The following is a 63,495-nucleotide window of genomic DNA, read 5'->3' on the forward strand; positions in this document are numbered from 1 at the left end:
ATGCCACTAACTCTGCTGTTTGTTCCCTATGCCTCCTCAGTGACGCTGGGTAGTTAAGAAAAAGTCACATCAGTGTTTCAAAGTCAGTGCCAAGGGAACATAGACAGTGATTCAGTGCCCAGTATCTGCTGCTGCTGTTGCCCAGAACCTTATCTTGTCCTATTTATACATTCACAAACCAAATTCCTTTTTAGAGCTGTACTTGCAACTTTAACATTTTCTTTCCTTAAATTTCATGCTGTTGAGTTCTGCATTTTTCCTCAAGTGGGCAACAGGGGATACAAATGCAAATTAACTTCCACATTCATCACTCAGAGAATCAATAATCTGATCATAAAGACAAGGAAATCTGAAAAGGAAACACCATTGCAATATTAAATATGTTCTAATCTTATTTACAAAGATGGATGCAATTCTTAGTCTTAAAGCTCAGAAGATTTCCAAAGCAGAATCAAACCATCTGTCTTGAACTCTCAAATAACTAATCTTCCGCGGAGAGAATGGCTATAACAAAATTGTAACAGTTACACATTGATGGTCTTGAAGTCAGGAAGACTTGGGTTCAGCTCTTACATCTGACATATATTGGCTTCATGACCATTGACGAGTCAGTTAACCTCCTAGTGCCCATCAACTCTGTAAGAATACATATTACAGAATAGTTTATAATCTGCTTTGGTATAAGAAGTGTCCTCATGAAATCAATAGTTCTGGGATTCCCCTCAATAAAAAAAAGATAGTGATGCAACATATTACACAGTATTTCTAAAGCCTTTTCAACCCTTAGCAACATATTTTAAAATTAATAAGCATTAATTTAATTATAGAAAACAAAATTATTGAATACTTCAATACTCTGCCTCTGGGGACTTCTCACACCACACCTGTGGTTCCTTCCTCTGTTTGGTCAGTTATTCCTAGAACCTCCATTTTAAGGAAAAAGCCCAGGCCAGCCATGTTTATTTCTTCATTCCTCTCCAGATTTCATTACTCACTCTCTTTTCTTCTTTCTCAATCATGCCCCGTCATGGTTACCTTCATTTCCTTCCACCTTTTTTTAATCTTCCTTTTAGATATTCTCTTCTTCTATTAGAATGTAACTTCTTAAGGACTGTCCTTACTACTTGTATTTTTACTTCTAGCACAGGCATGGGGAACCTGCAACCTCAATGCCACATGTGGCCCTATAGGTCCTCAAGTGTGGCCCTTTGACTGAATCCAAACTTCACAGAACACATCCCCTTAATAAAAAGATTTTCCCTATAAAACTTGGACTCAGTCAAAAGGCTACAGCCAAGGATGTAGAAGGCCACATGTGGTCTCAAGACCATAGTTTTACAGAACAAATCCTTTTATTAAGGGGATTTGTTCTGTGAAGTTTGGATTCAGTCAAAGGGCCGCACTTGAGGACCTAGAGTGCCAAATGTGGTCTCAAAGCTGCAGGTTCCCCATTCCCTATCTTAGCACTCAGCATAATGTATGGCATGCAAAAGTGTTTAATAAATGCTTAGTGACTTGTTGACTATAATGAACAAATGAACTATCTCCTCCATACTGTACTTCTTTTAAATTTTCTTTTATGATGATTAAGACTTTGCCACACACCAGAAACTTCCTCACTTGCATGCATTCAATTTAGTTCAAAGCAAATTTATTACAAACTTTCTAAAGGCCCTCCACTAAACCACTATTTGTAGTATCCATGCATTTCTTAACCATTTAACATGCATAAAACTGTACTGCTACTTTAAAAATTAGGTTCTTGTCTTTTTTTTAGGTGTCAATGATAAAGTTTTTGAGCTTTTGTGCCCTTACCCCCATTTCTCCCATAAGCCCTGTGATTTTTATTGTGCAATTTTCCATATTGCTGTGTTTTGGGGAATGTTTATGCCCCATTAGAGCAGAACTGATTGTCCTAAGAAGGCATTGGCATCATGGCCACAGATAGCTTGGGGGACTACTTCAGCTTATTAATGAAAGACCTAGCTGAGCTGTGTTGCGGTGCCATTATGGGGTGTGGGGTGACTCTATTGAAAGAAGAAAAAGAAAGGTGTTTGATGCCAATTGTGATGAGGCCAGTCACAACTGTGGAGGCTTTAGGCACATTGGATTGTGTATGAAGAAGGATTCAAACCAGGGTTTGGGAAGGGTGTGGCTCTACTATTTGGGATATCCTGCAAATTTCCTTGATATGGCCATATCCTGTCCATGTGTGTTTGCTTACTCTTTCCCCCCTTAGATTATGAGTTCCTTGAAGGCAGGAGCTATCTTTGGCCTTTTAAAAAAAATTTCCAGAATTTAGTATAGTGTTTGGCACATAGTAGGCCCTTAATAAATGTCTATTGGCTGACTGACTGTGTGCTCTCCCATTATGCTGTCTGGGCAAGGCAACCAGGTCGCTGTGTGTTCTGTTTTCCTTCTCAGGCAACTTTGTTTGGTGTGGCTATGTTTGATACCATTCTGTTGACGGAGGCATCATCCTCCCAGTACAAGAGAGTCTATGATGAGAAGTCTAGACTACATCTCTCATAAAACAAATTTTTGATTTCTACAGCATCAATCTTTGGATGTGTCTTAAAGCTTTTATAATGGAGGGATTGTAATCTACAGGGCATCTAGGTAGCATAGTGTATAGAATGCTTGGCCTGGAGTCAGGAAGATTCATTTCTGAGCTCAAATCTGGCCTCAGACACTTGATAGCTATGTGACTCTAGGCAAGTTACTTAACCCTGTTTGCCTCAGTTTCCTCATCTGTAAAATGAACTAGAGAAGGAAATGGCAAACCACTCCAGTATCTTTGCCAAGAGTTGGATATGACTGAAAAAATGACTGAACAACAACAAACTATAGTAATGGAGGGAGGACTCATGCTGTTAGGAGTTGGGGATACAATGGTAAAAATAGTATCATCCTTTTCCTCAAGTTGATCTAATAGAGGGCATTCTTCATAGAATGTGATAAGGGCAAAGGAGGGATTTAGACAAAGTGCTATTATAATCAGGAGGAAGAGATTATTTTCAATTTGAGGGTACCAGGGAATGAATAAATGAAGACTCACTTATTAAGGTCAGAGACTGTGCTAAGCACTAGCTGTATAAATATAAAAAGAGAAATGATCCTTCCTCACATTCTAATCCTCACGGGGAGAGACAATACATAGAGGGAAGTAGTGGCTAGGGAGAAAAGCTTTGGTTTGCAGAGTCACAAGAACAGTTCTAAAATATGATTTTATTTTATTTTGGTGCCTAGAGCAAGAAGGGGAAAGTGGGAGTGAGACAGGATGATATACCAAGTAGGCAGGGCAAATGTAAAAATGGTCTGGGTGGATGATTGGATAGGATATGAAACATGGTCTTATGGTCTATGGCCAACTAGAGATAAGGGGCTAGGGAAATTTTTGCCCATTTGGTTATCAGACAAGATGGTTCAGCCTTGGTGTGAATTTCAAAGCTGAACAAATGGCTTAACTTCTGCAGAGAATGAGGGAACAGATTCTGGAAGTTGAGTCTGGAAAATGCTGGGCCTAGTGAGAAGTAATAGGACAGTAATGTCAGGTTAGATGGCAACGTGGCATGGGATGGCTTCATGGAAGAATTAGCAACTAACCTTGGTCATGAAAGAAGAAAAGAATTCCAGTAGGCAGAAATATAGGGGGTAGCTTACATGGAATGCATGGGGGTGGGGAGAGAGGGAAGAAGAACGGGGAGAATTTTGTTACCCAGTTTGGTTGGAATATAGATTTTTTTGAAGATTTATTGAATGAAATTGGCACAGGAAGGTAGAGACTGTGGAAGGTATTAAATGTCAAGATATGAAGTTTGTATGTAAAATACATGCAACCTAAGTTTTAATGAATGCAATGACCCTTCTCTCAGTTTTAATATTGGGGACTTTTTTTTTTTTTGCCTTTTGGAGGGCATTTGGGGTTAAGTAATTTGCCCAAGGTTACACGGCTAGTTTTTTTGTGTTAAGTGTCTGAGGCCAAAACCGAACTCAGGTTCTTCTGACTCCAGGGCCGGGGCTTTTACTCACTGTGCCACCTAGCGGCCCCATTGGGGACTTCTTTTTAATAATAATTTCTATGGCTCATTACTCACACCCAGAAATCTCTTAGGAGCATCAGAATCTGGCTTACATATTTTTATGGTCCTCATTTCCCTCAAGCATCAGGCTTCTAAAACAAGAACCATAGACGAGGTTTATTAATGGAATGTAAAAGAACAAAAAAAGGGAATCATGTCTAAATCTCTTTAGCAAGACACTAGTTATAGCTGCCCATCTGTTGAACTCAATTTCTCTACCCCACCCTCTAGAGTTCAGTAACACTCCTCACCAAATCAAGAAGTAAAATTGCTTCTGTGTCAATGTAGTCATAAACATTGGTAAAAGGAAGACTTTGGCTTAGTACTTGCTGATTTCTTTCAGATAGCAGTGTGCTTGCTCGGTCTCATTATTGCAGCAATCTTCCTTAGTTACTGTTTCATCATGTCCCATAGCTCTTGGGGGGAATTTAATTCAATGCATGTCAACTTCTGGTTTAGCTCTGGATATCTTAGGCACTGGATTGATAACTGCTGGTTTTGCTGCTGTCCACTCTGAACTACTCAGGGCCACGTGTTTTTCTACCTGAAAACCTTCATCTTCTGGGTGGTTGCTCTCTCAGATCTCCCTCTGTTTCTGACTTCCAGACTCCAAAACAAAGACTCTAGTGCTAACTAACTCATCCTGAACCTTTCCTCAGCACTGAGACTTCCTTGCCCTGGAAACATTCATATGTCCTTCTCAACCTGGAAAATCCCACAATGAAGACAACCCCCTTTCTTTCAATTGTGAGCTTCCCCTGCGACCTCTGTTTTGTGGAGGGCACCATTCAGTCAGGCCTTTCATTTCTCTTCTGGCCTTGTTCCTGGTTTTTGTACTTCAAAATCATGCTGGTTTTAACATGACCATACCACTTATAACCTATATCAGATTTCTTGCCTTCTCAATGATGGGGGAGGAGAGGAAGAGAGGGAGAGAATTTGGAACTCAAATTTTGAAAAACAAATGTTAAATTTTTTTTCATGTAATTTGGGAAAAAAACAAAATATTAAATAAAAAATTGTGCTAGGTATCAAAGATCTCTGTCACCCTTCTATTTTTAAGCTATCTTTTGTGTATTGTCTTCCCCAATCAGAATGTAAATTCTTTGAGGACAAAGGTGGTCTTTCTTTTTGCTTTTAGCAAAGTGCCAAGCACATAGTAAATACTTAATAAATGTATGTGTCATTTATTTCCTTCCTTCTCATGTGTATATGCCCTTGGGTCCTCTTCTGGTCTGTACAGTTGGAAGAGGAGGGTTTGACTTAACACCTTTAAGAAATATTCATATACTTTTTCTATGAATCTTCTTGGTGCATTCTCAATACATATAAAATAAGTAATAAGGATCCACTGAAAGCTGTTGAGCAGAAGGACAGCATACACACACCCACACACACCTCTCTCTCTCTCTTAACCATATTAAATAGTCCAGTCAATAGGTGATCAGATGGTAGTAGTAAAAATAAAAAGGAGGGGAAGCTGTGGGAGAAATTGCCAATGTAAAATCAATAGATATTGAATTGATTGGATGTTGGGAGTGGGAAGAATCAAAATGTCTCTGAAGTTTTCAACCTAGACAACTGGCAAAATTGGGGCATCATCAACATAAATAGAGAAGTTCAAAGGATTAAAAACATTTAGGCAGAAGATAAGTTCAATTTTGGACATACTGAGTTTGAAGTGTACGTAAAACAATCAGATATAGATGTTAAATGAATAGTCAGAAATGTAAGTCGAAGAAGTAATCAGGGTTGTATGTGTAGACTTTGGAGTTATCTGAATAGAGATAGTAATTGAAGGAATGGGGGGGGGTGTAAATGTGGGGAGAATGGGCTGAAGACACAGAATTGGAGGATGGCCATGCTTTTGACATACACAGGAGAAAAATAAATAGGTGAAGTTGACTGAGGAGTCTTCAGTCAAGCAAGAAGAGAATCAAGCAGTATCACTGAAGCCAAATATCAAGAAGGAGGGGGTGGATAACAGTTGTCAAATGCATCTTTAAAAAGCACTCTTTTTAGTTGGAATGAAACATTAATGGATTATATTAGTTATTACATTCATTATTTCTTTAAGATGTCTTTATGGTCTTTGGAAAAGTAGTTCACTTTTTTGTCCTCTTATCTCAGTATCTTACATGCTATTGAATGACATCAGCAACATCTTTAAGTATCTTTTTTAAAGTAAGCATATTACAAAATCAATAAATGTGTGAGGTATTGAAGTGATTATTTTATATGTTTAAAATTCTTATGAAATGTTTTTATTATGCATGTAGGAATTATCTTTTGGGTAGCTAGGTAGCATAGAATATAGAGTGCTGGACCTGGTGTCAGGAGGACTCATCTTTGTGAGGTCAAATCTGACTTCAGACACTTACTAGCTGCATGACCCTGGGCAAGTCACTTAATCCTGTTTGCCTCAGTTTCCTCATCTGTAAAATAAGTTGGAGAAGGAAATGGCAAACTATTCCAGTATCTTTATCAAGAAAAACCCCAAATGTGGTCATGAAGCATAGGACATGACTGAAAAATGACTGAGTAACAACAAAAGGAAATATCTGTGATTTCCTTGATGTGGGGAAATTTTCTTTACCAATAGCAGACCTATTTTCATAGCATCAGAGATTTAGAACTGAAAAGCACTCTAGGGATGATTTAGTCTGACCTTATTTTTTTTAAGTGTCTTTTTTATTATGAACTTAGACATAGTCACACATGAATATTTCTATATACAAAGAATAGACAAAGACAATATAAAACTGTGAACTTCTCTTAACAATATTTAAAAAGTGCACAGTAAATATGACATGATAATAAAACAATTTGGCTTGTTTGTAACCTTTTGAACTTGCTTCTCTTTTCTGTATATTTTTAAATGTTTCATTGATGCTTCCTCCTCCATCACCTCCTCTTCCTTCTCCTCCCTTTACATTATTGTCATTATTATGAATTGTTATCCTGGTTTTCCTCACTTTACTGTGTGGAACCCATATCCATATTGCCACCACTTTGGCCCTCCTCCTCTTCCCATTGGAAGTTGGTTTTTAGGGTCCTGGACATTGTTAGGTGAACTTTTGTGCTATCTTTCCTGGAACCAGGCTACCATAATACTTCCCAGATAGTTCCAAACTTATTAGTGTTGTATATCCAGTGCTTAGCACAGCACCTAGGACACAGGATTTAATAAATGCTTTTACATTCATCCATTTCTTATGGTACAATAATATTATATTCATATGCTACATTTTGTTCATTCATTCCCTAATTGATTAACACCAACTTTGTTTCCAGTTCTTTGCTACAACAAAAACTGATATTAAAATATTTGCGTATTTCTATATCTATCTGTCTGTCTGTCTGTCTGTCTATCTATCTATCTGTCTGTCTGTCTATCTATCTATCTATCTATGCTATTTATTGACATTGACCTCTTTGCAAATTCATTGTTTTGTAAATGTCACTGAAACCCAAAGAGATTAAATGACTTACTAAGTCCACAAAGGTAAAATTTGAACCTAGCACTTCTGACTGCTCCATTGCTCATTTCCCTGTACAATATTGACTTAGTAGATAAGTCCTGTAGTATAGTTCATATTAAATAGCAAGTTCACCAACAATGAACTTATATAATGTAGTGAGTCTATGTAATGTTAATGGAATATAAGATCTTCCCTATCCATTAATGGGTCTTATGTGGAGCCCATTAAGGGAACCTTGCTTGTAGGAAGGTTTTCACACCTTTTGCTAATTTCTAATTGGGCACTGAGTCAAAAGGGTTATGATGCCTTCTGGCTCTAAGAAGTGTGTGTGTGTGTGTGTGTGTGTATGCTCTGAATTGGCATTTTGCTTTGGAGGCTCACTTTTGAGAAGGATCTTATGATCCCCTGGTTGAGATTCTGAGTGATGGGTATGTTCAGAGCTTCCCTGACTGCACAAATCCAAGGGCACTCTCGATCCAGGGATGTATATAAAGTATGTAGTTGATTTAGGCAGTCAGAGCCCTGTCTTGGTCTTTATTTCTCTGCTTGTATTTTCTCTGTTCATATTTTCTCTGCAGTTCAGCATGCTGACTTTTCCCCTGAACTAGTGAATGTAATTAAAAAAGATTGTTGACCTCTTAAACCACTATCTTTTCTAGTAAAGCAGATTTAAGAACCTGTGCTAGCAGCCCTCCTGGGTATGCCACTGTGGTTGCCACTATAGTCTAGCATTCTTTTGGGCAAGCAGGTAACATCAGAATACCAGTGTAGCTCCTACGTGACAGGCTAAAGGTGGATGATCAAATTCTGGGAAGACTGAATGACTTTAAGGGTACATAGTAGGATCACACCTATTAGGCTAGAAAATGCAGGATCAAAAAGCTAGAAGAGCCTTAGTGTTCATCTAGTTTGACTGTCACGTTTCCATAGTAGGAAACTGAATACCAAATTATTACATAATTCTGAAGACAGATTTGGTTGTGGCCATCAACAAGGAGAAGACTTTGGTGCTTGCATTATACATAGGTTGAGTATAGCCATGGGGCATAAGATAAGGTGTGCCTAGAGTTTGAAAATCTCTGTCAAAATACCATCTTTAGCCTGTCTGGACTTTCCACCATTTTTATTGCTCTGTTGGGTAAGGGATTGTTTTCAGAAAGCCCCTGTTGAAATGCAAATGTTTTGACTAGGAAGGATAGAGTACTGTTTCTCTTTAATAGTTTAGCATGAATTAACATATGCCCATTAGTTGGGTAGCTACTTAGTGGAGAGCCCTGTTTTGTAATAAAACACTGAGGAAAAGGGGAAACATCTTTGAGCAATAGTCAATGTTTTTCTAAAGGTGAAATCTGATTAACATGAAGAAAGGCATCCTTGAAAAGGAAAAGGAGAAATGAATAAAAAAGAGGTTTGTATAGCCCCATATAGCTTGCATAGCCTCAGGGTGTGTGTGCCTGTGCCTGTAAGTAGGGAGGAGGGTGCTACTGCTCGGAAGCCAGTTAGAGTCTGCACTGATTGTGTGGTATATGAGAACTTACTCTTTCGGTTTTTAGCACCAGCTGGCAGCACTACCTCCTCCTCCTCTTCTCCCACCTGCTGGGATCCTGAGTCACTGGCAACTCAAGCTGCCTTGTCCCCCAAGCAGCAATGGGCTCTAGAAGGCCCAGGGTGAAACGATTGTAAGAATCGTTCCACCAGCAAACTGAATTAGAAGGTATTTCAGGGCTTGGGTGGGAGGTGGGGAGATATAATCTTCCCAGTCATGGTTTTATGTCCTCATCCTGCTTTATTCTTTCTTCAGTCTCCTGCAATCTGATTCATGACGTGACAAATTTACTGAATTTGCTTTCTGTGAGAGCACCAAATAATTTCCTATTCATTACACTATTGTCAGTGTTTTAAATCCTCATTCTTTTTTTTTTTTTGGAGGGGGGAAAGGTAAGGCAATTGGGGTCAAATGACTTACCCAAGGTCACACAGCTAGTAAGTGTTAAGTGTCTGCGGGTGGATTGAACTCAGGTTCTCCTGACTCCAGGGCCAGTGCTCTATTCACTGTGATACCTAGCTGCCCCAAGTCCTCACATTCTTTGACGTTTTTGTAGGATCTGACACTCCTCAATACCTCTCTCTTTCCTTTTTTGGATATACTCTCCTTTTCTGGTTTCAGGGACATTGATTGAAGCTGTTTTTCTTCCATTCTCTCTGACTACTCCTTGTTTGTTCATTTTCCTCCAATTTACCAAGTGTGGCTGTCCCCTGAGATTCTATCCTTGGCTCTCTTCTCCTTCGATAATCTCTCCATGGCTTCAATTAAAATCTCCATAGAGACAATTCCTAAATCTATATCATACCCCCTGGTTCCAGTCAGACATTTCCAAATGCCTGCTGGATATTTCCACCTGGATATTGCACTGGCACCCCAAACTCCACCTATGAAAAACTGAACTCATCATCTTTCTACCAAAACTTCTTGATTTTCCTATTTATATACTGTATTCCTCTTAATCCAGGCTCAAAACCTTGGAGTCACATTTTATTACACTTTGCTACTCTCTTGTCCCCAGACTCCCTCTTCCCCCAGTCCTATCTTAGGCCAAGGCTACGATTTCACCTTGGTGATGATGCTCACGTGTGCTTCTTCCTCTGTACTCACACCTGCACTTAGCTCATTACCATTGGCTAGGGCTATTGTAATCCTCTCACCTGTCTTCCTATTTCCAGTTTCTCTCTTCTCCAAACCATCCTTCACACAGCTGCCAATAATTTTCATAATGCATAAAAAAGATCGGTTCCCTGATTCAAAAAATATTCGGTGCCTAGAATTTTTTTTAGTGGGAGGAGGGAGATTTGAGATCCATGCTTTTGATTGGTGTAAGGAATTTACCCTGGAGAAATTTTTTTTCACCACTACAGATCCCAAAGAGGACTGTAACTCTAAGTACCTGGGGACACTGAGAGGTTAAGTGATTTGTCCAAAGTCATATATGAGAACAATGGTTCTCAACATTTTTTTATTCTGCAAACCCTTTAAAGGCAGCTGGTGACTCAGTGGATGAAGCTGTGGGCCTGGAATCAAGATGACCACTTCAAATCTAGCTTCAGGCACTTACTAGATGTGAGACCTTGGTCAAGTCATTTAACCTCAGTTTACCTCAATCTCTTCAACTTTAAAATGGAGGTAGTAATAGCACCTACCTTGCAGGGTTGTTGTGAGGAATAAATGAGATAATATTTATATAAAAAAGTACTTCTTAGCACAGTGCCCAACATACAGAAGGTGTTATATAAATGCATAGTCTCTAAAATCTGGTTCTAATCTGTCTTTCCAGATTTACTTTATTCTACTCTCACAAACTCTTTGTTCTATTCAAACTTGACTACTAGTTTTTCTTTGGTCTTCTGCCTTCTATTGCCACTGTGAATTCACATAGATTCTCCCTTATGTCTGGATTATATTCCATTCACATAGCTGCTTGTTGAAATCTTTATTCTAGGTCCAACTCACATACCAACTTCTTTATAAGTAGGAACAAAGCCTGGACATTTCCACTGAATCAATCATTCAAACATAGTGTTTATACCAAGGGCAAAAAATCCTGAATCAATTTAGATATTTTTGAAAACCAATGAACTACCTGGATTGTTGTTGCACAGGAAGGCTATTCAGATTGATATAATTCTTACCATACTACCTAGACAAATATCCCTTTGTAAAAGCTAATTATATAATCATTGGCTGATATATGAAGCATACCACTGTGGGCTCTTGAGCTATAGTATTAGAAAGGCACACCCTTAGCCTAGCATAGTCTTTGGTGCATAATAAGTACTTAATAAATATTTGTTGACTTGACTTGATAGTATAATTCCTCAGAGATTCCATAGACTTTTAGAAGAGTTAGAGTAGCTATGATCTGGAGACCTGACTTATGTGAATGGGAGCTGGAAAGGTCACCTAGAGCATACGATATACTATTATTCTTTTTTAAATCATCATCTGTGTCATGTCCATTAGCAGTGTGTCTATCCCAAGGATCTATCTTGATCCTCTTTTTTATTCTAGAGGCTTCTAGGTGGTACAGTGGAATAGTAATACATGGGGCCTGGAGTCAGGAAGACCTGCTTGCAAATCCATCCTCAGACACTAGCTGTGTAACTTGCGGCAAGCCACTTAATCTCTGTTTGCTCAGTTTCCTCATTATAAAATGTACACAATAACACAATCTCACAGAGTCATTGTGAGAATCAAATGAGATAATGTTAGTGAAGTATGGCACCTGACATATAGTAGGCACTTAATAAACTCTGGTTTCCTTTCCCTTTTCTCTCTATACTCTGTCTATTGGACATTTCAGTTTGGTTGTCCATAGGCTCCTCAAATTCCATATGTCCAAAATAAAACTCATTATCTATTCCTAAAATTTCACTCCTATTCTGAACTTCTGCTTTTCTCTTGAGGATACCACCATTTTCTCAGTCATTTAGGTTCAAAACCTTTTGATTCTTTACTCCCACCTCACTTATCTAATGAATTGCCAATTTGTTTTAGATCATTTTTACCTCTACAAAATCTTTTTTTTTTTTTTTGCTTTTTGGAGGGCAGTTGGGGTTAGGTGACTTGCCCAAGGTCACATGGCTAGTTTTGTGTTAAGTGTGTAAGGCTGGATTTGAACTCAGGTCCTCCCTACTCCAAGGCTGGTGCTCTCCTCACTGCATCACCTATCCGCCCCTTACAAAGTCTTTTGCATATGCTTCCTTCTGTGTATGTGTACAACCAGCCAGAATATTGTAATATCCTCATAATAAATATCCCCGAATAAATCTCTTCCCCCTCCTATTCATATACCACACAGCTATCAAAGTGATTTTCTCAATGTTCAGGTATGACCATGTCACTGCTCTCATTGCCCCTACCTCCAGCCTCTTTCATAAACTCCTGTGCTCCTTTGTGCCTTTAGGATCAAATAGAAACTCTTCTGATTGACATTTGAAGTTCTTCAAAATGTTTTCCACCTTATTACATATTATTTCCTTCCCTGAACTCTATGATAGTACCACTCTAGAGTCTTGTTATTCCCCACACAAGACACTCCATCTCCTGCACATTTTTCTTTGTGTAGGCCATTTCTCTTGTATGGAATGTTCTTCCTCCTCATCTCTGCCTCTTGGAATCCCTGGATATGTTCAAGATACCCTTCAAGTACCACCTTTTCTATGTGACCTTTTCTGGTTCCCTGTTATTAATACTTTCTCCCTTTATATCTACTTGTTTTGTATTTTGTATATGTTTGTTATATCCCCTGTTCAAGTGTAAACTACTTGAGGACAGGGAGGGGCTCTTTTGCTTTTTTCCTTCATTATCTGGCACCTAGAACACAATACCTGGCACATAGTAGGCATTTAACAAATTCTTGTTGATTTATTGGTTGATAGATTTTTGGAGAGATTTTGAAGTAAGCATTTTGACAGTTTCATGTGGTGTTTTTGAGGACAAGAAGGTGAGACATGCACTAGATGATAACTCAAGGGAATTCAGAACTGATTGAAAACCCAGATGCCAAAAAGCAGACATCAGTGATTTGGGAGGGCTGCAGGGACATCATTTTAGCCCTGCAATGCTTAGAATGTTTATCAATAACTTGGATAAAAGCATAGATGGTTTACTTATAAAATGTGCTGGTGACATAGAAGTAGAATAGACAGTCAATAGATTGGGTTACATCTTGGCCATGCTGGCATCATTAAGGAGATTAAAATGCTAGAGATGTATGACTGATGATTTAGGCAGAAATTTTCCGGTATCCTCTTCCTTGTCCTCCTTCTTTCCCCTACCAGGGAGCTTTCCTGACCTTGGGACTGATAAATGCACTTTGACTCACACATTCACCCCTCTCACACTTGGATTTGTGAGAAGAAGAAGAGAAGAAGCCTCAGGAGTCAGAGAAACTGAATTTGTGGAGGGGGCTGTTGCCATGAAGAGTGGATGCAAGAGCTCCAGAGCCAAGATGGTGTAGATGAATCATGCACAAGGAATGTTAGGGCAGATGCCCGCCTCATTGCTTAGCTCAGCCAGTTAGCTGCTCAGCCACTACTGCTGACTCATTTGTCCAAAGAAATTAATCCACAGCTTCTTGGCTCTGGAGGGTCTGTTGTCACTTCCTGTGGGGCAGCAACTTCTGCCTTTTTGACGTCCAAGGCTTCATTTCTTCTTCTTTCTCTAAGTCTAAATGTGGGAGGGGTGAGCTTGTGAGTCAAAGTTAGCCCTTCCCTCAATCTCATGGTCAATGCAAAACTGCCAATAGAGGAGAAAGGAAGAGTAAGTCTGTGAATTTCTATCCAAATGTGGAGGCATTCATCTCTAGCATCCATTGCTTGGTGACACCTTCAGGAGGCATAACCAAGAAAGTGCTATACTAGTTGTCATTTTCCCCTGATTTAGACAGTGGAAGATATTCTCCCCTTTATTTTGTCATTTCTTCCATGAAACTTTTCTTGAACTTTTTTTCCTTGAAACTTTAACTAGCACAAATTGTTTTAACTACAGATAGATTTATCCTTGGCTTCAGTCTTATAATTCTATTTCCTAATAATGAACATGTCTCTTTATTATAATTGTATGTTAGTCTAGGTTTATTGAGCTATTTATGCCTATGGGTAAATTTGTCATCACCATCACCATTGTCATCACATTAAATGACACAAATAGTACTTTAACATTTTCTGAGCACTTTACATAATTATCTCATCTTACCTACTTCACAGGATTGTTGAAAAGATATTATAAATATTTTAATATTTATTTTACAGGTACCCCATATATCAATGTCCCCCAAGAGTCTCCATGCTCATATGGATTCAGTTTGTTTCTGGGAGTCTGATCAAAGAGGTGCAGTTTATCTTTTTTGTTTTTCCCATGGAGTTTTACTATAGAGAAAATCCCCTAAATCAGATTAGATATTGCTTGTGCCTAGATTTCCTCAAATATGTATTAACAGGATTTTTGACTAAGACACAGGCACTAAATGTACAACATAGATGTTGGGTATTGAATAGCCTTTAGTTTCCCCATCACAGAAAATATGTGAGCTGTGAAGGACTCACAGGAATCCTTAAAATATGAAAACATAAAGCTCACAAATGACCCATTCCATTCCTCCTGGGAGGCAAAACCATTGTGTAAGACTGCTCCACAAATACTTTCAATTTGTTTTCGATCTGTACCATCTGAGTGAGTCACAACAAAAACAAAGTTGGCAAGATCCAAATATTTATCCACTGCATACCCCTACTCTCATGGCATGGAAAAGAATGGATAAGCCTTTTTGCAACCCTTTTAGGGGTTGGAGAAAAAGGCAGTTCTTCCTATGAGTTCATCATCTTTGACTATGAGTTGTCAATTTTCTTGGTTGCAGGATCATTTGTAAAGCTCATAAGAATTCTGTGCTTCCTTTCAAAAAGTTGATAAGGCACATAGACATTGGAGCTACCCCTTGTTCAAGGTCTCTGCTTTGTAATCTTGTCAAATTGATCCAGAATTCACAAATTGATCAAGGATTTCCCTAATAAACCAGGCTTATGTACAAATGAGGAAACTGAGATTTGATATCCTTAAACCTTATCCTTACTACATAACTCATACGGTTGTTGGGAGGACTGAATGACTGAGATGAGAATAGAGAAAGGAGCTGTGATTTTTTACCAATAGTAGTTGACACTTTACCTACAACTTGTGATCTTAGAGAGTTGCCCAGAGAGCTAAGAAGTTAACCTTGGGGTAACACTGTCACTGTGTCAGAGGGAGAACTCAAATTTCATCTTATCTCCCCCATTAAATTGTGAGTTCCTTGAGAGCAGGGAATGTCTTAACTTTGCATCCTCAGTGCATAGCTTAGTGTCTGGCACATAGTAGGTATTTAATAGATGTCTAATGACTAAGTGACTACTCGTGGCTTTGAGGTCAGCTCTTCATCGACTATATGCTATGTTGTGTTGTCTCTCTAAAGTATTATCTAAATGGGAGCAAAACAGATAATCGAAAATCTACCACTAATAAAAATGGCTTAAACTAAGGTTTCTTCTGCATTTTGGAGAGCAGCTGCAGTTAAGTAATTTGCACGCGGTTACACGTCTAGTATTTTTGTGTGGGTGTTAAATATCCGAGGCCGGAATCGAACGCCGGTCCTCCTGACTCCCGGGTGGCACTTTACTCACTGCACCACCTAGCCAGCTTGAAGTCCGATGCTTTATCTTCAAAGAGGAGGGCCAGTGCGTGATTAGGCTTGTCCTGTCACAGGCTTGCTGAGTTAATGGTCCTCCTTTTAAAAGAAAAGCAGTATTTCATAGTATCTCTGTCTTTAATTGGTGAAAAGCATCAAATTAGTTAAGTTAGGAATTGTTATTGTTGTCTACAACTATAAGGTTGTTCAGATTTATAACTTTTAAGAACAGAATTTATTTTCTACACTGATTTTAAGCAAACAACTTTGCTTTATTTTTAGGAAAATAGGGACCTCTAGTGGTCATTTACAAAAGCACATTACCAACCTTTGAAAACAATGGAATAATATTTAAAGATATTTCAGGTCTGATTCTCTTTGGAAAAAAGCCTGTGTATCATGGCACAGAGATCATGGTATTTGTTTTTGAATTATATGGTTTTTTAATGTTGGTTTGAACCAATTGTCCTTTTGGTTTAGTAATCTATTTCTGGCAGTCATATAAAGTGAAATTCTGTGGAAGAAAGTGATAGTCTCCTCAGTGGTTTGAGATACACACACACAGACACACACATGTGCGCGTGAACCTGCTCTGTGTGCATGTATATAATATTCCTAACTTTATTAACGATCTATTCAATTCATCAGTGATCTTTTATTTAATTCACTGTGCTAGTTACAACAGGTGAATACAATGATGAGTAAGCTATAGTTCCTGTTAAAATTATTTCTTGTTCTTGTTGAGTTGTTTCAGTTGTGTTTCGTTCTTCATGACCGCATTTGAAGTTTTCTTGGCAAAGATACTGGGGTGGTTAGCCAATATTAAGCTTCAAATCTAAAAGGGTATATGGGTATAAGATGAGCAAATGACAAATACTTATTGTATAAGATTTCATTTAATTAGTGTAATAAAAGATTTATGAACAAAATATTGTGAAGGTTCAGAGAATGGAGAAATTGTACCAATCTGGAGATATTTGTTATAAACAAATTCTTATTATTCATGACTTTTCTGTCTTCTTTTACTTAAGTTGGCCTACCAGGCACCAAACTGCAATCCAAGACTTAATTTTGCAATAAAGATAAGAACATTTCTGGATCTTGGTGAGGTTGTGTCTGTACCAGAAGTGTCAAACTCAAATAGCCTGGAGGTGGCAAGTGAACTCCAAGAGTGGGACCCAAACCAGACTGAAATTTAATTATGGAAATAATTAACAAAATAAATAAAATATATTTTATTACTTTGTAATGTTAATTTGCGATTTTAAAAGGTAGTATGTGACCCATAGGGATCTGTTTCTATTTGAGTCTGACACTGCTGGAATACACAAAGCCAGATTAAGAAGTTGATTCTGTGGAAGAATGAAATGAAAAACTAGGTATTTTAGAAAAATGAAGAATAAAACAAAATCTTGCTTTTAGTGATTTTTGATTCTCATGTGGTTGAGATAGTGTAATTTACCTTCATCTACTGTAATATTTAAAAAAAGAAGCATTGAGTTTGGAGTCAGAACACCAGTGTTTCAATCCTGGCTTTGTTGCTGCCTGTGTGAACTTGGATGAGTCACTTCACCTCTTAGTCTCTCATCTTCTTCATCAGTAAAATGAAGGTGCTGTATGTACTGAGTGATCTCTAAGGTCCCTTCTGGCTCTAATTTCTATGGTCATTTTCTGTGTGTCTTAAGAATTTTATAATTTTGCACTGTGGTGACTGTACTTTTATCCTTATTAGGAGATTAATCACACCCAGGGTTAATATAAGCACATATGTGTGGCAGGGAAATTTTATTTCTGAGCCCCTTCCCCTGCCCATTTCCCCAGTTTACAGCTTCCTTCAACTCCAGCTTGCTCCAAAGAGAGGATGGCATAGTTATCTTAATGTGAATTAATTAAATGGTACCTCTCTAGAGCTTATTTAATATATTCCTGGAATTTTAGGACTGGAAGTGACCTCATAAAAGGATGTCCAAACTCATGCCACCTTGTATCATTCAATAATCATTTGTGTTGAGTGAATTAGACAACATGCAGAAAACTACCTTTCTTTTGAATCAGATTGGTTATTTCATAGCTAAGACAGCACAGTGTCCAGAAAGTTGAACTTGGAGGCAGGAAGATCTGAGTTCAAGTTTTTCCTTTATCACCTACTGACTTGTGACTCTGAGCTTCAGTTTTCTTATCTGTAAAGTGGGGATAGTAGCATCTACCTCACAGGCTGCTGTGAGAATCATAATATGTGTGAGGTACTTTCCAAACCTTAAAGTGCTATACAAATACTAGCTATCATTATTCACTGATCTAGGGAATTTCTAATGAGGAAACTTCCAGTATAACACAAAAGGACATGTGCTGGGCAACTTGTAATTTTAGAGTTTCTTGGGGGGGGGGGCACTGAGAGATTATTAAATGACTTCCCCAGAGTCACAATAAGTTTCAGAGGCAAGTCTTTAAATCACATTTTCCTCATCTTAAAACTGACTCATTGTGAATGCCAATGCCAAGGCCATGCTGCCTCTCATGCCTTTCATTTCATAAGTAAACTATAATAACACTAAAATTCAAGACAATATATTGGTGAAAATTCTAAAAAAAGTAGATGATAAGGAAATATTTAGAAATTAGAAATGCAAATTTGATAGCAATTTATTACAATGGAGGTATCTATATTTATGACTACCAGTGGCCATATCATGGATGGAGAAAGGAAGGTCAGGTGAACTAGAAATATTACATTTGGAAATAAAGTAAATTTGATTTTTGGCTACATATGTAACAAATTATGGATTGGTATATATGAGTCAGAGACAAGATGGTCACTATATTTCTCTTAAGAAAAATACTAATACTATAAAACACTTCTTCACTTCATTTATAAGGACTAGAAGAAAATCAACCAGCAAAACACTTGTGAAAACGATCAAACAACAGTTGCAAAACAGAACAAAACAAAAAACTCCAAATAAAACAAAAGCCAAATCTAAGACAACAAGGTAGTATTTTGGGCAAAATGATACTTCACCACTGCTCCAATGACATTGACAATAACCATTGTATGATAATGAATGTAGTAGATCTCACACATGTAAAAGAATGCTACAGCTCCTTAGTGGCCCAAGGGAAAAAAAACAATTTTCCACTTTCTTTCAGCTAGTTGCTTTGCCACTGAACAGAAACCTGCTAATCAGCAGTAGCCCCAAGCCAAGAGGAAAACTTTAGCCTAAGCAATATTTCCTCCACTAATGGGGAAATTTGCAATTAGTGTTATTGGTACTGCCTTTTGGTCTCCATGTTCACATTCACATATGAAAAACTACAGACTCAACTAAACTCGACAAACTATTCGGTAGCAGAACTGTCTTTCTCTTAACCCACCTAGGTAGTACTCTGCTTCTCCAGGTTTACAGGAACAGGCAGCCTTTGCATATTCCCAGGCAAAAAACTACAGCTCCCAGTAGCCTTTTCGAAAGCAAGAACTCAGTTATTTCTTCCCTGGGAAGAATCAATAAAAAGGGACAAAGCGCGGAGCAGTGTGGGTGGAAGAGGAGAGATAAACAGTCAGAAATGGCTCTGAAGAAAGATGAGCATGCAGGGGATGTGCTGCCGACTAAAGGGGAGTCCGACTCAGAGGTTAAGCTCGTTCTCTACCACTGGACTCATTCCTTTAGTTCCCAAAAGGTAAATGTTCGGGGAGGCCGTGGCACCGAGTATTGGGTTTCAGCACCGGGACAGCTCCCTTGGGTAGTTTATTTATACTAGTCCACCTTGACTGGAAGAGGCGGCCACACCCGCCTCTGACACTCCAGCTTGGGCTTTTATTGGTTCCACGAAGAGTAGCAGAAAAAAAAAAATCAACCCAAGGAATGAAATGGATGTGCTCTATTTCGCCATAACCAGAATACGACAAAGGCAGAGCAGATTTGTAGGCCTTGAAAGCCTGGCCTTTTTGTAGGAATAGCAACTGTAAGGTGGAGAGTTTGGGAAAAGGGTCAAAGAAGCCACTTCACTTCTCAATTAAATTAATTAAAATTTTGCTCGAACACTAACTTCTACATGCCACCTCCTCCCACTCTACTTTTCCTCCTTTTTCCCTTAACCCCATTCCATCATTATTTACCTTAGTTTCAGGTTCTTGGCAATGTCTTAGGCTTGTCCAAATGGAATCAGACAGGGTTTGTGGTAGAGTTAGATTGCATATGATCTTTGAGGAGAGCAACTGGTTTCCATTTTGTTTTTTATTCTGAGATCCTAGCTCAGTGCTTTGTACATAGAGGGTGCTTCATAAAACCTTGTTGCTTTGAATTATGTATAAAATAGAATTTTAGAATACAAAGACAAATACTATGAAAACCAAACTTAGTAGGTTATAAAAACAAGAAATGTAGACTTTTATCAGTATTTTCCCCACAATTCTTGGATATGTAAATAACAGTTGAAAGAACATGACTCAACAAGGGGTTCAGAAGATGCTTAGTAGAATCAAGAGAAGTAATTTAATCCAGAATAAACACACTTTTGTAACCATTGTGAACTCTTTCAGGTACGCTTAGTAATTGCTGAAAAGAAACTGAAATGTGAGGAACATGATGTAAGTCTGCCCCTGAGTGAACACAACGAACCATGGTTTATGCGTCTGAACTCTTCTGGAGAAGTACCTGTCCTCATCCATGGGGAAAACATTCTTTGTGAGGCAACTCAGATCATTGATTATCTTGAACAGACTTTCGTGGATGGTAATGTTAAGGCTATTTGTGATTTCTTTAGTTTTGATTTAAGTAGAAGTGGCATATTTTCCATTTCCATAAGTATACATCAATAGATTCAGCAACAAATACTATAAGCTTTATCTCAACCAATGTAACTCCATTTTGTTTTATCCATGTAAATTAAACCCTTAAAAACCTTTGAATGTCAACCATTCAACAAACATTTATTAAGCACCTGCTATATGCCAGGTACTTTTCATTGAATATCTTTCCATTTAAATCCACTTTGAAAAAGGCTTCAAATTACATATATTCTTGGAAGGGAATCAAAGTAGGCGGATTTGCTCTGTTTGCTAAGATAATATAGTAATTGAAATAAAACTCATGTTTTCAATTCTAAATATAATATATGCCAAGAAAAAAATCAACCTCTTCATTTCTAGTCAAGTGATGATTATTTTCCTAGCCGACATGTTTCAAGAAAGTGTGTCATGGAAGACAGGAAAGACTAGAGGGAAAGACCAAATTTTGAGGCAGTGAAAAGAAGACATGTTCAACTTTTAAGTCTAGGGACATTGCTTATTCTGGAAGGCATGGGTTTTATCCCTTTCTTTTCAGAAGACAACAGAAAGCCATATTTTTCTGAAGTTAAGTGCTTTGAGGAAACAGATATCACCATATATTATCCTCACAATTTTGTAAGAGAATTGGATAGAGGTCTTCAAGGCTACCTCTCGTTTTTTTCTTTAAAAAATTCCTCATTTAAAATTTATCTCATTTTTATTGATGACTTTGTTTCTATATCTCTCTTATTTGTAATATATACCTTCTTTCTCTTACCCAGAAATCCATTCTTTGCAATAAACAATTCAGCAAAACTGAACAACATATTATGTTTAATGGTATGTTATATCTATACCATATAATCTTCCCACTTTTGTAATGAAGGGAGAGAGATGAATTTTCTTAACTCTTTTCTGGGCCCAAGCTTGGTCATTGTAAGTACATAGCATTCAGTTTCACTTTGTTCCTTCCATTCTTTCACATAATTATGTATACATTTTCTCTGTTTATTTCATTATGCATCAGTTCACGTATCTTCTTCTGCTTCTCTGAATTCTTCATTTATATGCCAATTCCTATGGTGCAACAATGTTCCATTACATATAAGTTCAGTTTGTTTAGTAATTTCTCAATTGTTTTCAGGGTTATTTTTTGCTACCACAGAAAGCACTTATATGATTATTTTGGTGTATATGAGACTTTTGATATATGTCTAAAAATGAGGTCTGAAGGTCAAAGGTATGATTATCTTAGAGACTTTTTAAAAACACAATTCCAAATTGCTTCCCAGAATGATTGGACCAAGTCACAGCTCTGTCTATAGTATGCTGGTGTACATATCTTAGCATGGCACCTCCAACATTGAGTATTTCCATGTTTTGCTATCTTTGGCAATTTTATAATTCTGTTTCCCAAGCATGTCACGTGGTTCTTCATTGGCTGTCAGATGGGGATAATGTCACTATAGTCAGAAAGAAGCCAGGGAAGTGACATGAAATTAACAAAAACAACTTGGAAAATTTAAATGATTAGATCAGGTAAACATCTGAGGGAATGTGGTTATGATAGGAACAATATCCTAACCACATCCCATGGTACAAAGTAAGATGTGTAAGTTATTTAGCATAATAACTGGCACATAATAGAGGAAAAATTATCCTGTTAGCTAGACAACAGGATGGTTATATGGGTACAGAACTTACTGAAAGATGGATCCAAAGAGTAGTCATTAATGGAATAATATAAATTAAATCTCTATTAAAATGTCCTAGGTATCTGTTTTTGGTTCTGGACTGTTTCATATTTTTTTTTATCAATTACTTGAATGAATGTATAGTTTATGGTTATCATAATTTCAGATGATATGGAACTAGGAGATATAGCTAATATTTTGTTTGGTAGAGTAATATTCCAAAAATATTTTAACAGGTTAGGATATTGGACTAAATCTACTAAGATGAAATTTAATAGGGGAAAAAGTAAAGTTGTTCATGTGGTTTTTAAAAAATTAAACTTCATTTATATAAGATAGGTAATGTATGGCTAGAAAGCAATTTGTATTAAAAAAAAGTAAGGATTTTAGTGGACCACAAGTTTAATGATTCAACAGAGTGACTTAGAAGTCAAGAAAATAAATGTGATGTTGGATAGTATAGTTCCATTATATCCTGGCAAGATCAGACTACACTTCAAACATTGTGTTTCTATCTGGGTACTACATTTTAGTGAGAACACTGATAAAGCAGAGTGTACAGAGGATGGCAATATGGATAGGGAAGAGCCTTCAATAAATGCCTTATGAGAAATGGCTGAATGACTTGGTGATATTTAGCTTAGGGAAGAGAAAACTAAGCTGAGCTATGATGGTTTCAGAGTCCTTGAAAGGTCACATAAAATAGGGATTAAACCTTATGCTTGGACACAGGACTAGGTGTAACAATGATGTGTATAGGCTTTTGATTTACATAATAGAAATGTCTTGTCTTTTCATAATTTCTAGCTTCTTTTGTTGCATCTCTTCTTCCTGTTTTCAGCATATCCTTCCAATATCTAATTTTCTGCCCTATTTTATCCATCCCCTAATAATAGTAATGATTATCACTTATATAGTATCTATTATGTGCCAGTCATTGTGCTAAATAACTTATACATACTATCTCATTCGATCCTCATAACAATCCTATGAGGTAGATGCTATTATTATCTTCATTTCATAGATGAGAAAACTGAGGCAGATAGAATTTAAGAGATTTGCCCAAGGGGACACAACTAGTAAATGTCTGAGGCTGAATTCAAATTCAGTTCCAGCACTCTATCTATTGCACAGTCTAACTGCTGCTAGTCAATTTTGTGGACCTTGTGATAGTTATTTTGTTCAGAGTGAGTTAGTTTCTTCAGAGTTCCCATTTGTTTCTGAGTTTGCAGTAATGTTATAGATGGTGGCAATCTTTAGACGTTTGAACAAAGATGTTACAATGGTTTGCTTCAATCCTTGCATTTTTATCCCTTTAAATTTTGAAGTTGGAACCAAATACCTTTCACCTCTAGGTTCAGTTTCACACCAGATTCTGGGATCAACTATTCATGGGAGGGATATAAGGAACCCCATGTCAGCAGTTTATTGGCTAAACACCATCAGATTTCTATACAAAAGATTCTATTCTTATCTTATATCTTACTTCTAATAATTGGTTCCTTTTGTTTGAGTTCTTTCATTTATTTCTTCCATGATATCCTAACTACTGTGATAATGAGGTTTTGCCTTGTAGCTCTAGTTGTTTAATGGCCAAGAGTCATTCCTCTGAAGCTCAGTCTTTGTAACTACTATTTACTTTGGTACCTTCATTGTGATTACTCCCCACTTTTAGAGTTTCATATGGGTACAGTGATACTGGAAAAAGGCATGTAGACTAATTTTGAAATCATCAATCATTAATCAAAATTACCTAGAAATATTTTGAAATATTAGACAAAAAAATAAAGGCCTTAATTGTGTTGATGTTTTTGTTGCTGAAGGCAAGGGATTCAGAAGAGAAAGGCATATTTGGGAAGTAATCAGCTATTTAAGAAGAGTTCTGATAATAGGACATGTAGTTCTGAATTATGGTTTAAATATGAGAATGACATGTTCCTGACCAGGGAAAAAGTGAATCTAATAAGGACTGGCAAGAAAATATTTGCCTTGAGTCTTTTTTTTTTCATTTTTCAAATGCTTTATTAACTTCTGATTTACATCATTCATTTCCACCAGATTTTGAGTTACAAATTTTCTCCCCGTTTTCCCTCTACCCACCGCCCCCAAATAGCAGTCCCACAGGATATCCCCTCCTCCAATCTGCTCTCTCCCATATTTACTTCCATATCCCCTTTGACTTTTCCAGTAGGGCATGGTGGATTTCTATGCCCCAGTACCTGTATATCTTATTTCCCAATTACATGTAAAATAATTATAATAATAATACATACATATATATTTTAAACATTTGATTTTAAAACTTTGAATTCCAGATTCATTCCCTTCCTCCCTTGTCACCCACACTTACTGGGAAGAAAAGCAGTTCAATATAGGTTGTACATATGTAGTTAATGCAAAACATTAGCCTAGTAGATATATTGTAAAAGACCGACTATATTTCCCTCCCTCCTATCCCACTTCCCACTTGCTCTATTCTCTACTTTGATCCCATCCCTTTTCAAAAGTGGGTGCTTACAACTTTGCTCCCCCCCCAGCCTCCCCTTCCTTCCATCATTCCCCCTCTCATCCCCTTCCCCCCTACTCTCCTGTAGGGTGAGATACCCTATTTAGTGTGTATTTCATTTCCTCCCTGAGTCAAATTCAATGAGAATAAGGTTGACCCATTCCCTTTTGCCTTCCTATTCTTCCTCTCCATTGTAACCATTTTCTCTTCTCTCTTCTATATGAGATAGTTTACCCATTCTGTCTCTCCCCATCTCCTCTCATTATATTCCTCTGTCACCTCTTTATTTCAGCTTTTAAGTATCATCCCTTCCTATTAAATTGGTGCTGTGACCTCTATCTATATATACCTGTATACATATATACACATTCACGTATGTACTCATATGTCCTCTGATATAGAAATATATATATATATTTCTATTCCCTTCAACTATTTTCATACTGAGAAAAGTTTTATAAGTTACAATTATCATTTTTCCATGTAGGAATGTTGATAGAACTTTGATACATTCCTTATGATTTCTTTTCCCTGTTTACCTTCTCATGCTTCTTGTATCTGAATGTCAAATTTTCTATTCAACTCTGTTTTTTTCATCAATAATGCTTGAAAGTCCTCTATTCCACTGAATGACCATATTTTCCCCTGAAACATGATACTCAGTTTTGCTGGGTAGGTGATTCTTGCTTTTAATACCAGCTCCTTTGCCTTCTGGGAATATAATATTCCAAGCCCTTTGATCCCTCATTGTAGAAGCTGCCAGATCCTGGGTTATCCTCATTGTGTTTCCACAATATTGAACTTGTTTCTTCCTGGCTGCTTATAATATTCTCTCCTTGATCTGGGAATTTTGGAACCTGGCTATAATATTCCTAGGAGTTTTCCTTTTAGGATCTTTTTCAGGAGGTGATCGGTGGATTCCTTCAACCTTTATTTTGCCCTCTGGTTCTAAAACATCAGGGCAGTTTTCCTTGAGAATTTCTTGGAGGATGATTTCTAGGTTCTTTCTTTGATCATGTCCTTCAGGTAGTCCAATAATTTTTAAATTATCTCTCCTGGATCTATTTTCCAAGTCAGTGGTTTTTCCAATGAGATATTTCACATTGCCTTCTATTCTTTCATTTGTTTGGATCTGTTTAACAGCATCTTGATTTCTCATAAAGCCATTAGCTTCCATTTCCTCCTATCTAATTTTGAAGGAATGATTCTCCTCATTGAGCTTTTGAGATTCTTTTTCCATCTGGCAAATTCGGCTTTTTAAGGAATTCTTCTCCTCATTGCGTTTTTAAGCCTCTTTTGCTATTTGAGTTAGTCTGTTTTTTAAGGTGCAATTTTCTTCAGTCAGGCTGTTGACTCTCATTTCATAATTTTCTTGCATTGTTCTCATTTCTCTTCCCAATTTTTCCTCCACTTCTTTTATCTGCTTCTTAAAGTCTTCTATTTCCTGTAACCAGCTTGTATTTTCCTTTGAAGCTTTTAGTGCAGGAGTTCTGACTTCACTGTCTTCCTCCTGTTCCATGCTTTGATCTTTTTTGTCCCCAAAATAGGAATCTAATGTTGGAATCTTCTGTTTGCTTTGCTTCCTTTGCCTGGTCATGGTGCCACTCAATTACTTGACTTTTGGCTTTTTGCCACAGTAGGACTCTGCTACCAGACAGGGGAGCTTTGTCCCAAATGCTGGAGTTTTCTCAGCTGCTGGAGGTATTAGTTGGGTGCCCTGTCTGAAGCCTCCACACTCTCTGGTAAGCTGGTTGCACGCCCCAGGATCTCCACCCTAGACCGCAATCCCTATCCAAGCAGCTTAAAGCAAGAGTGATTACCCCTCAGCCTGGTTGCTTGGTCCCCCTACAGTGTGCAGGCCAGAAGCTGAAGCTGCCACTTGGTGGCAGCTGTGCCACAGCCCTCAGTAGCTTCTTGCCACAGGGGCAAAAGCTGATGCTCTCCCAACTACTGGGTCCCAAAGTCCACACTGCACTGACCTCTCACTTTGTCCTTATCATCTATGTGTTGATAATTCTGGACTGCCACAGCTGCTGGTGATCTGGAGTCCCTCTAGCCGGTGGCTGGTCAAGCCCTCCCTGGGGCTAAAAGCTCTGTGTGGAGCTGGGTTTGGCTCCCAGAGCTCTGTGCTGGCCCATTCCTGCTGGCCTGCCAGGCTGTCCTCAGTGGGAGATTAGCTTCTTTGTGTCATTTTTGTGGGTTCTGTAGCTCCAAAGTTTGTTCAGAGACCCTTTTACATGGATTGGAGGTGGTGAGAGCCGGAGCCATATGGAGGTCCTGTTTCTACCTTGCTTTGGGTCTTGAAAATCTAATCAAAAGAGTTTTAAATTGAAAAGAAAGGGAGAATGGAAAGCTACATGCATCCATTAAGCTAAATAACATAGAGAAGAGGTACAACATAGAAATAATAGTAACAATAGAGACACCCAGAACTCTACAAGAGATAAAATACAAGAAAGGAGCCTATAATTAAAAACAAGAAAACATGGTCTCAAATATCTATATACAGATTCACAAAGTATGTGTAAAAAGCAAGTTGAACTGTATATTCTAATTTGAAGAGGCAAGTTTGAGCGCATATATATCACTTTGATATGGTCAAATGAGACCTAGAAATGGAATATGGTTCTGAAAGCAAATACCTTATGCAAAAGAAATAGGATAAGTAAAAAGGGACTTGACTGGAGTAGTATTATATAGCAATATATTAAGAAGAGACACTTATATGAGGAAATAAAGAAAACAGAGTCAGGAAGCATGGTGGAAAACATTTGGGTGGAAATTAATGGAAACAGAAATAGAAGTGACATTAGAATGGTATTATACTGAAGAACACATGTAGAAAAATAGAAACTGTATGCTGTTTGTAAAATAGATGACCAGCCTGGCATTGAGGTATGAGACAGTAAGGATGATACACTTCAATTATCTCAACAAAGTTTAAAGTTATCCTCCTTTGAAAGGCAAGCAGTTAATGAAGGTTTGACTTGGTTTAATGATAATTTCATCTTTCAAATGGGGAAGGGACACAATTAAATAAAGAAATTTTGTTTTGTGTTTCCTTCTAGAGTGAATATTAGTTAGTTATGTGGAAATTATAGGAACCTTTGGGAGAAGTGACAGATTTAATTTTGAATTTGAAATATAGGACAAGAAAATACTGATTATCCTAACATGATGGTTAGGTTTTAGTAAAGAAGATTTCAAAGAATCCAGAGAAAGGACAGATAGGATCTCATTAACTAAAATTTTATAGTGGAAATTTGTTCAGGATAAATCAGAAGATTTTAAGAATGAAATTCTGAAGAAGCCAAGAAAAACAAAATCAAAGTTCATTGTCTAATGAGAGTGATATGAGTACACAGAGCAACTACCAACCACTGTAGGAAAAAAAAGAAATGTACAGAATATGGAAACAATGATATGAAGAATGAATATCAAAGCATGGCACAGTCCTTTAAGAATAGTGTATGGTGACTTCTGATTCTTATGAAGAGCCCATCAAGCTCCCAGCAGCAAGGGTCATGCTTGACACAGAACGCAAATTTTTTTTTTGCTTTTTTTTTTGAGGGGGAAGATAGGGCAATTGGGGTTAAGTGACTTACCCAAGGTCACATGGCTAGCTTTTTGTGTTAAGCGTCTGAGGCTGGATTTGAACTCTGGTCCTCCTGACTCCAGGGCTGGTGCTCTATTCACTGCACCACCTAGCCGCCCCCAGAACTCAAATTCTACCCTTGCTTCTGGATATTCCCTCAAATGCCATAGAGATACAAGCAGTAGAAATTTGTTCAGGTTGCAATGGGAATGAGATACATGATGGCATCAAGAAGAAGTTGTGCTCTGTGAAATAAAAGAGCTTGGCCAGAGAACTGAGAAACTGGGGCAGAATGTGTGTGTGTGTATGTAGTGGGTGGGCTCCACTAAGAGGGAGAGAAAGAACCCAACATTTATCTGGGAACAGCTCTGTTTCCCCAGAAGTCACTTGGGGAAGAGACTTGGGTTGGTGAACCATAAATTCCCCAGCATGGAAGGAGACTGAAACAGTTTTAAGATCTAGCTCCCATAGAGAAATTGCCATGGAAGAGTGAGCAAAAGGATAAAATAAAGAAAAAAGGCTGAAACCATAATGACCTCAGGAGGAATTTGAGGAAGAATACTCAATTAAAGACTTTGAACATAAGCAGATAAATCAACAGGGAAGATATTACTAAAAGTTGGGGAAATGGTCTCCAGATCTGAGAAAAGAAGTCAGACATCAATTTAAAAAAGTGTTGTAAGACAAAGGAAAATGAATCAATGCCTGATCAGGCAGAGGGCTCTTATTATGTTGAAGAGAGCATTGGAACCACAGCAATATGCTCTTGAATGGCTTAATAGACAAATAAGAATTGTGAATGCAGGATTTATGTCCTGCCTAGCAGAAATAATTGGCAGACTAGAGAACCTTTACCCCATGGTGGCAAATCTCAGCAAAGAAGTAAATGAGAGAATAACTGGGATCACAAAAACAATTATATTAAAATAAGATCTCTCCCTAAAAACAAAATATGTTGACCTCAAAGATAAGATGCATAAAGATAACTTAAAAAATTATAACACCCTGAAAAGAACTCAAGTCAAAAAGCCTGAACATCATCATGCAAAAATATACCCCAAACTGCCCTGAACTTCTGAACACAGAAAACAAAGTGTCAATCCAAAGAATCTATAGATCACTTCCAGTAAACACCCTAATCTGCAAACTCCAAGACAAATAGTCGTTAAACAATTTGGTTGATAAATGACAAATTCTGCAAGTTACCAGGACAAAGATGTTTAAATATAAAGGAAATTAAAATGACACAACTATTCTGCCTTCCCTCCACCCCTGTACCTCCCCCTCCAAACCCCAAAACCTCAGGAGAAAATGGAATATGCTCTGAAGAGCGAAGGAGCTCAAGATACAACCTAAGGTGACCTACCTCAAAACTGATTCTAACCATTAATGAAAAAAGATGGATATTAAGTATAAAAGAAGAATTCAAAATGTTCCTATAAATAAAGCCAGACTTGATGAAATTATTTGCTTCTGGAACACCTCAGACAGTAGAAATATGAGAAAGCTAAAGAAATATAGTAACCAAGAATAACAATAAAATAAACATGAAACCATTAAGAAGGAGGGAAGGAAAAGAAACATGGGAGAAGAAGAGATAGGTTCAGAACTTTACAATAGGTATAATATATAGGGATTTGGTACTGAGACTACTTATCTTGCCTCAGGAGAAGGTGAATCAGAACTCCTGGGGGCAACTGATACCAGAAGAGTGGCAGGGCAGCAAAGGTCAATTATGAAGAGCATAGTCAGGAACACTTTGGAATTCTTGTCACTTGCAAGAACTGGTATTTATAAGGATGAGGTTTAAAAGAAACAAAGAGGGACAAGGGAAAGATCTAAAAGAAAATCTCTTAGAAATTGTTTAGAAGAAGAGAACACCAAATAGATATCTTAGAAGTTTTAATTCCATGAGAATTTTGGAGACTAAGGAAAGCCCAAATAAGAATCTGAGACATGAATCAAAGAATAAAAAGTAGAATAGGAAAGGAGAAAATAAATAAAAAAGAGAATAAGGGAAAAATCCTCTTCAGAAAAAGGTACAGAAAATGAAATTAAAAAAACACAACAAACTAATGAACTGAAGAAGATGACAGGGAGGAAAAGAAGGGAAATTTTACTTGAATATTTAACTATTTAAGAGAGAGAATAAAATAAAGGAAGGATTAAATGACCAGATAAAAGCAGGAAAGGAAAGGAACTAATAAGCAAAACTCTAAAACTAGAGAGAAGGATAATAAACAGGAGGGAGGAAAGGGGAGGGGAAGTGAGTCAGTGTGTATAGGATTGGCTTTAGGATAAATTAAGCTAAAATAAGTGTACAAAATATGTATAAGTGTATAAAATAAGTGTAGGACTGTATTTACAGAGGAAGAGAAAATTCTAATTGTGGGAAAAATATTAGAGACAAATGGATCCAAACATAAACCTAATTCTCATAACTGTGCATAGATTAAACAATACAATTAAATGTAAAAAAGAATGGCAGATTAGATAAGAAAACAAACCCCCATAATCTGTTGCTTATGTGGAATGCATTTAACAAACAAAGACACAAAGAGGATGAAAATGAGGGGCCAGATATTACTATGCATCAACTGAATTTTAAAAAGCAGGAATAGAAATTATACTATCAGACAAAGCAAAAATAAACATTCAAAGCATCAAGGAAACTACTTTGCTGAAAGGAACCCTGGATAACAAACCAATGTCAGTATTAAACTTAATGATTCAAATGTCTTAGTACCGAAATTCATAAAGAAAAAATTAAATAGACTAAAGGAAAATACTGACAATAATACAAAAATGGCAGGAGATTTCAATGACCTCTCAGTTTCAAATAAGTATAGATGAAGATAGAAAGATAAAAAAAGAAAGAATATAGAATTGAACAAATTGTGGGAGACACTCAGGCAAAAACACTTATGTTTCTAAATGGGACTGCTAAAGAATGTATGTATTTCACAGAATCATATAGAATTTTTACAATAAAAGGTCCATGTATTAGGGTGTAGAGAAATTGCCAACAAATGAAAAAGGCAAAATTAAAAAATATAGGCTTTACAGATCACAATTCAATAAAAATAGCAATCAGTGCAAGAACCACAAACAATGGACAGATCTAAAGGAAGACTTAGCAATGAAATCTAAGTGAACCAAAGAATAAATAATAGAAATAGTAATTATGTAGAAGAAAATGATAATGGTGAAACAGCACACTCAGATTTCTTGGATAGCTAAGGCAGTCCTCAGGGGAAAAATCTTATCCCTACATACATTAATAAAATAGAAAAAGAGAAGGTTAATGAACTGATTATGCATTAAAACACAACAAATAGGCAAACCTTAAATAAACATGAAAGGGGAGATAATACAATTTAGAGGAGAAATAATCTGGAAACCAAAAAGACTGTTGAAATGACAAGTGAACTAAAATCTCTTTCTCTGAAATGAACAATGAACTTGGTAAATCTTTTTTTTTTCACAGTGTCCTTTACTTTTATTAATAAGTATTTATTAAGCACCTGCTGTGTGCTATGGGGTTGGAGATACAGAAACACCAGATTTGTCCTTGAAGAACTTACATGTTATCAGGGGAAACAACACATATGCATACACACATAAATACAAAATTTGTACAAGATAAACACAACATAATTTTGGTAGGAGCACTAGGAGCTGGTGGTGGGGGTTGGGGAAGGAATAGGAAATGGTTTATGTAGAAAGTGGCACTTGAGCTGAGTGCTGAATGGGAGTTGGGAATTCTATTTAAAAATTTTTATTTAAATAATTAATTTTTAGTTTTCAACATTCATTTCCACAAGATTTTGAGTTACAATTTTTCTCTCCCTGTCTTTTCCCTACCCCCACCCCAAAATAGCAAGTCTACTGAATATCCTTTCCCCCAATCTGTTCTCTCTTATATCCTCCCCCATCACCCCTCTAACTTTCTAGTTGGGCGAGATAGGTTTCTATACCCCAGTGCCTGTACATCTTATTTCCTAGCTGCATGTAAAAAACAATTTTTTTCCAGTTCCTATTCTGTTTTTAAAAGTTATTTAAATTTTTTTATTTTTATTTTTCAACATTCATTCAAACATGATTTTGAGTTACAATTTTTTCTCTCTCTGTCTTTCCCCTATCCCCACCCCAAAATATCAAGCCTAGTGAGTACCCCTTCCCCCAATCTGTTCTATCTTATATCCTCCCCCTTCACTCCCTAACTAAAAAACAAATTTTTAAACATGTTTTTAAAACTTTGATTTCCATATTCTTTCCCTTCTTCCCTCCTCACCCACCCCCACTGGGAAGATAAGCAATTCAATACAGGTTGTACATGTGTAGTTACTTAAATCATTTTCATAGTAGTTATATTTTGAAAGACTAACTATATTTCCCTCCATCCTATCCCACCTCCCACTTATTCTATTTTCTCCTTTGACCCCATCCCTTTTCAAAAGTGCTTCTAACTACCCTCTCTCCCAATCTGCCTCCCTTCTATCCCCTTTATCCCTTACCCCCCAATTTTCCTGAAGTATAAGATACCCAATTGATTGTGTATGTTATTCCCTCCTTAAGCCAAATTCAATGAGAATAAGGTTGTCCCATTCCCTTACACCTTCCTGCTCTTCCCCTCCATTGTAACAATTTTCTCTTGCCTCTTTTATGAGACAATTTACCCTAATCTATCTCTCCCTTTCTCCTACTCCCAATAAATTCCTCTCTCACCTTTTAATTTTATTTTTTAGGTGTCATCCCTTCCTATTCAATTCATCCTGTGCCCTCTGTCTATGTATATATGAACATACATATGCCCACACTCACATATATATTTATATACACACACACCCTTCTGTAATATATATATGTATGTATACATATGTGTATATATATATTCCCTACATACTGAGAAAAGTCTTGAGCTACAAGTATCACTTTTCCAAGTACGAATGTAAATAGTTCAACTTTAATAAGTTCCTTGTGATTTCTTTTTCCTGTTTACCTTCTCATGCTTCTCTTCTTGTATTTGAAAGTAAAATTTTTTTGTTCAGTTCTGATTTTTTCATCAAGAATGCTTGAAAATCCTCTATTTCATTGAATGACCATATTTCCCCCTGTAGCATTATACTCAGTTTTTCTGGGTAGGTGATTCTTGGTTTTAGTCCTAGCTCCTTTGACCTCTGGAATATCATATTCTAATTCCTTTGATCCCTTAATGTAGAAGCTTCTAGGTCTTGTGTTATCCTGATTGTATTTCCACAATACTCAAACCGTTTCTTCCTGACTGCTTGCTGTATTTTCTCCTTGACCTGGGAACTCTGGAATTTGGCTGTAACATTCCTAGGAGTTTTCTTTTTGGTATCTTTTTCAAGAGGTGATCAGTGAATTCTTTCAATTTCTATTTTTCTCCCTGGTTCTAGAATATCAGGGCAATTTTGCTTGATAATTTCTTGAAAGATGGTGTCTAGGCTCTTATTTTAATCATGGCTTTCAGGTAGTCCAATAATTTTTAAATTATCTCTCCTGGGTCTATTTTCCTAGACAGTAGTTTTACCAACAAGATATTTCACATTGCCTTCTATTTTTTCCTTTGTTTGGATATGTTTAAGAGTATCTGGATTTCTCATAAAGTCATTAGCTTCCAATTGCTCCAATATAATTTTGAAGGAATTATTCTCTTCAGTGAGCTTTTGAAATTCTTTTTTCATCTGGCAAATTCGGCTTTTTAAGGCATTTTTCTCCTTATTTGGCTTTTTGGGTCTCTTTTGCCATTTGAGTTAGTCTATTTTTAAGGTGTTATTTCTTGGTCTCCTTTAGAAGGCTGTTGACTGGTTTTACATGATTTTCTTGCATCATTCTCATTTCTTGTCCCAATTTTTCCTCCACTTCTCTTACTTGATTTTCAAAATCCTTCTTGAGTTCATTCATGGCCTTTAATTTGTTCATATTTTTCTTGGAGGCTTTTGATGCAGGAGTTCTGACTTAGCTGTCTTCTTCCCACTCCATGCCTTGATCCTTTTTTCCCCCAAAAAGGATTCTGTGGTTTGTTTGTGCTTCCCATGCTTGCTCATTTTGGCAGCCAATTACTTGACTTTTGAGCTCTTTGCCACAGTAGAACTCTTCCATAATGGAGAGAGCTATGTCCCAAATTGCTTGGGGTTTTTGCAGCTGCCAGAGCTATTAAGAGGGAACCCTCTCTACAGCCCCCACAAGCTCTGGCTCACTAGTCACACACCCCAGGACCACCACCCAAGACCGTGAACCAGATCTAAGCAGGCTAAAACAAGACTGATTACCCTCTCAATGATCACTTGGTCCCCCTAAAATCTGCAGGCCAGAATTCTGGAAGCAGCCACGCAATGGCAGCTGCATGGCTGGCCATACTTCTGCTGCTTCTTGCCCTGGGGGCAGGGGTCAGACCATGTTCTTCAGTCCCCCCTGTTCCAATAGAATTCTGCACTGACCTTTTACTTTGTCTTTGGTGTTTATGGGTTGAGAAGTCTGGAAACTGCCACAGCTACTGATGATTCACTCTCCTGAAGTCTGCTCTGGTGCCTGCTGGTCAGGGCCGCCCTGGGGCTGGAACTGCACCTGCATGGATCATGCTGGACTGTGCTCAGCTCCCAGCTCCATGAGATAGACCCTTCCTGTCCACCTGCTGGGCTTCCTTCAGTGGAAGATTTATTTATCTCTGTCACTTTGTGGATTCTGTAGCTCTGAAGTTTGTTTTGAGTAATTTTTTACATGTATTAGAAGTGATTGGAGTGGGAGGCCATGCTTAGTTTGTGCTTCTACTCTGCCATCTTGGCTCTGCCCCAGAACTTGGTAAATCTTTTAGCCAATCTAATAAAAATACAAGAGAGCAGAAAATCAAATCAACAAATTAGCAAATAGGCAGAGCCAAGATGCAGTGTAGAAGCAGGAAAACTCTGTGCGCTCCTCCATAACCACTTCAAACACCTATAAAATATGACTCTAAACAAATTTTAGAGCTACAGAACCCACAAAGTGACAGAGAAACAAACCTCCCAGTGAAGGTAGCCCTCCAGGCAGACAGAAAGTGTTCATCACAGCATGCTGGGAGCAGAGCCCAGCCTAAAACCCATGGTTTTAGCCCCAGGTTGGCCCCAACCAGATGTGGTTGGAGGGACTTCAGGAGAGTGGATCACCAGCAGCTGTGGTGGTTTCCAGAATTATCAACCCATAAATGCCAAAGGCAAAATAAAAAGTTGGTGTGGACTTTGGGAAAAGGGGGTCTGGGAGTGCAGTCTGGCCTCTGCCACCCAGAGGGAGAAGCAGCTGAGGAGCAGTGGCTGCCAGAGTTCTGGCCTGCAGATTGTAGGGGGACCAACTGACCATTCTGATGGGTAATTGCTCTTGCTTTAACTTGCCTGGATCTGGATCTCTGTTTGGGTGGAGGTTCTGGGGTGTGTGACCAGATGCCAGAGCTGGTGGAGGCTTCTGAGAGGGCACCTAATTAATAGCTCTGGCTGCTGCAAAAACCCCAGTGATCTGGAACAAAGCTCTCCTCTCTGGAAGCAGAGTTCTACTGTGGCAAAAAGCTCAAAAATCAAGTAATTGAGTGGCAACATGAGCAAGCAAAGGAAGCAAAGCAAGCACAGCAATCTGACTTTGGATTCCTTTTTTGGGGAGAAAAAGGATCAAATCATGGAACAGGAGGAAGACAATGAAGTCAGAACTCCTGTACCAAAAGCTTCTAAGAAAAATATGAATTGATTACAGGCCATAGAGGAGCTTAAGAAGGATTTTGATCAAATAAGAGAAGTGGAGGAAAAATTGGGACAAGAAATGAGAATGATGCAAGAAAATCATGAAAAGAGAATCAACAACCTGACTGAAGAAAATAACACCTTAAAAATAGACTAACTCAAATTGCAAAAGAGAGTCAAAAACCAATGAGGAGAAGAATGCCTTAAATAGCTGAATTTGCCATATGGAAGAAGAATTTCAAAAGCTCACTGAAGAGAATAATTCCTTCAGAATTAGATTGGAGCAAATGGAAACTAATGAATTTATGAGAAATCCAGATACTCAAACAGATCCAAAAAAGGAAAATAGAAGGCAATGTGAAATATCTCATTGGAAAAACCACTGACTTGGAAAATAGAACCAGGAGAGATAATTTAAAAATTATTGGACTACCTGAAAGTCATGATCAAAAAAGGAACCAAGAAATCATCCTTCAAGAAATTCTCAAGGAAAATTGCCCTGATGTTTTAGAACCAGAGGGCAAAATAGAGGTTGAAAGAACCCACCCATGACCTCTTGAAAAAGACCCCAAAAAGAAAACTCCTAGGAATATTATAGCCAGGTTCCAGAGTTCCCAGATAAAGGAGAAAATATTACAAACAGCCAAGAAAAAACAATTTGAATATTGTGGAAACACAATCAGTATAACACAGGATCTGGCATCATCTACATTGATGGATCAAAGGGCTTGGGATATGATATTCTAGAGGTCAAAGGAGCTGGGATTAAAACCAAGAATCACCTAGCGAGAAAAACTGTGTATCATGTTTCAGGGGAAAATATGGCTATTTAATGAAATAGAGGACTTTCATGAATTTTTGATGAAAAAACCAGAGTTGAATAGAAAATTTGACATTCAGATACAAAAAGCAAGTGAAGCATGAGAAGATAAACAGGGAAAAGAAATCACAAAGAACTTATCAAAGTTGAACTATTTACATTCCTGCATGGAAAAATGCTAATTGTAACTTATAAAACTTTTCTTAGTATAAGGATAGTTGAAGGTAATATAAATGTGTATATATATATGTATATATACATATATGTCTACATAGGAGGCAATATGGACTTATGAAAATGTGTGTGTGTATGTGTATAGGTATACATAGACAGAGGGCACAGGATCAATTGAACAGGAAAGGATGATACTTAAAAAGGTGAAATTGAGAGGTGAGAGAGGAATATAATGAGAAGAGATGGGGAGAGACAGAATGGGGCAAATTATCTCATATAGAAGAGACAAGGGAAAACTGTTACAATGGAGGGGAAGAACAGGAAGGCAAAAGGGAATGGGTCAACCTTACTCTCATTGAATTTGGCTTAGGGAGTGAATGACATACACACTAAATTGGGTATGTTGCCCTACAGGAGAGTAGGGGGGAAGGGGATGAGAGGAGGATGATGGAGGGGAAGGCAGGTTAGGGGGCAGGGTTGTTAGAAGCACATACTTTTGAAAAGGGACAGGGTCAAAGTAGAGAACAGAACAAGTGGGGGGCAGGATAGGATGGAGGGAAATACAGTCAGTCTTTCACAATATATCCACTATGGAAATGTTTTACATAGCTACCTACACATGTACAACCTATATTGAATTGCCTATCTTCCCAGTAAGGGTGGGTGACAAGGGAGGAAGGGAAAGAATCTGGGATTCAAAGTTTTAAAATCAAATGTTTAAAAATATATTATTATTATTATTTTTTATATGCAACTGGGAAATAAGATATACAGGCACTGGGGTATGGAGATCTATCTTGCCCTACCAGAAAGTCAGAGGGGGAATGTGGGAGGATATAGGAGAGAGTAGATTGTGGGAGGGGGTATACAGGGGGATTGCTGTTTTTGGCTGGTGGGTAGGGGAAAGAAGGGGAGAAAATTTGTAACTCAAAATCTTGTGGAAATGAGTGATGTAAACTAAAAGGAAACATAAAATTTAATTAAAAACAAATTAGCAAATAAATAAGGAGAAATTACAACATTTCTAGAAGAAATAAAAGAATAATTAGAATTTATTATACACAATTATATGCTAACAAAACAGTACACAGTGTTCTAAAAGGCATTGCCTCAACACCCAACTTCTCAGTCCAGTTCCTTACATTTCTTTTGCCATTGTTGCCCCAGGATTACTGCATAGTAAGGCCCACGATGGGTGCTCTATGATTGGCAAATTCATCTTTTGTGGATGACCTTTTCAAACAGCTGTTTGATAAGGAAGCAGTAGGCAATGTCCTTTTCTCTCCAATATGAATTTCTACTTCCCTGTCCCTGTCTCAGTTAGGCACCAAAGGCAATATAGCAAATGAAATTGGAATGATCCTTCACTTAGAAAATATCAAAGATGCACCTTTTGGGTTTTTGGGTCACAAACAGTGACCTCCAATGTAAACAAACTTAGTTCTTTCTAAGATTAGCTTCTCTGAAGCTAATCAAGTGACTCTATGTGGATAAATCTTTAAACCCATGTTCGGAATTTGTCAGTGCCACCAAAAGGCCATATGCAAATGAAATGAAAACCATTGACTTTAAGGATAAACTGGAAGAAACTAAAGGCCAGATCAACAAATCTATTAAGGACCTTACAGATGGTCATTTGAGAATATCTTGACTGAAGACTATGTAAATGTTCAACATCCTTGTGGTGAATTCAGTCTATTTCAAAGGAAAATGGATAAAGAAAATTTCAGAATCTGAAACAAAAGCATGTCCATTTAGAATCAACAAGACAGACAACAAACCAGTGCAAATGATGAATACAGAAGCTACATTTTGCATGGGCAACATCAAAGATGTAAACTGCATGATCATAGAAGTCCCCTTTCAAAATAAGCACCTGAGCATGCTCATTTTACTCCCCAAAGATGTGGAGGATGATTCAATTGGATTGGAGAAGGGTCAGGAAAAGCCCTGAGATCCTGCAGGAGGGGATCAACCCCAGTACAATGGCCAGCACCAAAGTGAAACTTTCAATTCCCCAATTTAAGGTTGAAAAATTATTGACCCTAAAACAGATCTGAAAAGCCTTGGAATGAAAAATGTCTTTGATGAAAGTACAAGTGATTTTTCAGGGCTCTCAGAGACTGAGGGAGTGGCTTTGTCCAATGTGATCCACAAAGCCTGTCTAGAAAAAACAGAAGATGGTGGTGATTCTGTAGAGGTATCAGGATCTCGAATCCTGCAACAAAGATGAATTCAATGCTGACCATTCATTTATTTATATCATCAGGCACAACAAAACATGCAATATCATTTTCTTTGGAAAATTCTGTTCTCCTTAACCCAGTATATAATCAACCCTGTCTGACTTTTACACAGTTGCAGGTTTCATATAAACTTTACACCCAGAGAATTACTTTCTAACTTTGGCATGCTATTAATATTTTTGGAGCAGGAAGCAATAAATACTTTTTGTATGTAGTCATCACATAGAATAGCCCTCTTTTTTAAAGCTTTTTTTATTTCATTCCTTTCTCAAAAAAGAGAACAAGGTGAATTTTTTAGCAAAAAACCCCAAACCCATCAGGGGAAGGCTAGGTGGCACAGTGAATAGAGCACTGGCCCTGGAGTCAGGAGGACCTGAGTTCAAATTCAGCTTCAGACACTTAACACAACTAGCCATGTGACTTTGGACAAGTCACTTAACCCCAATTGCCCCTCCAAAAAGAAAAAAAAAACATCGTACAGATATAAATATTTATTTGGTAATTGTTTGGGGACCACTCTCAACCATCTTCAGAGAAATCACCTACAGCGGATAAGCTTCTACCATTGGTCATTCAGATGCAACTTTCAGATGCAGCAAATTCTGGTAAGTCTAGTTCTAAGTACAGATTTGGATAGAGTGAATGATTTGGTTTACATGATTCACTGATGTTAGTGGAGGACAGTTCAAAGACTGACTGGGCTGGGAATACAGAGGTCTGTGGCAGACTTCAGAAGCTAGGCAAAATTAGATCTTGAGAGAAATTTTCATTTGGTTCAGTTTTGCTAAGTGGCTCTAGCTAGAGCATAAAGTAGTCTGTTATTGCAGCAGGAGTTAGACTGTAAGCCCTGATGGGAAGGTCAGACCTACTCAGAGAGTGAACTCTTTGTTAGAGTGTATCTGGTTGGTGCTGTGCCCACTGAAAGGTAGCAGTGAATTTCTTTTTTTTTTTTTTTAAAGCAATCGGGGTTAAGTAACTTGCTCAAGGTTACACGGCCAGTTATTATTTCTGGGTGTGGTGCTGAGTATCTGAGCCCGCATTTGATCCAGGTCATCCTGACACTGGAGCTGGTGCTCTTACTCGCTGAGCCACCTGGCCGCCCCTAAGCAATTGGGGTTAAGTAACTTGCTCAAGGTTACATGGCCAGGTGTTTCTGGGTGGGTGCTAAGTGTCTGAGCCCGGGATTCGATCTCCAGGTCTTCTCAGCACTGGAGCCGGTGCTCTTACTCGCTGTGCTACCTGGCCGCCCCAAGGTAGCAGTGAATTTCAATTAAAAACGGAAAAAAGTTTTGAACATTTGATGTCAGGTCCCTCCAATGTTTGTAACTTGCAATTTGAAACTAAAAGACCTTTTGAGCTTGGGGAGAAAAAGAGCTGGAAATTGGAGTCTTGTCTGGCATGGTGTTGGAAAAAGAAGGGGAACTTGATAGGTTTTTTGCAGAATAAAACTCAAAACATTAAAGGACTCTTGACCCTTTACTATTCTATGATTTGTCTAACTTGAGGGATTGATGCAGTGAAGAGTTTAGTTCACATTTGGAGTCAAAGGGCATTTGTAAACAAGTTTGATAAGTTAACTAGCACACTGCAAATCCATCTGTTAATTCTGGGCAAAAGGAATATGATTCCATGACTAATGGATTACTTTGTGACTGGGATTCTCTGTTGAGTGTCCTATAAATAGTTTTAATTTCCATCTCTGTTTTCTTGCTGCATGTGTTTGGTATTGAGTTAACCTTATCTTATTCACAATAAAAATATTATTAAATTAAAAAAAACAACGCAAAAGAAATAGAGGAACATTTAAAAATATATAAAATATCTGAACTAATAGAATACCACATAGAGATCTTAAATAACCCAATCTCAGAAAAGTTAGTAGAACTGGCTGTAAAAGAACTACTAAAGAAAAATAAAGCCTCCTGGTCCTGATGCAATTACAGGAGAATTGTGGCAAACTTTTAAGAACCAATGTGATCCATTCTACAGAAATTATTTTTAAAAATTGAAAAAAAAACATCCTACTAGAATCAATTTCTTAAACAAATCTAGTATAAACCAGGCAAGGATAAAGCACATAAAGGGACTATAGACTATAGATAAATACCATTAATTAATACTGAATAAAAAATTTAAAATAAAATACTGGTGGACTACAGTCATTCATCCAAGCAATCATTCATCATGACCAAATTGAATTTATAACAGGGAAGCAAGATAGTTCAATATGAGGACAACAATCAACATAATTGATCATATTAAAAACAAAAACATCCCAACCCATATGATTATTTCAAAAATTTCAGGGGAAATCTTTGACAAAGCACAATATTTATGCTAAAAATCCTACAAAGTCCAGGCCCAGAGGGACCTTTTTAATATTATAAAAAGCATCTATCTAAAATCAATTTGATAAAATTTTTTTGCTTGGAAAATTCTAGGAAATCAACAAAGATACTGAGACAATGGCTTTAGCAAAGTTACAAGCTACAAAACAAACCCTCAAAAATCAACAGCATTTCTATATGATAACAAAGTCTGAGAGGCAACAATAGAAAGAGCAATTTCATTCCAAATAAATGCAAAGTACATAAAGTTTTTGGAGATTATTCTACCAAAGCACACAAAAGTCATATAGATTTATTTACAAAGTGCTCCTTAAAGAAATGGACAATTTAAATAGCTGGAGGACTATTTAGTATTCATGGTTTAGCCATGCCAATGTAATAAAAATGGAAATCTGACAATACTACAAAATTAATTTTTTACTTTGAATGCTATACTAATAAAATTATCAAAGGGATAATTTATAGAACTTGACTAAGTAACAAAATTCATTTGGAATAACAAAAGATTTAGAATATCAAGAAAAATGATGTAAAGAAACGATGGTCCAGAACATTAGCAGTTATCATGACAATCTGATATTGGTAAAAAGAAAAAAAAATATAGTGATAAATCAATGAAAGAGGGAGAATAGAAACAATGGAACTCAGTGACTCAATATTTGATAAAGTAGAAAAAATAAATTGCCTAGGACTCAATTGGATTAAAAAACTGAAAAGCTGTCTGGAAGAAATTAGGTTTAGATCCATACTTTTTTATACCATATCTCACAATATATTTTAAATCTAGATTGGTGTATTTTGTTTTTACCATAGTTTCTTATAATCTCAGAGTGTCATTCCATGTAGCAGGTAATATTATTTTTCAAAGACAAAAAAGAAAAAGAAGAGAAAAATAACTGAAGAATACATAAAAAAATTTGAAAATATGCACAATGTACAGCACACATGGGCTTTCCCCTCTGCAAAAGGGTGAGTGGCAGTGTCTTTTCATATCTGTTCCTTTGAGGCATGCTTATTATTTTTTTGTTGTTTTTTGGAGGGGGGAAGGCAGGGCAATTGGGATTAAGTGACTTGCCCAAGGTCATATGGCTACTAAGTGTTAAATGTCCGAGGCCAGATTTGAACTCAGGTCCTCCTGACTCCAGGGCCAGTACTCTATTCACTACACCACCTAGCCACCCCAATGTTACAAAATTATAAAGAATAAGCATGAGGTGGCTAAGCGGAGCAGTGAATAGAGCACTGGCCCTGGAGTCAGGAGGACTTGAGTTCAAATCCGGCCTCAGACACTTAACCCAAAATTAGCTGTGTGATCTTGGGCAAGTCATTTAACCCCAATTGCCCTACTTTCCCCCTCCAAAATTTTTTTTTGCAAAATTGAGTTTTTATTTTTTTTTACTAGTTCTTTCTATTGGCATTGTTGAAGTCATTGTATATATTGTTTTCTTGATTCTGCTTATTTCAGTCTGCATTATTTCAAATAGACCTTTCCACACTTCTTTGTATTCATCACATTCAACATTTCTTACAACACAGTAATATTCCATTACATTTATGTATTACAATTTGTTTAACCATTCTACAACTGATGGGCATGTATCTGCTTCCAATTCTTTACCAACACAAAAAGTGTTGCTATAAACTTTTGGTGTATGGGGGAACTTTCTTCTTATCAATGGCCTTGCTGTGGTATAAGTCTAATAAAAGAATTTCTGGGTTGAAGAGTGTTGTCATTTTAGCCACTTTGTTTGCATAATTCCAAATTGCTTTCCAAAATGACTATACTGATTTTCAGCTTCACCAAAAATGTACTCTGTGCCTATCATTCCACAACTCCTTCATCATTGACTATTACCATTTTTTGTCATTACCAATGTGCAGGGTGTGAGGGGAAACCTCAGAATTATTGTTATTTGCATTTCTCTTATTATTAGCAATTTGGAACACTCTTTTATGAGCTCATTAATGGTTTGCAATCACTTTTTTCAGAATTATTTATTCATATCCATTAACCATCTATCTACTGAGAAATAGATATATATTTATATTTGTATGTACATATATAAATTATCTGTTAATTGTTTGTATATCTTGGATGCCAAGCCCTTATCAGATAAATTTGATACAATTTTCCCCCATTTGACAGCTTCCGTTCTTATCTGATATACATTAATTTTGTCTGTGTAGAATCTTTAAATTTCATATAATTATAGTTACCTACTTTATCTTTTGTAATTGCCCTTATCTCTTGCTTGGATAAGAATACATCTCCCAACCATAGCAGAGAGGGGTATATGATTTACTTCTATTCTAATTTTTTAAATATTATGATCTTTTTTTTTGTCTTTGAAAATAATGCTATTTGCTGTATGGAATGACTCTCTGTGATGGGATAGGGAGATATACTGGGAGAAACTATGGTGACATAAAGACAAAATACACCAATAAAACAAACAAAAAGAATAGTGTAGTGTATGGGACTCAAAGCCTGGAAAGGATGAGGCTAGACACATATACATATTAAATGCAGGTATTGACCAAGTTAGGAGAAAGACAATTTACTTCCTGGATTTAGTTTTCTTTATATGCTTTTTCTGACCATTAATTTGCACAGGAGACCAGAAGAATATTGTAGTTGAGAAACTACTTTTCCCTGCCCCCTAAAAAGCTCAAAGTAAGTCCTTGACAGTTTGTGGGAAGTTTCTACATTGATGTTGACCAGGTGAAATTTAGTCATCAAAAACTAAGCAGAGAACAACAAGGAATTTCTAAACCAAAATCAATGAAACTTTTGATAGAGACTCTGTCCTTGGTAAATATGAAGTAAGAGTTAAAAGAATGAATTTAGGGGTGGCTAGATAGTGCAGTGAATAGAGCACTGGCCTGGAGTCAGGAGGACCTGAGTTCAAATGTTAACTTTAGACACTTACAATTTCCAAGCCTTGTATTTTGGGCAAATCCATTAACCCCCATTCCCCCAAAAAAAAAAAAAAAAAAAAAAAAGAATGAATTTAATCCCCAAATGACTAATTAGTTAGGACTCTTTTGTGTTTCAAAGAGCTTAACTTTCTGTAGAGGATCTCCCACTCCCATTCAAGTCAAAGTTCTGAGAACTGTCAGACTGTCCTTCTGGGAGAAAAATCTCTAAGGATTCTGTTTTATGTAGTTTGATAGAGTTAGAACTTTGCCTTCCTGAAAAGCTGTATCTAAATACCTCTATTTTTTGAATTTTTATTTTTAATTTATGGAATAAAACAAACATTTCCATAACATAGTAAAAGAAAAAATATGACTACACATGAAACTACAGTTCTACTATGCACAACTTGCTATTCCTTTCAAATATACGCCAAAATTATCTTGTAAACTTCTTTTTTCCTCCCCCCCATCCTAGAGTGAATACAATTAGACACAAATAGTCATATAAACACATATATACGTATATATGTAAAATTATTCTCTACACACTTCTATTCAGTTCTTTCTCTGGATTCAAATAATGTCTTTCTTCATATGTCCTTTATAGTTGATTTGGGTATTTATAATAGTCAAAATAGCTTATCCACTTAAAGTCATTCTTAAAACAGTATTTCTCTTACTGTACATAATATTCTTTAGGTCCTGCTCATTTCACTCTTCATTATTTTGCACCAATTTTCCCATGCTTTTTTTCTAAATTCATTGAACTCATTTCTTATAGCACAGTAGTATTCCATCACAATCTTGCATCACAACTCATTTAGCCATTCCCCAATTGATGGGCATCCCTGCAATTTCCAGTTCTTTGCCACCAAAAAGAGAGCTGTTTCTTAGAACCCTTTAGAACATATAGGCTCTTTTCCTTTTCCCCTGATTATCTTTGGAAATAGACCAAGTAGTGGTATTGCTGGGTCAAAGGATATAAGTAATTTAATGACTCGTTGGGTCTAATTCCAGATTGCTCTCCAAAATAGTTGGATAAGTCCACAATTCCATCAACAATGAATTAGTGTCCCAATTTTTCCACATCCCCCCAACATTTGTCATTTCTCCCTTCTATCATTTTACCAATTTGATAAATTTGCATTTCTCTAATCAATAATGATTTAGGCATTTTTTATATGACTATAAATTATTTTAATTTCTTCACTGCAGAACTGCCTGTTTATATCCTTTTTCCACTTGTCAATTGGGGGATGACTTGTATTTCTATAGACTTGACAAAATTCTTTATATATTTAAGATATGACACCTTTACCTGGTCAAATAAAGTTTCGATGTTCTTTTTGATCTTGATTACATTTGTTTTATTTGTACAACCCCTTTTCAATTTGATGTATTAGAAATTATCCATTTTGTACCTGACTTTGCTTTCTATCTCTTATTTAATAATAAATTGTTCACCTATCCATAAGTCTTATAAGTAATATGTTCTATGTTCTTCTAATTTTCTTGTAAAATATCCTTTATATCTAGGTCACATATCTATTTTGACCTTATCTTGGTAAATGGTGTAAGATATTGTAGGGCCAATGCAATATTTACAGTGACCACAATCATGATAAAGACTGTGACTATAAGTATCACATCATGTCTGATCACAATATATGCCAAACTCTCCAGATAGAGGATAGCACTGAAGGATTTATTTAGACACCAAAAAATCCAATCCCAAAAACCAGTAAGCTGATTCCATCATAGTATCAACGATATTCAGAAGCCATAATAATGCTGAGAGCCATGCTATTCTTTAGCCTTCCCAGAAACCAATACAAGATCAATATTTAGTCACAAAACTTTCTATCTTCTTGTCTAAGCTCCTTTGTCCCCAACTGTCTCTATCTAGCTAGCTCTCTACCAGCTTCCCCTGGGCTCTGCTTCTCCTCAGCAAACTCCTCCCACCACAGGCTCTATGTGACTACATTCAGCCTATCAGGGGGCAGAGATTATCTTCACAGCAGGGGAGGTCTTCAAACACCCCCCTAGGTCTATTAAGGGGCAGGGAAGATCTTCAAATTCCCATTCCCATTACAGATATTGATCCATGCCCAGTTTCTGCCATACTGATTTTCAGTTTTCCCAACAATTCCTTTTTTTCCCCAAATAATGAATTATTATCCCAAAATCTTAAGTCTTTGCACTTGTCAAATATAAGGATATTATGTTTATTTGCTGCTATAAATTGTATATCTACTCTATTCCGTTGATCTACCTTTCTATTTCTTGAACCAGGTAGTTTTGGTAATTACTGCCTTGGAGTTTAAGATCTTGTACTGCTAAACCTTTTACATTTTATACTTTTTTTCATTATTTTCTTTGATAGTTTTGACTTTTTGTTTTTCCAAATGAATTTTGTTATCATTTTCTTCTAATTCAGTATTTTTTTTTGGCAATTTAATTGGGATGGTGCTGGTGCTGAATATAAAAATTAGTTTGGGCAAAATTGTCATTTTTATTATATTGGCTTGCTTACCCACAGGGAATTAGTATTTCTCCAAATATTTTAAGTCTGATTTTATTTGTATAAAGTTTAAAAAAATTTTGTTTATTTAGTTCCTGGGTTTATTTTGGCAGGTGTACTTATTTTATACCATCTAGAATTATTTTAAATGGGATTTTTTTTACCAGCAGAGTTTTGTTTATGACAATTATGAATGCTGATGATTTATGTCAATTTACTTTATATCCTGCTATCTTACTAAAATTATTAATCATTTCAACTAATTTTTTAGCTGTGGAAGAATATGGCTCAGATTAATGGATAGAGAAAAGTTTATCGCTATTTTTCTTATCATCTTGTTTCATTAAATGCCTGTGATTAACACAATGTTTGGTACATAGGTACTTAATGTTTATTGATTTATTGGCTGATTTGACCTAATTGTATCCTCCTATTTATAAATGTAAATCATTAGTGGGCATTCATAAACTCTGGTTTTAATTGGATATAGACACATAGGGTGCCTTGATCATGGGAAAGTTTTATTTGGAGGGCCCATGTGTGAGTGGGAAGGTGACTCCATTTACTAACATTAGCTATATCGAGGAAGATCAGATCAAAGGAAAGGTAGGACTGCTGTTCAAGGTACATGCCACAAACTTTCTGGAGAAAGCAGAACTGTTTGCTTCTCTTGTCTATGCCAAGAAAAGTGGTCTTTGGACCAAAAGCAGAACAAAAATGGCTAGTTGGAAATTAATACCCAAGATAAAAAAGGAGCTAGTAAGAGAACAAATAGTTTTCCTTGATGAATTTGAATTACTTCATCCAGATGACATGTTTCCTTGGGTTCTGAAGGAACTGGAAGATTTGATTGCTGATCTATTGTCAGTGTTCTCTAAAAGATTGTGGAAAGCGGGAGAAGTATCCCAATATCAGAAAGAGGCAAACGTCTAGAATTTCTTAATTTTTAAAAATCAATATATAATTTTTACATCATTTCCATTTTTGAATATCATCCTCCCTGTCTTTTCTTTTGATTAGGCAGCTCTTTTAACAGAATATAAGAAAAAGAGGGAAAAAAGTCTCACAATACTAAACAACTAATTAAGATCTGTTGTCCTGAGTTTTTTGGGAAAAAAAGCAGAGAATACTATTTAAAACTATAGGTTAGTGAATTTAACTTTAATTCCAGGCAAAATTCTAGACTAAAATGTTAAAAAGTATCAGTAGGGAATGTCTGGAAAAGGAGGTAGTGATCCCATAGATGCAGCATGAACAATTCATACCAGATTAGGATTATTTACTGTAGATATAATTTACTTAGATTTTGGCAAAGTAGTTGTTAAAACCTCCCTGGGAATTCTTGTGGTAAAGATGAAGAGATCAGTTTAGACTACAGCACAATTAAATGTATTTGGAATTGGATGAGTGGCCACACTAAGAGTAATCAAGGTTTGATGTCACTTGGGAAGGAAGTCTCCAGTTGTGTGACCCAGTGATCTGTGGTTAGAACTCTCTCTCCTTCTCCTTCTCCCTCCCCCTCCCTCCTTCCCTCCTTCCCTCCCTCCCTCCCTCTTTCTCTGTCCCTGTGTCTCTCTGTCTCTGTATTTCTCTTTCTCTTTCTCTCTCTGTTGTCTCCCCCTCTGATTTTTGTCAATGATTTGGATAATGATATAAATGGAATGCTTATCAAATCTCCAGGTATTCTAACATCAGATTATCTAACTCAAGGAATGACAGTGTCAGGATTTTAAAAGTTCTCTACAGGCTAGAACTTTGGGCTTAATTTAAGAACATGAAATTTAACAAAATCTCAAAGACTGTAATGTGGATGGAAAAGAAATATTTGTTCTTTTAGCCCCAGAGAGTAGGATTAGGTGCAGTGGGTAGAAGCTGTAAAGTGATTAATTTAGACTTGTTATGTAAAGTTTCCTAACAGAAGTGGAATGGTTTGTTTCAGGAAATATTTGAGGAGGGAGTGGGGAACCAAGAAAGGCCTCCTGCAGAAGGTAGTATTTCAACTTGACAGAAGCCAGGGATCGGAGGTAAGGAAAAGTACACCAGGCATGGGGACAGTCAGTGCAAAGGCACAGAGATGAGATGTAGAACATTATGTGTGAAACAAGTAGAGCCTAAGAGGCAACTAGACCAGTATGATTGGATCGTAGAGTTCATGTGTAAGAAGTTGGGAAAATGCTTGGTTATGAAGAGCTGTAAGTGACAACAGAGTAGTCCGAATTTTTTTTTTTTTGCTTTTTGGAGGCAGGAAGGCAGGGAAGTTGGGGTTAAGTGACTTGCCCAAGGTCACACAGCTAGTTTTTGTGTTAAGTATCTGAGGCTGGATTTAAACTCAGGTCCTCCTGACTCCAGGGCTGGTGCTCTATTCACTGTGCCACCTAGCCGCCCCCAGAGTAGTCCAGATTTAATACTAGAGGTAGTAGGGAGCCCCTGGAGTTTTTCGAGGAGGGGGGGGAAATGGTGATTCTATTTGTACTTTAGGGAAATCACTTTGGCAGCTGTGTGGTGGATGTACTAGAATGGAGAGAAATCAGAAGCAGGGAGAAGAATCAAGTAGAAATTTCTTTAATTGGTGCCATTTTTCATCATTGAACCCAGAAGAAACTTTTGTCTTGAATAAAGGGTCAGGGATGTTGGAAGTACTGGTTGGTTTTCAGAGAGTTTGAAAGCTGAGTATTGAAGTGTGGCCATAAACTTTTGCAAATGAGTCACCTGGAGGTTGAGTTGTTAGACCGTTCACTTGCCCCCTTTTCCCATAGGGTAATATCAAAAATAAAGAAATGTGTTTTACTGCATCTTGTATCAAGGCTTGTTGGAGACTGTTGTGTATTAGAAGTTTTCTTCTTGGTAAAATTATTCTGGCAGCCAGTTTTGAACAGAGGGGGAGTTAAGCATTTTTCTAGTGTTTAGTGTAGGAGCATGCATTTTTGTAGATGTAGGAGGAAAAAAAAAAGAATAAAAACAGCCTATTGCCCCCTGGAAATTTTGCTTATTGACTTGGCAAGAGACTTTGCCTTGTTGCTCTATGGAAATTGTCTGATACTTCATTCAACACTTTCTGAACCAGTGTGAGACTTTCAAAATCTCAACTAAAAATATATTGTAATGATTAATACATATTTTTCAAAGTTTTTTTAAAATGTTATTGACATTAGTTAATAAAGGAGTTGTCAAGTCAACAAACAATAAACATTTATTGGGCATTTACAAGGTGCTAGGCACTATGCTTAGCTCTGGGAATATTATTTGTTATTGTTTAGTCATTTTTCAGTCATGTCCCATTCTCTTCATTACCCCATTTGAGGTTTTCCTGGCAAAGATACTGGAGTAGTTTGCCATTTCCTTCTCTAACTCATTGTATAGATGAAGAAATGAAGGGTTAAGTAATTTGCCTAGGGTCTCACAACAAGTAAGTGTCTGAGACTGGATTTGAATTCAGGAAGAGAAATTTTCCTGACTACCAGGTCCAGCACTCTATCCACTGTGCCACCTAGCTGCTCCGTTTGGGAATACACATACTAACAGAAAGAATAATAATCTCTATTCTCAAGGAATTTACATTCTAATTGGGGAAGACAATACATGAAAGGAAATTGAAAAAGGGAGAAGTATCCTGGTAGGTGTGTGGTAGAGAAAGTCTGGACAATCAGAACTGCAGCCAGGAACGGAATAAAGAACTTTGTCATTCATTAAAGTGATAAAGAAGTGCTTATGCAGGCAGTTGAAACAGGAATAATTATGGCATTGGCTAAGGAAATCCAGTGCTTTACTTATTCTGTACCTCTTTTGTGAATCTTGTAGGGACTCATTGTTAACCATGAAGTCCCATGAATCCTATTTCTTCTCCTTGGATGATCTCTAGAATTTGTACCCTTTGATAAAACATCTCAAGAGAGGTGTTGTTGTATGGTCGAAAGAGTACTGGCCTAGAAACTGCAAGTCCTGTCTCTGCTACTATCTGTCCCACCTTGGAGAACCATTTGACCATTCTGAGATTCCATTTCTTTATCTGTAAAATGAAACAGCAAGCTTCAATAAGGCCTAATGTCTCAAACACTAAAATTTAATGAATGAATGATGAGTGTCTAGTTGAGAAAAATACAAACCTTAACTAGACTTAGGTAGTTACCAGGTAAACAATGCAATCAGTCATTGATCCTATTACGTTTTGAAGCTCTGGGTTGTCGGGAGTCTGATACTTCTTTCTCTGGCAGTTGACTAGCTGGCCACCGGCTCCACCCCCTTCCCCTCCCCAAGGCAGGAGTATTCTCCATGCTCCATGTTTCTCAGAAAGTCAGCTATCTTTTCTCCTCTTGCTTTGTCTCTCTCTATGGGGCAGCACCAATTCACTGTCAAGGAATATGTGAATTTGGAGATTTACTCAATCAGAAACTAGTTCTTGAAACCCATGTATTAGGAAACTACAGCTCCTTCTTGAATTTACTAAACTTCAAAGAGTTCTAGTTACATCATTTTGGCATAATGGGGTTGGCTCTCCACAGAAATTGACAAACACGCTTGGATAGTGCATACAGTGGATTCTACTCAGCATAGACTCTATAACCAAATAATAGCTAGCACACAATGCATAAAACTATGAAAATCTCCCAAACAGTTATTAGCCCATAACTTTCCAAAATTCGGGGAGCTCCTAGAGAGTACAGAAGCTGCTTTGACACTCCAGGAGTTCTATGACATGCACAGTGTGAATTTGCTTTCCTGTGGCTATGCCCTTGCAAGTGGGCACAGTGTATGATTGACTTAAACTCACACATCCAGTTGGGATGTTCTTTTAATGCCAACAGAGAACTCCCAAGGAACTCTGGATTGTGACTCATCACATGGAAGATAGATTCTGGAGCTGGGTAGATTTAGGATTATATGAAAGCTGCCACAATGGGTAATTTTCTCAGTCCTGTCTGGCTGATTGTTGACAGTGAGGTCAGACCCTGTGGGGGGCCAAGTCTAACATATTCTTGAGCTATGTCCCCAAGGCCCAACTAGTTGACTTGTTTGGATCTGGGAGGGTGCGAAGTCCCCTCTGGACAGGTGTGCCATATCTTTCCTAAAGAAGAATATTTGTCAATCAGTATCAAGAAATATTGGTGCGTCTCCTACAAGCAGTTGGGATGTACAGGAAGCAGGCTTGGTAGTCAAGGCCATTACTGATATCTTTGTTTAGCTGAGTATATCTGTAAGAAACTGGTGATTCAAAGTTCATGATTAAACTTTCCATGTGTAAACAAGAAAGATATATAATCCATTATACTACTCCATTAAGCTAGCATTGCTGCCTAACTTTGCTCGCCTAGACCGAACCTTTTGTTCACTGTCTGTCATACAGCGTCAGTTGCTGGCAAGACTCCTTCAGTCTGCTATTACCATGCTGGTATAATTCTCTGAAATGGACCCTGAACGGAACCCTTTTGCATCTGGGTTATGTCTCTTTAGTTCCTGTTGCCACCCTTAGTCAAATGTCCGCTATAAAGAGTAGCAGAATAGTGGACAGTCAGATAGACTCCAAGGGGCACTTCACAGATAAAAAAAAAATAATTTGTAATTAATTCAGTTCTTATATTTGAATTTTTGGACAGTTCCTGGGAAAGAACATTTACAAATGGCAACTTCTGTGGAGCAAGATCCTTCTTAGTCTCTTGAGATCCAGTTTTAAGCGTAATGAATTTACATAAAATTTTTTTGAAGAAACCCCCCCCTCTATTGGAGGTCCTCTCATCTGTGTTCATTACTGTATTCATATCAGTGCCCTGGTGTGTGCTACTTCCTATTTTTAATTGCCTAGTTCAGAACTCATGATTTGCAATTATAACCCCTACTGCCTAAAACATAATTTTTATCATTTCAATTCTAAGGCCATGCTGATAATTTTTATCTTAATGTGTTTCCTTTTTGTCATGTTACCTAATTTTAATTTTTTTCTTTATGTATGAATATCTTAGAAATGACACCCAGGTTAATACCTGAAAAAGAAAGCATGTATTACCCACGAGTCCAGCACTACAGAGAACTCCTTGACTCCTTGCCCATGGATGCCTATACACATGGCTGCATCTTACACCCAGAACTAACAGTGGACTCCATGATCCCTGCTTATGCAACAACAAGGATTCGCAGTATGTAAAGAGTTCAGGAACCTTGTGATTTGTCTCACATTCCCTTTGTTTTTTTTTTTTGGCTTTTCTTGGAGGGCAATTGGGGTTAAGTGACTTGCCCAAAGTCACACGGCTAGTTTTTGTGTTAAGTGTCTAAGGCCGGATTTGAACTCAGGTCCTCCTGACTCCAGGGCCGGTGCTCTATTCACATTCCCTTTGTAACTCATTTGTCTGATTTCTATCATTTCTTATGGTCATGGGTAGGGTTTTTCAATTTGTTTCCCATACACCCCCAAGTTTATCATAGAAAATAGATGCTTCAAGTTTACTAATCTGTGCCTTATATTAAGTAAATGTTTTTAATTAGCCCAATTCCCCACTTTTATCTTGGAGGTCAAAGCTACATACACCACAAAAAAGGAGTCCTTTCTGGTAAGGTACGTTGATGTAGTGGAAAAGGGATTGGACTAGTAATGTGATGACCTGGGTTCTTGTAAGGTTTTTTCTCACTGACTAACTATGGAATTTCAGGGACATTCTGCAACCACCTCATGATCTCAATTGTAGTGACCTATGAGCAATGAAGGCCTGGCTTACTCTGTTATATTTCAATAGAACTTGACTTTAAAACAAAGACCTATGTTTATACTAGGCAATACTAACCCAAGGAAATTAATGTAAACCTTGCTGCCTCTAGGTAGGAAAACGAAAGGCTTTTTTTATTTGCCTATGTAATTTTTGGTAATTATTATTTATTGATATTTCTCTCCCCCCAAATAATCTGGAGTAGAATGCTAAGCCTTGGTGGTTCTCCTCTGAATATGTCCCTTGATTTCATGAATAGTTCTTTAGATTCATTAAATTTTCCTAACTTCTTACTCAAGTCTTCCCCATGCTGCACCTCCCCTCATTTGATGCTTCACCTGCTTCCTTTGATTCTGTATCTTCAAGATTATAAAGAGATGTTGTTTTACTTGGGCAGAAGATTATAAAAAGTTTTGCTCGTGCTTTGAGAAGCAATGGAGACTACAAGGGTGTCTTGCCTCTGATACATAGCACTGTGAGATCCTGGGCAGTTATTTAGTCTCTCAGTGCCCTGGGCAACTCTCCAAGATTATAAAACTGCATTGGTAGAGGGAGTTTCCTCACCTAGATATTCTCTATACCAATGAAATGACAGATTCAGTCTTTATCCCTCCTGAGAGATTATTCATGTCCAGACAAAATTTAGAGTCTGTGGTGTTGTTTTCCATAAGCCTTGGCCATGCAATTGGCAGAGTATTGGTGCATCATTTCCTCGACATCATTCGCTATAATGATCTTATCCACTATACCCCTTTCTGCCTATTCCTTCCTAATTAAATCTATATGTTTCCAGAGCCTTGATATTACTTGCCTCACATGTTTGTGGACATACAGCTATGATGATAATTTCTAGAATTACTTTATTGCTGCTCTTAAATGCTGATTTTATGACATAGTCAGGAATAGGTGTATTCTAATAATTTTTATAATAATTTTCAGAGTTTTTTATTTCCTTGCTTCTCATTAGGGTGTGAAGTCAGGAAAGAATTTCTATCTAGGGGTGGAATAGCTCCCTGGATGAAGAACCTAGGGAGAAGGGGAAATACTGTGGAATTGTACTGATCTAGTTGTCCCAAGGCTTCCTCTCATTCACTGTTCCTGTCATTAGAGCCTGAGGTAGTCCAAGGGCTTTTTAAAAAAAGAAAACAACCTGTTTCTATGCCTTTTTATACCTTTCTTATTTCTGAATGATTGTATTTGTAAAACACTTAGTGGGAAACTAAGTCAAAAGCAAACTATCAGTTTCATTGGATTGAATAAATTTACTTTTCTTTGATTGAAACTTTTATAGGTACACCATACTGTGTCATGTTGTGTTCTGAGAAAAAAAACTTTGTTTTCATTTTGTTTTTGGAAAATGCTGCCAATATCAGGCCAAATAGGTAATACTGAGTCTGAACTGAAGAAACTTGCTGAAGAAAATCCCGACCTTCAGGATGCATACATAGCAAAGCAGAAACGTCTTAAAGTGAGTCACCCTGGGTTATTCCCAACTGTGATTTAGTGTTGCATGGTGCTAAAGAACAATTTCTCCTCTTTCTTCAATTCTTCCTCCTCTTCCCTCCCTTTGTTCTTCTCTCATTTCTTCCTTTCCTTCCTTGGGAGTCTTCCAAGAAAAGTCTATCATCAGGAGGCACAGTCATTGAGAACCAGAGGAATTTACTGTGTCCTCCCAGCAAGGTGCTCTTCCTCAGCAAAAGGCCAAGTGCATTTCTAGCTCTTCAGAAAAGATTCAGGTCCAACAAGGTTCAACCCCGACATCTCATCAGATGGATTGATCATTAACTCCTCCCAATCTTTTCTACATTTCTCCTACTCTGTTTGTTTTCCTTCCTCCTTTTCAACCCTACTTTATTGGGAAAACATTTTCACTACCATCACAATAGTCTCTTATCTTAGCCTAAGTCCTGTGCCTGACTGTGGCCCCTAGTTTTCCTAACACTTCCTCCCCCCCAAAAAAATCACTACTTTTTTTAACCAGGTAGAAATGATCTGTCCTTTATATATTTTTTTCTGAGTATTTTTTTGGGGAAAATTTCTCCTTTGCTTTGATACTTTCTATTTTATAGCATCCTAATTTTGTGCCCATGTTGTCTTCCCTCAATTAAATTATAAGAACTTTGAGAATAGGGACTATCATTTTTCATTTTTGTATCCCCACAGTACCTAGTACAATACCTTACAAGTACTAAGTATTCAATAAATGTTTGCTAAATTGAATTGGGGAACCATCATTAATGGTATACTCTCCCTGCCCTCCCTAGTCCATCTAAGCCTAAAGAGGTTTTTATACCAGTGTAGATTGTCCTTTAGATTGGATATAATGCTGGTTCTGATGCCTCTCTCTATTGGCTAGTTCCAATCCTCTCCTTGCTGTAGTCATCAGACCCTACTTAGAACTGCTCCTAAGAAAAGGAAGTTATTTACAAGGGCCTTTTCTAAGCTGAAGTTTTCTCTTAATAGTTTTTTTTTCACTTTGAGTTATTCTATTCCTTCATGCTGCTTTCTAGAATTCATAAGATGTAGATTCATAAGACATAGACTTTGTACTGTGTAAGTCCCTCACAGAAATTGGGTGTATTCAGGGTGGTTTTTTTTTATTTGTTTGCTTAGTCAAAATTACTGGACCATGACAATGTAAAATATTTGAAGAAAATACTTGATGAACTTGAGAAGGTTCTGGATCAAGTTGAAACTGAATTGCAAAGGAGAAATGAAGAAACTCCAGGTCAGTGCTGATTTAGATGTCTCTGCTGTGCCTTTCTGTCAAGGCTATCATCCTCACCTTGATAAATTTCATTTCAAACATTTTCTCCGTGTTTTCTGTTCATATTTTAATTATGATTGTGGTAACTCAAATGAAGATCAGCAAAATCAGTTGCTTAATGGTCACTCAGGTGGTATTTGAGAGAATGGACCAGTTTTTTTAGTGAAAGTGACAGCAGCCAATAGCATTCAGATTCCATAGTTCCCTTTCAAATTAGTAGCAAAGTTTTCTTTCATGCCTGGGAATTAATCTGGGTCTTCACCTAAATGTTGATTTACTTTTTGCCTGTTTCCCAAGAAGTAAAGGTGAGAAAACCATATGAATTAGCAAGCATGCATATATTTTTGGGGACAAATGAAGGTGTCTGGATCTGTGATTTCATCAATGTGGGGCACCCCCAGTGTGGAAATCTCTTCTCTCAATGCATATCAGCAACTGGTCTGTAATTTTCAGTCTTAGAGTAGTACATGAAGCATGTTTTTGTATGGGTGGCAAGCTAAGAATGTTTTTACATTTTAAAATAAAGTGTTATTGCATTTAAAAATGCAAAAAAAAACCCCCAAACAACAACCTTATTCTTAGTTTAGGCAGTACGAAAACAGGGGGTGGGCCAGATTTGACCCTCGGGACCTAGTTTGTAGATCTCTGTCTTAGAGTTGACTAGAGCCTGGTCTGTAGTCACAAAGCTACTGTGTGTCAGAGACAACACGTGAATCCAGGTTTTCCTGCAGCTTAAGTTGATGTATTCTCCACATCTCGAGCTGCCTCACAGATGCATAATATAGAGAATCTAAATTTTGGACTAGTTGTGAACATGTGTGGGCTGAGTTTCATGAATAAAACAGTTCCCAGGTGCCCATCCATGTTAATCCCACCTTTGCAGCAATGCTGGGGTCTCTAAATGGTAGTTCTGTCACTTGGAAACTTCCCTTGCCCTAGGAGACAGAGTGTCCCTGCTTCGAAAAAAAAAATCAATAGCAATGTCATTGACTAGCTGCAGGCTGAACCTGATCTGGTTACCTCAAGCACACCTGTTGTTTATTGGAATGAGCAGGGGGTGTCTGGGGATCGCACTGCTTCTTGGAGGTCCTAAACCACTTGGGGTCCTTTAGAAACCATCAGGCAGGCTTTAAGTATCAGGGGACTTGATCTTTCACCCAGAGACCTGGGCAGCTAACAGCTGTTCCACAAAAATCCCTTTAGATTAGAATAAATTAGCTTTTGCTTTTCTATGTTAGGAGTAATATAGCACTTCTAAATGTTGATAACTTTGCAATCACTCTTAAAGATGAGGGAATAATGTCGTCAGGCAGCAGATCTCCTCTGGACTTTCCCTATATAGTGTTTGCACCTAATTCTCCGTGTCTTTTTTCTCTGATTAGAGGAGGGCTGCCAGCCTTGGCTCTGTGGTGAATCTTTCACATTGGCAGACGTATCGCTTGCTGTCACATTACATCGACTGAAGTTCCTGGGGTTTGCGAGGAGAAACTGGGGAAACGGAAAGCGACCAAACTTGGAAACCTATTATGAGCGTGTCTTGAAGAGAAAAACATTTAACAAGGTTTTAGGACATGTCAACAATATATTAATCTCGGCAGTGCTGCCAACAGCATTCCGGGTGGCCAAAAAAAGGGCCCCAAAAGTTCTTGGCACCACCTTTGTGGTTGGTCTGCTTGCAGGAATGGGATATTTTGCTTTTGTGCTTTTCAGAAAGAGATTTGGCAATGTGTTTCTAGCGCTGAGAGCAAGACAAAATTATTTCTAGGCTTGTGCTATGTTGGCTATGGCAACTGATGCAGCCTTTCCAATTGACACTTGCTGCTCTCCTAGGCCTGGTAAAGAATTGTCCCAAGTGAGCAGGAAAGCCTGATGATTTAATTTCCTTTACTCTCTTGCTAGTTCATAAGTTGAGGACAAACTATAGATTTTGTGTGTGTGTATGCTTTGGTAAATTTTGAGTACTTCTTTGCATTAGTCCATCTTTAAAAAAAATGGGCAAGGTGAATTTATATAAAAGATGTCATACAACTAGACCATCATTTCAAGATAGCAACTTTCCCTTGCTACATAAATAAAAAGTTGTGCTGCTGCATTGTATATGGTGTTTATTATCGTAAGCAACCAATAGCAGTAACCCATGCTTGCATGCATTGCTTTATCTGAGCATCTCAAAGTGCTTTCTGAACCTGATCTCATTGGTCCTTGCAATATCACATGATATCAATGGACATTATCCACACAAGTTAGAAATTCACTCTAGTGTTCTGGGTGAGTGGGCATCCATTTCCTTAGTTTGGAGGGTCATCAGGGATGCTAAAGAACACTCACTCATACCCTTTTGTGTCGCTGGTAGCCCTAAGGCAGAATCGGGACAAGAGGGGAAGAAATAAGAGGGAAACAGAAGAAAAAGATACAAATGCCACCATGTGGAATGTTGGTACAAGTGGTTTATTCTGATATTAGTCCACCAGGGCCATTAGCTTGTTAGTAAATACATTTACTGAGATGTCTCACTGGAGCTCTTGGGTCTGTGAAAGGAAGAATGGAAGTATTTCTGAAGGTAGTGGTTTGGAGAAAAGTCTGAAATTTACCTCTACACCATTGCATTTAAATCTGGTTGGTTTTAAAAAAAATACATTTGAATCTTTAATAATGTCAATTGCTTTTCCAGTTGGAAATCTGGCTAAGATTATCAAACAGAATATATTCTTCTTGCCTAGAAAAACAGCAGAACATGCCTGTTTAAAGGTTATATTGCCGTTAGTGATGAAGCAAAGCAGTCTTACTTTCCAAACTTGAACCTAAGAGAGGCTTAGGGAAGTTCCTTGGTTTTTCTTGTTTTGGGTACCATGAATAAATACAAGAAACCTGAACTGAAGTGAGCTTCAATATTCAGAAAGGGGCAATTTGGTGTAATGGAATGAGTTGTGGGCCTGGAACTACAAGACTTCAGTTTTTGTCTATGCTTTGCCATTACCTTAGGAAAATCTTTTAACCTCTCTGAGTCTGTTATCTCATCTTTAAAAAGAAGGGATGAGACCAGATGATCTTTATGGTCCTTTCTGGATCCAAAGTTTCTGTGAAAAACTTGCCCCATGTCAACCTCAGGCTGGCCATGTAGAAATAGCCAAAGAATGTACTCATTCCTCTCTCTTCCTTTTCATTAATAGGAAATAGTCATACCTAGAAAACAATAACTTGTTGTCAATGGTAAAAAAAAAAAAAAACAACAACCCAAAAAACAAACAACAACAATACATTTCTGTAATTCAATGACATGATGCAACAGTTGGGGAGATGTTGATGAACTTGATCTGCTCCATTTACAAAAACTGAATAATGTCTCCAGAGTAAACTTAATCCAACAATATTAACATACTGGCAGCTTTGATTATGTTTGTGCTTTGCATTGAAATGTATTCTGCTGTGGTGTATCTGCACTGATTTGCCTCTGGAAAATCTCACTGCATGTATTTATAATGTAACACAACATTGAAGGCATTAGTATTTCTTGGCTATTAAGGTCACTATTATGTTAAAAGTGGGAACTTCAGAGTGGCAAAACAAAATTGCATTTTTATAAAAGTCAGGAGGAAACTTTCACTGAAAAAAATTCCTTGGCTAGGACGCAGAGCAGTAGTTTGGTGCAGGCTTCCAGTTTTTATTATTAATACAGCAAAGACAAGAACAATAAAGTTTTACGAAAAACTTTCAGTCCTTGAAGTGCAAAGATGATGCTATAGACGCCTATCTGGCATGTCACTTGATAGAAGTTGTAAAGTAACTTGTTGATAGATAAAAATAACCACAAGATGTCGCTCTTCATCCAGTCCTACTCAACAGATACCAGTTCAGGATAGACAAAAGTGAAGCACTGGTTTCCCTAGTGCCAGTTTGGAGGATATTTCCATGAGATCAGTTGACTAGATGACCACAAATACTATTCATTCCTTATACTATAGAAAGGCACTTCCACACTGGAAAGTCCCGAGTTGTATTACACAGCTGTAGCACCCAATAGCCTTGGTTGCCAGACATTCTCTTTATATGTTCCTATTTATGCTCATGAGCCTGGCCCACAATACACATTGCTGAGTCACCAATATTCTTTTTCAATTTCAAAAAAAGTCCTGTAAAGCTCAAAAGTTGAAAAATATCGAAGGGGCAAAGGAGGAACTTTATCTCAAGTTGGTTGCTGAAGTTTCATCTCTATACTCTCATTTTCTTACTTTGGCAGTTACACATTTTGGTACTGTTTTCTGAGGTTCTTGTGCAACTTCTGGTGATTCTGGGTGTCGACAATAACTTATGGATTAGATATAGTCTTCAGCCACTTTTATTTCTGTTATCAACTTGATTGAACACAAGCCACACACAACCACAAACAGAAATAGAGATGCAAGGTAATATTTTCAATGTAACCTCTTTAAGTGTAATTGGCCAATAAACATGGATTTTAAACCAAAAATAATTGTAGTAGATTCTTTTTCAGATCCATATAGAATGCTTTGTGGTTAGAAGCTAGGTGGCACAGTGGATAGAGTGCAGGACTTGGAGTCAGGAAAACTTGAGTTCAAATTTGGCCTCAGATACTTATTAGCTGTTTGACCCTGGGTAAGGCACTTAACCTCTGCCTACCTCGATTTACTTATCTGGAAAATGGGGCCAATAATATCACCTTCCTCCCAGGGTTGTTGTGAGGATAAAATGAGATAAGTGTTGAAATATTTTGCCAATCTGAAAGTATTATATAAATGGCATTATTATTATTAATATTTTGATAGCAAGTATTTTAGATTCTTCATTTCATTTGATAAATACAATAACCCTATAAGGTAGTATAAGTACTCTTACCCCCATTTAATAGGAAGGAAGCCGAAGTTTAGAGAGAAGACTTATTCAAGGTCATGCAGTTAATAGCAATAAGGCCAAGATTTTAAGTTTACTTTCTCTAATTCCATTATTTTTATATTGCATCATGATTTCTCCATAAAAGGTATATTCATTGATCTGTTGTAACTAAAAGCATATTAAAATAGAAAAAAATAGGCAATTAAGCATTTGATTAAATTAAAACATTTGTTAAGTTTCTATGTGAAAGGTACTGTGATGGGAATGGCCCTGATATTCAGGATTTTGAGTTATGAGATTTATTTTTTTAAATATAAAATTAAACGACACAATTGATAAAAGTAATATAGTTTCAGTATAAGCATGAATTGTAGTCTATTAGTGTTCAAGTGTTTAATTAATGTCAAGTAATTAATCAACAAGCATTTTATTAAGCACCTATCACATTCTAGGTACTGTATAAAGTCTAGGGGGCATAAAGATAAATACAAAATAATCTTGCCCTCAAGGAGCTTATATTCTTCCAGGGGAGGCATGTACGTATATTAATATAAATGACACAAAGTAGGCATGAGATAACTTTTGGAAAGAAGGCGCTAGGGACTGAGGAGACCATCTCCTTCAGATGAAACTTGAGACTTGGAGGAAGCCAAGGGCTATAAAAAGTAGAGATGAGAGGGGCGGCTAGGTGACACAGTGAATAGTGCGTCAGTCTTGGAGTCAGGAGGACCTGAGTTCAAATCCGAGCTCAGACACTTAATACTTACTAGCTGTGTGACCTTGGGCAAGTCATTTAACCCCAATTGCCCTGTCTTCTCTCCTCCAAAAAGCAAAAAAACCACAAAAAAATAGAGATGAGGAGGGAAAGTATTGCAGACATAGGAACTGTCAGTTCAAAGGATGGAGGTGGGAGATGGATGTGTGAGGAACAACAAGTAGATTAGTTTGACTGGAATGCTGAGTTTGTCTAGAGGAGTAATATGGCATGAAGGCCAAATGGAGAAGTTCGAATTTTCTCCTAGAGGCAATAGGGAGCCGCTGGAGTTATTTTGAGTTGTGGAGGAGGTGACAGGATTACATCTGTGCTTTATAAAAATCACTTTGGTAACTCAGTGAGATGGATTAGAGTGTGGAGAAACAAGGCAGAGAAACCAATTCAGAGACTATTGCAAAGCCCAGGTGAGAGGTGAAGAGGGACTTAAGTAGGGGAATGTATATGACAGATGGCTGTTCAGGACTTGTTAAATCTGAGGTGCTCATGGGACACCCATTTTGAAATGTCCAGTAAGTAGCTGGTTATGTGGGTCTGGATGTCAGGAAAAAGACTACAGATGGACATATATGTGTGTGTGTGTATAGATATATATGTGTGTATGTATATGTATGTGTGTGTATTGAACTGAAGGGAGAGAGTGTAGAGAGAAAAGAGAAGCGAGACCAAGAAAAATGAAGTTTAGCTGAGTAATGAGGTTAGAAGTCAGATCATAAAGTGTTTACAAGAGGATGAGAGCTCACAAAGTAGAAATTTGTTTTTGTTGTTTAGTCATTTCAGTCATGTCTGACTATTCATGATCCCATTTTGGTGTTTTCTTGGCAATGATACTGGAGTAGCTTATTGTTTCCTTCTCAAGCTTATTTTTTAGAGGCAAATAGGGTTAAGTAACTTGCCCAGGGTCACACAGCTACCAAGTGTCTGAGGCCAGATTTGAATTCAGGAAGATGAGTCACCTAGCCACCCCAAATAGAAATACCAATAGCTTTATTAAGGAGTTTGGTTGAGAAAGGGAGAGATAATTTGGAATGTAAGCTCATGGGAATATGATCTAGGGAAAATTTTTAAAGGATAGTGGATACTTGGGTATGTAGGTAGGAAGTAGAGAAGGAACAAATAGATGGGGAAGGGATTGAAAATATGATAGAGAGGGAGAGGGAAAGAAGGAGGAGAGATTGAGAGACAGAGAGAGAGAGAGGGAGAAAGAGAGACAGAGACAGGGAGAAAGAGAGACAGAGAGACAGAGAGAGAGAGGGAGAAAGAGAGACAGAGAGAGAGAGGGAGAAAGAGAGACAGAGACAGGGAGAAAGAGAGA

The 63,495-nt window shown here is 37.4% G+C and overlaps 1 protein-coding gene and 1 pseudogene across 1 annotated transcript; both read left to right on the forward strand.

Moving 5' to 3' along the window:
* The first annotated feature begins 19,299 nt into the window (after nucleotides 1–19,299).
* On the forward strand, nucleotides 19,300–60,416 carry GDAP1 (ganglioside induced differentiation associated protein 1). Its single transcript, XM_069100139.1, has 6 exons — nucleotides 19,300–19,455; nucleotides 20,318–20,510; nucleotides 53,053–53,226; nucleotides 55,164–55,258; nucleotides 56,404–56,518; nucleotides 57,940–60,416. Exons 1-6 carry the CDS (start codon nucleotides 19,342–19,344, stop codon nucleotides 58,320–58,322), a joined length of 1,074 nt encoding a protein of 357 aa, XP_068956240.1. The 5' UTR covers nucleotides 19,300–19,341; the 3' UTR covers nucleotides 58,323–60,416.
* LOC138170657 (serpin B5 pseudogene) lies at nucleotides 38,256–39,526 on the forward strand (annotated as a pseudogene).
* Nucleotides 60,417–63,495: the final 3,079 nt, after the last annotated feature.

The sequence above is a fragment of the Petaurus breviceps genome, unplaced genomic scaffold (assembly GCF_028583685.1).
Source record: "Petaurus breviceps papuanus isolate PSGF00001 unplaced genomic scaffold, PetGlider_PUasm1.0 38, whole genome shotgun sequence".
Taxonomy (NCBI): domain Eukaryota; kingdom Metazoa; phylum Chordata; class Mammalia; order Diprotodontia; family Petauridae; genus Petaurus; species Petaurus breviceps.

Coding starts and splice junctions, on each gene's coding strand:
- GDAP1 (XM_069100139.1), top strand. CDS start 19,342: ATGGCTCTGAAGAAAGATGAGCATGCAGGGGATGTGCTGCCGACTAAA. Junction 55,259..56,403: donor CAAAGCAGAAACGTCTTAAA/GTGAGTCACCCT, acceptor TTGTTTGCTTAG/TCAAAATTACTGGACCATGA. Junction 56,519..57,939: donor GAGAAATGAAGAAACTCCAG/GTCAGTGCTGAT, acceptor TTCTCTGATTAG/AGGAGGGCTGCCAGCCTTGG.